At 30.2% G+C, this 71,666-nt stretch overlaps 3 protein-coding genes across 3 annotated transcripts in view; all 3 read right to left on the bottom strand.

Moving 5' to 3' along the window:
• Window positions 1-1,601, bottom strand: part of LOC111626596 (chromodomain-helicase-DNA-binding protein Mi-2 homolog) — a 176,066-nt gene extending 174,465 nt beyond the window's left edge. The window contains exon 1 of the mRNA XM_023370031.1: window positions 1,268-1,601. Within this exon, the coding sequence (XP_023225799.1) occupies window positions 1,268-1,531 (264 nt within the window). The 5' untranslated portion in view covers window positions 1,532-1,601. The remainder of the gene's footprint in view (window positions 1-1,267) is intronic.
• A 17,166-nt stretch (window positions 1,602-18,767) lies between these two features.
• On the bottom strand, window positions 18,768-64,834 carry LOC111626595 (acidic leucine-rich nuclear phosphoprotein 32 family member B-like). Its single transcript, XM_023370030.1, has 3 exons — window positions 64,635-64,834; window positions 18,868-19,205; window positions 18,768-18,791 (listed from the first exon to the last, which is right to left on the bottom strand). Exons 1-3 carry the CDS (start codon window positions 64,720-64,722, stop codon window positions 18,768-18,770), a joined length of 450 nt encoding a protein of 149 aa, XP_023225798.1. The 5' UTR covers window positions 64,723-64,834.
• A 5,799-nt stretch (window positions 64,835-70,633) lies between these two features.
• The window catches only part of LOC111626594 (mediator of RNA polymerase II transcription subunit 23-like), a 10,105-nt gene continuing 9,072 nt past the window's right edge, over window positions 70,634-71,666 (bottom strand). Inside the window, exons 4-5 of the mRNA XM_023370029.1 lie at window positions 70,917-71,028; window positions 70,634-70,660 (exon numbers count right to left, since the gene is read on the bottom strand). Coding sequence (XP_023225797.1) covers window positions 70,634-70,660; window positions 70,917-71,028 — 139 coding nt within the window. The remainder of the gene's footprint in view (window positions 70,661-70,916; window positions 71,029-71,666) is intronic.

The following is a 71,666-nucleotide window of genomic DNA, read 5'->3' as shown; positions in this document are numbered from 1 at the left end:
ATTCCAATCGCATCAATTGAATCGGAAAGGGCATTCTCGGTAGCAAGACTTTTCATTACTAAAATAAGAATTAGAGTGAGTGATCGGAGTATTGATCACCTTTGCTTTTTAAAATCTTTTATAAGATTTTAAAAAGCAAAGTTGATCAAAAGTTTACAATATTTTGTATTATATTTTATTTAAAAAACGAAAATTACCTTCTAAGTTATAAGTTTGATATGAGTTCAATTTTTCATTTTTAACTCAATTCAAAGCATTTTTGTTGTTGTTGTATGCAGTTTCTAGCGAACTTTAATAAATTTTTTCTATTTGTGCAAATTTCTACGTAATTCAAAGGTAATTTTTATTATATATCTTACACAGCATTATTAATATGATTTTGGATGATACAGAGCTTTAAAATTACTTTAAAAATGAAAAATAATTATATTATTTAATTTCAAGATATTTTGTATACCTTGAAAATAATTGATTCTATCCCGGGATTTCGGGAAACAGTTCACTTTTATCCCAGAGTCCCGGGACAAGCAAAAGACCGGGAAATGAGAAACCCTATCTGCCAATATGGGCTGTAGCTGCCTCATCCCATTCACAAACACTTTTAAAAGAATTATATAAAATATTTCTTATTTCAAATAAACTCACCCACCTTCCTTTTACCCCTAATGCTAATGCTGCTAGATGCAAATTGGAAATTCCCAATTTTATCAAACATATCAAGTACTTTCACCATTTATTTCCATACAACTATTTCTATGATTTCATTCATTCTGATTGGCTGTGCTTAAGAGTTCTGCCACAAGTTATTCTCAACATAATTTTTCTTTATCCCATCTTTTAGGCTTTCCATTTCTTTCAGATCATTTTTTTTTATCAGTCTACTCAGAAAATGGGTTGTGTGGAACAATCTCTACATGAAGATTTTCTACACTTTAAACACATTTGTAGTCAGTTACTTTTTAATATATCATCTATTTTTACTTATATATACTTTTTTTATCATGTGTATTGATTTTTATTCTTTGTTATTTGTATTTTAATCTTTTGTTACAAGAGTTATTTTTGGGGAGAATATCAATTGTCTTGTGATATTTCCTTTTGTATATGCAATAAATAAATAAATAAATAGTTTTTCCAAAAATTTTCAATCAAATAATTTTCCAATTTTCATTTAAGATCATCAGCAATATTCTGCATTTAGTGAAATTATAATACAAAATATATTTTAATTTCATGTTTTCAATATAGCATTTAAAATTTTTCTTACCTCAGCACTGTCAGACATGACTTTCTTTTTCTTCTTCTTCTTTCCTTTCTTTCGTTCACCATCGCCTTTTGTTTTGCGCTTTTTCCCTTTTTCTTTCTTTGGTTTTGGAGGGGTTTCAGGTTCTTCTAATTCTTCTACTTCTTCCTCTTCATCAATTTCATCATCAACATGTGGAACATCTTGTTCTTCAGGCTGTTCAATACTTTGTTCTTCTTCTTCCATTTCTGGTTCTCCTTCGTCTTTTACTTCCATATCTTCTTCCATATCTTCTTGATCATCAGGAATTGTTCCTTCATCTTCTCCATCATCATCAACATCATCACCTTCTCCATCACTTCCTACAAAAAAAGAAAAAAAAAATGTTATTACATCATTTAAATTTAATACAGATATTACAGAAATTTTATATATTATTAATTTTAATATTTATTAAAAAGAAAAAGATTAATACGATAAAGTATTCTTCAGATTATAGATAATTTTACTATTATATACAATTAGAAAGTACATAACTAATTTAAACTGCCTACAATAAAACTATGACTATTATCTTAAAATTCTAAAGAAACCAAGCAATGAGAAGAACTTAATTTTACATCTTTCAAAATGTTTGATCTTTGTTAAAAGTATATAATTTTTTTATGAAATAAATTTACAATATTAGCAAAACTCAGTTTTATGCAAGTTGAAACCCAACTATATTACAAAAAACAAAAACCACATTCAAAAAGAATTTTTTGATATACTCATATATCTTACAACAGGAGATTTTGCTACAAAAGTTTCAAAAATAAAAATTTGTATATACTAGAATTTAAGTTTGGTTTATTTGTATACAGCAACATGACTTGTGAATAATTTGCCAAGGGATAGATGTCTTTCAAAAGGACTTTCTATGGGAAACTGGCCCCTATTTAGATGTTATTAACATGAAAAAACTCAAAACTCCACAGACAGTTCATTGGTGAGGCATGAAGCCACAACCAATCACCAGTGTTTAGTGGTTTTATCCACTTGGCCACTGGCAAGCCTTAAAATTTAAGAAAATATTCTTCAATTATACAATACAGTAAATTCAAGTACACGGTGATTCAAAAGTCACAGAAATTTTAAAAAATTAATAACTCTCAAACTATTTACAACAACATGATGCAGTTTTCACAGAAATGCTTAGAAAGAAGCAGGATTTTTTTAGGTGTAATAAAAATTTTAGTACCAAAATAGTTACCAAAATTTGTGAAAACCTTCATCTTACTGTAAATAGTTCATGAATTATTATTATTTAAAATTCCTGTGACTTTTGAATCATCCTGTATTTCTATTCTTAGTAACTTATAGAAGTAAAAACAAATATCTTCAAAATATTTAATTTTCTTCTTAACTCAAAAATATTGCTATTTGAAACATTTACTAGAATATTGTTTGTTCTGCTTTTATAAATGATTTATGCAGTAATATTTCAAATTATTATAAAAACACACAATACTGTAGNCTTCAGAATAGATTTTTAAGAAATTATTTCGACATCTTATTACTTTCTCCTTTCATAACTATCGAAATGAATAATTTTAAATATTTTATTATTAATATTACATTTTTTTATATCTATAAACAGATTTCTGTAATTATCAAAATTGTCTCTTTTGTTTAACAGTACAATGACTCTGAAATGCATTAACGTTTTATAACCGACACGATACTTGAATTGTAAATAAATGTATCTGATTTAAATTAATTGAATTAATTGAAGTTTTAAGTCTTCACCCATTTGAATATCAAAATTGAAATAATTAAAACAAATTTAAAGTATTTAATTTTGTTGTTTTTGCTCCAAGCAATTAATTAATGAATAATTTTGTTGATTCATACCGTTTACAACATTTATCAAAGGAACAATATCTGTTTTTATCTAAATTCTTCCACGAACAAAGCTACCACTTGAATTGAAAAGCCCTCTAAACCTGCTGTTGAGTGAGTCTACAAAATAGGTCAAATAACTTGTTTCTAATCGATGTCTACATTGTGGCAGACGAGAAACACTGTTTCTGCAATGAAAATTTTCCTGAACAGCAGTCTACCCGATCTGTAAACTGCCGTCGGTCTATAAAATGTTGTCTCTGCAATTGGCTGGCTGCAAGTGTTCAGGGAACAGAACTGCTTGACCACTGGTGGGCTCTGCCAATGACTCTTAGAGGCTTGTGGGAAATCTGTATTACCATACAGAATAGCAGCAAGATGGGTAAAAACCTTCAATGAGGGACATGATAATATGAAAGATAAGTCTCGACCAGGTCATCTCTGTGCAAGTGAAAAACAAGTGAATGCTGTTTTTCCGTGTTATAGATATAGATCACTGTCAAATAATTCATAAGTTAGCTCAAGAGACAGTGTTGTCACAGTCTGTTGAGAATAGTGCTAGTCATTATGAGGAAATGCTTGAGGAAAATTTCGTCATAAGTGCCACGTGCTATGACTGAAATGCAAAAATGGCAATGATATGACTACTTGTACCCACTTTGAACAGTACAGATGTGAAGGAAAAGCTTTCTTAAGGAGGATACACACATGCAGCGCAGCAAAGAAAAGCGATGTCGCAAACACATCTTTGGCACGTGGAAGCACAACCACACAAGTGTCAATCCGCTTACATTTTGGCACACGCATTCAATATTCAAGATGGCAAACAATACATTGCCCCTATCCACGTGTTTACAAATTTTGTTTTGTACAGCTCGCTTTATTTAGCTAGAAGATTTTGTCGAAGATTCAAATGAAGATTTTGGATTAGAGATATTTTCTTGGATGGAGAAAGAACTGGTGTACAAAATACGCTTATTCCTCAATTAAGATCTCTAGATAAAGAATACTATTTCAAGTAAAATTCGGTTGTTTTATTCTTTGAATTGAAATTATATATGATTATTTGTGTAGAATTTGTGTTTAATTTATTATCCATTCTTCTATATTCTGATGTTAGATATCTCAGTTAACCGTGTTGAATTTTCTGCCATTAATTAAAACATCACATGATTGTATTTTTTCATGTGACTACCAGACAAACTGTTATTGGCTGATAGAATTCAACCAACTTTTGCGGCATGGTAAAAGTGGCACAAAATCAACTTCTGCGTCAAGAAAAAGTGATGTCATTCTGACGTCACTTTTTCTTGTTTTTCTTGTCACTTGTTCATTGGTTAAGCAGTTGACTTAGTTAATTTTTTTTTGCATAAGTTGAATAGTCCTTAAATGTGATGTTTTAACTTGTATATTTATTTTAAAAGATAATCAAAGCTAAACAGCTTCTGCTTATATAAAGAAATACCTGGTCATATATAATATCTTGGTCATATATAATATTATATTATATAATATAATACTTGGTCATATAATACATAAAGAAATACATAAGTCAACTGCAAGAAAAAGTGACATCATGTGTGCATCCTCCTTTATGCTGTATTGTTATGCTGGATGAGACATAGGCAAGATTATACAAGCCAGAACTGAAACAGCATTCAAATGAGTGGCAGCATCGCATGTTCACCATGAAATGTTGTCAGAATTCCAGCAAGGTGAAAGCTATGGTTGTTCTTGTTTATGACTGATGATGTTATTCTGATGTATGCTGTACCCTCAAGCCATAATGTAAATATGCAGTAGTGCTTTACATTTTTGGAATACCATCTGCAGTCAGCTTTGAGAAAAAAAGTGGAACACTTTCTACAGAACCCATATATAATTATCTAATACAGTAGACCCCCATAACATGGGTTCATATAACATGGATTCGTATAACATGGCGAAAAAATTGCGATTGTGTTTGTATAACATGCTAAAAGAGACTCATATAATACGGTAAAACATCATCACCGACTCGTGTCGTGACAGGATTGGTCAAATCTAGACCAATAGCGGATATTGTACAAACTGTTGAGTTTAAACAAGCAGCGGACCTACTAAAAACCATTTATTATTTAACATCCATAAAAATTATATTTATATTAATGATGTCTCCAAAGTTAAGCAAATTTTTCGCAGAAAAATAACTTATGAGGAAACAGGCGCCTGCCGTTCGATAAGCCACTCCGCAACAAAAACAAGCTTAAGCAATGGAGTCGTCAAATGGTGCGCACTCATTAAGTATTCCTACAATTTTTCGTTTATAACATAGTTTATATGGATTATTCCGAAAAAATTATACGTGTTTTGGAAACGTTGAGTCAAATTAGTCTAGAATCGATTAATTTTATGGAAGAAAACTTTTCAAACAGCCGTAGTCGCTAAACTGCACACGTGCCGGGCTGTGATTGGCTCATGTATTTAAGTGACTTGTACAACACGGAATACACATAACACACAACGTATCTACCGTGTTATAGAGAGGTCTNAAATTAATTTAAAATTTATCGAATAAGTTAAATTATATTTTTAAAAAATTCTTATAAAATTAATACTTAATAAAGTGTACTTCACTAGCAGCACTATAAACATGAAGCTGGAATCAGATGGATTCCAAAAACGTTTGTGAATTGTAACATTTTACATGTTTTGCCTGAAGCTAAACAGATTTAGTAGTCTGAAGATTCACATTTAAGTTGTTCTCATTTTGTTTTCACTCTGAAGAAACTTGCAATTGCAAACAAAAAATGTAATAAATCTTTATAATTTAATGTTACTGCTAAATATTTATGCAATTTTAGATAAATTATTACTGGCCTATTATTCCAATATTCCTCCAATGCTCCTTTTCTAATCATTGATAAAAATGTGAATATAAAGTATTAAAAGTTCTGATAGTTATTGTTAAAATTGTGTAAAATTCTCTTAATATTTGAATAATTCACAGTTTAAAAACATTTAGGCATTATGCATGAAACTAACAACAAGATCTTAAACATAAAAGTAATAATAATATAAACATTTTAACTAAATTTATGTACAGGGATTATTCCCTTATATGCAAATAAAGTTTGATTGATTGATGATAATATAAACATTGCATTTTTCATAGATAAAATTTAAAGACATTTCAGATTTGCATGAAGATATCTGTGTCACTGATCCAAATTTAAATACACACACACACACATAAAATAGTTAACAGTCACGTAACAGAAGAAATGTAAATAACGAAAAATTTACTAAATACACTTTCATACTAGAATTGTAATAATTATTTTAAAATTAATAATTGTATATAAATATTCCATTTGAACTTATACATAAATATTAAAGAATCTACATTCACACTAAATCACTATATGAACAATTTAAATGAGCAACATTACACTTCATTACTAAATGATAATAAACCCCTTTAATCAGAAGCAATAAAATATTTATTTATATTTCAAATACAAAATATAAAAATATTCCATGTTCCATTTCCTGAAACAAGTAGTTTTGTATTTGAAATATAAACATCTTCAGCACATGTGTAAATGTAGCATCAAATAATTGGACTAGTTAACCATTCTAACTATTCTATGCTCCATTCAATTTACACACATGCTGAAGACAGCTTGAAGTGATACTGAAAAAAATTATGTAATAAATATTCTTGGTTTCATGTAATAAGCATACTATTTCTACTTAATATACTTTTATTGTTTATATTTATTTGATAATAATATACAGATATCCCACATATAACAGTAGTTAGGTTCTGAAAAAGTGCCATGTTATGCAAATCCATGCCATACAAAACATTAGGCTAGGTTCCAACATCAGCAAAAGTATACTATTCTTTTTTTTTGTTTGGAACTAAGAGAAATTTGCTTATTAAAGCAGTCAATAATTAGCAAATTATTGACTGCTTTAATAATTGACTTAATAATTGACAAATTATTGACTGCTTGCAAATAATTGCTTAATAAAGCAGTCAATTAAAGCAGTCATAAACAAAAGTATTGCACACTAATATTAATTTTTTTTCAATGCTAAACACCATTAAACAAAGACATTTTCTTTTTGGCAAAATATCATCATCATCTGAGCTTTCCTGTTGATCTTAATCTGAAGAATCAACAACATCTTGATTTTTCTGTTGTTTTTTTCCACAAAATCAGATATTTTCATTTGTTTGTATTTGCTTAAGAATCTTTAAAATTTTAATTTTATTTGTATTATAGTAACTTTTAATTTAATATAAGGGACACTGGAAAGTAATGTCATATTTGTGCATATCAACACTTATTCGATGCTAATCAGTTGATTGCATACACAGAAGTTGTGCAAGATATTTTTGCAAGTGAAAGTGACTTCATTTCTTTCATTTTACAAATCAATTTCATTTTTATAACATCCCTGTTTGAAATGTCAAGCCAAAAACCAGAGTTGCATATTTGACATTGTATGTTATTCGAGTTTCAAAGGTAGTGATGCAACAAATGCAACAAAAAAACATTCATGATGTTTATCCAGCCACATTAGATGTCCATAAATGCCAAAGGTGGTTTACTAGGTTCAGGCCAAGTAATTTTGATCTTTGTGATTTGCCTCACTCAGGAAGACCAATGTCTTTTGATAATGATGCTTTATGAGCAGAAGTGAAAGCAAATTCTTGTCAAACGATTGAAAAGTTATCAGATAAGCTTAACATATCTTGGTTGACCATTCAAGAACATTTGAAGCAGATTGGTAAAGTTAACAGAGAAGGTATTTGGGTTGAACACACACTGTCAGAAGAAAACAAAGCTAATCATTCAATCACCTGTAATTTGTTGTTGCAACAACATAATGCAGAAGCATTTCTTGATCACGTAGTGACTGAAGATGAGAAATGGGTCCTTTTTGATAATCCAAAATGTAAAAGAAAATGCCTCTCCCCAATCAAACCTCATTAGCTACCCCAAAGCCAGGCTTACACCCTAGAATTATACTGCGTATCTGGTGCAATACTCTGACCATAATTCACTTTGATATGCTAGAACCAGATCAAACCATAACTGCAGACCTTTATTGTCAACAATTAGATCGAGTAAATCAAGCTTTGATTGAAAAGTATCCGACTCTTGTTAACAGAAAAGGTGTCATTCTACAGCATGACAATGCAAGACCACACTTTTCAAGACTCTGGGATAAAATCAAAGAATTGGGATAGGAGATATTACCTCACCCATCTTATTCACCTGACAGTGCACCCTCAAATTACTATTTATTGAGGTCTTTGCAATATTTTGAGGGGTAAAACATTTTGAAATGTAAAAAAAAGTCAAAAATAGAATTTCCAATTTCTTTGATCAAAAATCATCCTTGTTCTACAGATCTGGAATTGAAAATTTGTCCACTAGGTGACAAAAGATCATTGATAACAAGATTGATAACATCATTGATTCAAATTAAAAATATATTATTATTTTAATTTGACAAAAATATACGACATTACTTTCTGGACCTGTTACATATAAAAACAAACCACAGTCTTTCAGGTTCATTTACAACACTCGCCCAATGATAGTGACACCTAGTTTATAGGATAGCTAAAATAGGAAGTTAGAACAAGGAAAAAAATTTTACAATCAGTTCTCATTAAAGAAAAGCAGGTGAAAGGCACAAAACATTAAAAATTTCAATATTCTAAAAACTGTGGGCAAATACAAGAGAATGCACATACTTGTTTGAATAAAAAAAAATCTAATGACAGTGTTTGCACTTAAAAATTGTGATGTTTTGTATTATGAAGAAGATGTTCTCCAATTATTGAACTATGTTAGAGTGAAACAGTATTGTAGGAATGTTGTTTTGTATAGAGAGATACCTGTATATTTAAATAATGAATCTAATATATAAACATCCTAAAGCCCGATGTACTAATAATAAATCAAATGATTTCCATAATTAATCAGGCTATTTTTTGTTAGTATTAATTAATAATTAGATATTAAGTAATTTGGTATTAGAGGTAGATATTAAGCATCCTCTCTTATCAAAACTAATAATTATAATAATTTAATATTTATTAAATAATTTTTAGAACAGCCTAGAAGAAAAGAATCAGGCAAGAGCAGCATTTGAACCTGCAACCTCCACTCACCATGTAGTACGCTGCTAGTTATGCTACACAAACCTTCAAGTAATTCTTTGCTTCCAGACATGCTGTATTTAAATCTTGACATAACCATCCACAATTCACTCATGGCACTGATTGGGGACGAATCTTATGCTCACAGCCTTATATTCTCATCCATTATGGCACTCAGCTGGCTATCACTTTATCCTGGCATGGTATATGCGTGGGTAGGAAATTTAATAGTGGCAACAGTGCTGTAGAAATCCAACACAATGCAACCAGCTAATTCCCCCTAAACCAGATATTGGTTACATACCTACATTACATCAGAGTAAATAAACTTTACCATCCAACTCCGTGTATCTGTGCAGTGACAAAAAGAGTAAGGCCTATCGCTATCACCTGATCAAATCATATTCTCAAAATTTAAGCAGCAAAGTCGGATAAAAATTGAAAGTGCCAGAGGTGGTACTGCATGACAGTGTCACCAAGGACTTTAAGTTATGGCACCACAACACTTGGGCAAATTCCTATGGAGAATGCCTTCTGGGAGATCTTTTTAACACGTTAATGTGTCTGGTCCCTATTTTGGCATTACAGATGTGGAGAAAACCCAGAAAACTCCACTTGGCCAGCCTGTCTTGATGAGGCACAAACCCACGACCAAACTTGCACAGCCGATTGCACAGACAGAGTTTACGTTAAATGACGTTTATCAACAGAACGGCCTATAGACATTGGCTGGCTGAACCATGGTTTAAAATGCGCTGCAAAGACAATGATTGTCTATTTCTAACCGTTCTCTAAACGAACTTCAGCAAAACATTGGCTCTTACTTACTTCGCTATTACTCCCTTGTTTTAGAAATCGTTTGGCCAATCGGGTTGTTTGTTTGTGACGTCAGAAATAGTTGCCAGCTATATTCCGATAGCTTCCAGAAATAAAATCTTAAGGCCGTCAAAACCATTGTTTGGTAATTAATGACAATCCTTTTTCACTTTGATATTTAATTTCGTTGCCAATATGGTTTAAATATGAACAAATCCATATTTAGAAAATTTATACCGAATTCAAAATTCGTCTTCAGAATAGATTTTTAAGAAATTATTTCGACATCTTATTACTTTCTCCTTTCATAACTATCGAAATGAATAATTTTAAATATTTTATTATTAATATTACATTTTTTTATATCTATAAACAGATTTCTGTAATTATCAAAATTGTCTCTTTTGTTTAACAGTACAATGACTCTGAAATGCATTAACGTTTTATAACCGACACGATACTTGAATTGTAAATAAATGTATCTGATTTAAATTAATTGAATTAATTGAAGTTTTAAGTCTTCACCCATTTGAATATCAAAATTGAAATAATTAAAACAAATTTAAAGTATTTAATTTTGTTGTTTTTGCTCCAAGCAATTAATTAATGAATAATTTTGTTGATTCATACCGTTTACAACATTTATCAAAGGAACAATATCTGTTTTTATCTAAATTCTTCCACGAACAAAGCTACCACTTGAATTGAAAAGCCCTCTAAACCTGCTGTTGAGTGAGTCTACAAAATAGGTCAAATAACTTGTTTCTAATCGATGTCTACATTGTGGCAGACGAGAAACACTGTTTCTGCAATGAAAATTTTCCTGAACAGCAGTCTACCCGATCTGTAAACTGCCGTCGGTCTATAAAATGTTGTCTCTGCAATTGGCTGGCTGCAAGTGTTCAGGGAACAGAACTGCTTGACCACTGGTGGGCTCTGCCAATGACTCTTAGAGGCTTGTGGGAAATCTGTATTACCATACAGAATAGCAGCAAGATGGGTAAAAACCTTCAATGAGGGACATGATAATATGAAAGATAAGTCTCGACCAGGTCATCTCTGTGCAAGTGAAAAACAAGTGAATGCTGTTTTTCCGTGTTATAGATATAGATCACTGTCAAATAATTCATAAGTTAGCTCAAGAGACAGTGTTGTCACAGTCTGTTGAGAATAGTGCTAGTCATTATGAGGAAATGCTTGAGGAAAATTTCGTCATAAGTGCCACGTGCTATGACTGAAATGCAAAAATGGCAATGATATGACTACTTGTACCCACTTTGAACAGTACAGATGTGAAGGAAAAGCTTTCTTAAGGAGGATACACACATGCAGCGCAGCAAAGAAAAGCGATGTCGCAAACACATCTTTGGCACGTGGAAGCACAACCACACAAGTGTCAATCCGCTTACATTTTGGCACACGCATTCAATATTCAAGATGGCAAACAATACATTGCCCCTATCCACGTGTTTACAAATTTTGTTTTGTACAGCTCGCTTTATTTAGCTAGAAGATTTTGTCGAAGATTCAAATGAAGATTTTGGATTAGAGATATTTTCTTGGATGGAGAAAGAACTGGTGTACAAAATACGCTTATTCCTCAATTAAGATCTCTAGATAAAGAATACTATTTCAAGTAAAATTCGGTTGTTTTATTCTTTGAATTGAAATTATATATGATTATTTGTGTAGAATTTGTGTTTAATTTATTATCCATTCTTCTATATTCTGATGTTAGATATCTCAGTTAACCGTGTTGAATTTTCTGCCATTAATTAAAACATCACATGATTGTATTTTTTCATGTGACTACCAGACAAACTGTTATTGGCTGATAGAATTCAACCAACTTTTGCGGCATGGTAAAAGTGGCACAAAATCAACTTCTGCGTCAAGAAAAAGTGATGTCATTCTGACGTCACTTTTTCTTGTTTTTCTTGTCACTTGTTCATTGGTTAAGCAGTTGACTTAGTTAATTTTTTTTTGCATAAGTTGAATAGTCCTTAAATGTGATGTTTTAACTTGTATATTTATTTTAAAAGATAATCAAAGCTAAACAGCTTCTGCTTATATAAAGAAATACCTGGTCATATATAATATCTTGGTCATATATAATACTTGGTCATATAATACATAAAGAAATACATAAGTCAACTGCAAGAAAAAGTGACATCATGTGTGCATCCTCCTTTATGCTGTATTGTTATGCTGGATGAGACATAGGCAAGATTATACAAGCCAGAACTGAAACAGCATTCAAATGAGTGGCAGCATCACATGTTCACCATGAAATGTTGTCAGAATTCCAGCAAGGTGAAAGCTATGGTTGTTCTTGTTTATGACTGATGATGTTATTCTGATGTATGCTGTACCCTCAAGCCATAATGTAAATATACAGTAGTGCTTTACATTTTTGGAATACCATCTGCAGTCAGCTTTGAGAAAAAAAGTGGAACACTTTCTACAGAACCCATATATAATTATCTAATACAGTAGACCCCCATAACATGGGTTCATATAACATGGATTCGTATAACATGGCGAAAAAATTGCGATTGTGTTTGTATAACATGCTAAAAGAGACTCATATAATACGGTAAAACATCATCACCGACTCGTGTCGTGACAGGATTGGTCAAATCTAGACCAATAGCGGATATTGTACAAACTGTTGAGTTTAAACAAGCAGCGGACCTACTAAAAACCATTTATTATTTAACATCCATAAAAATTATATTTATATTAATGATGTCTCCAAAGTTAAGCAAATTTTTCGCAGAAAAATAACTTATGAGGAAACAGGCGCCTGCCGTTCGATAAGCCACTCCGCAACAAAAACAAGCTTAAGCAATGGAGTCGTCAAATGGTGCGCACTCATTAAGTATTCCTACAATTTTTCGTTTATAACATAGTTTATATGGATTATTCCGAAAAAATTATACATGTTTTGGAAACGTTGAGTCAAATTAGTCTAGAATCGATTAATTTTATGGAAGAAAACTTTTCAAACAGCCGTAGTCGCTAAACTGCACACGTGCCGGGCTGTGATTGGCTCATGTATTTAAGTGACTTGTACAACACGGAATACACATAACACACAACGTATCTACCGTGTTATAGAGGGGTCTACTGTATATATAAATTTCTTAATTTAAAAATAAAGCAACAAATATAATTAATGTAATTTAGAACAATTATAGGCAAACATTTGAAATTACAAATCATTCAGATCAATAGTTCTAAAGTTTTCTGAAATAGTTCTTCATGTATAAAATAAAAATAGTTTTATAAAGAATTAATGTCTGAATTTATAAAGTCATAAGATTACATGAAGAATTAATTTTAAAACTTTATATGCACAGAAGATTTGAAAGATATTTTACTTATTTGCATACTTATTAACTCCTTAAAATATACTAAATTCATTAGGTTACCTATAAAGTTCAACAACTAAGCAGTATTGTTTGAATTGTAAAAGATTTAAAATACAAATGAGAAAATGGTGTTCTGTCCAAAACTACCATTGTGAAAGGGCGTGCAAAGTTTCATGAAGATCATGACTATATGTACTGTACCTCCATGTTGACAATGTTGGCTACCTCTAAATGAGAGGACACTGCAGCACATGTCATGAAGGTCAGTTCTCTCGCCAAGTGATTTTTGTATCTTCAAATTATCTGAATAAGTCTCAGATGATACCATCAGACAATATGAAGATAGCTGTATCAGTCACTTTTTATGCAGCAGTCAAATTCTACCAAATAGGCATCATAAACCCGATCCATGAATGGGGACAATTGCCATAAAGCCAGTGACAATTTCCTCTAAATGGAATAAACATACTGGGCCCTACAATCCTCAAACTTTTTAGCCATTCCTTATATTAAATGTATAATAAATGGCAAACATTCTTATGTCTGATTAATTTAAAAAATGACTTAAAAGTAATACCATATACAGGTTTCATTATAGACAGGTTTGACTGTATTTTATTTGAAATATTTAAGTCCTGTTACAGTGCTTGATTTTAATTTACAATTGAAGCTGTTTTAACAAATTTAAAGTATTAAGATGCACAGAAAGATAAATATAACAATATTCTTCATTAAAAAAAAAAACAATGAAATTAGTTGTAAAGTCTATTGTTTAATTTAAAGTAAGAAAATCATATTTATTAATTTTTCATTCTAACTCTGTTGAAAAAACTGTCTAGAAGGAAACATTCAACTTAAATCCACAAGGTCCACAATATTTACGTATAACCTTGAATTTTAATTAATACTGTATATTCAACATTATCTTCAGTAATTAAAAGTTTTAGTATGTGAATGGAATGATTATTATAATTTTTTTTAAAATGTTAACAACAATAATTTTTGAAGATAAAATAGCTTGAAAAATTATAATCATACAGTAAGTGTCTGTCTTTGTGGATTTGTAGATATACAGTTGCAATACTTCAACTTATGATTAAAAATATGATCTATCGTGCATCACTTTAAACATATATAATTAGATGATAAAATAAAAGTTTCTTTTCCAAGTATTTCTTTATATAAGCAGAAGCTGTTTAGCTTTGATTATCTTTTAAAATAAATATACAAGTTAAAACATCACATTTAAGGACTATTCAACTTATGCAAAAAAAATTAACTAAGTCAACTGCTTACTATAATTGCTTTAATGGAAGTTATAATAAAAACTTGAGCAAACAATTTATGCTATCATGTAGCCCTTGCTGTTGTGAAGTCTGAAGTTATGCAATGCCCAAAAATGTTTGCAATTTTTTCCTATTACAACTTCACTTAAAACAATTATTCATAAAACAGATAACTGATTTTCAATGCACTGCACGATCTAAAAAGCAAAAATAATAATATATAACTTATTTTTCAAGTTATACACTGACCTTGTATGATGGAAAGAAATGCATAAATATTACAAACATTAATTACTGTCAGAAAATAACACCCAAACGCCAAAAAATCGGATGTTACGAAATACTGAACCTTTACTATAATTCATTAAAACAAATAGTCAGGTAATGCAAAATGAACTGTACAGAACACTTTTCAAATAAATCAAATACAATCAAAATTTAAACAGATGGAACACAATATTTAAATATTGTCATGTGTAGTTGCATCACATTATGGAACTAAATGTTTAATTAGCAATGCGATATTACTCCCTATTTGATAGCAAAGATGTACAAAAATACTGTTCTATCATAATTAAATACAAATCAGGTGAGGTCTTAGGAAAGCTCAATGCTTTCCATGTTTTTTGATGTTTCGGCATTTTCTGTCAACTATGACCAGTTTTTATTGACATAAAAAAGTTAATTACTACTACTAGTTAAGTATCATTATTATTATTATTATTTATATAAATTTTAAAATTTTTCCACCTAAAACAAAGTCCAAATTACTTGTTAAAAATATTCTAAAATAGACCACTAATTACTTTTGCTGCATTTAATTGTATGATCCATATTCTATGTCAAGTATTTTCAACTTGTTCATCTTTGCATTTAAGCCAATGAACAACCTCCTATCTTTTATCAAGATATCCGTCTTGTTGAACTTCTTACAACTCTATCTGCAGTGTTACATCAGTGTATGATCAGTTATCCATTTAATACTGGATTCACCTTCAACAATTGCTATTAATACAGAAAATTATACCAGCCAGCTTTTTTTTTCTGATAGTGATATATATTAAAAAACCATAAAATGATCTATTTCTTCTCTCTTATTTTTTTGATCTCACACAATCCATTGTAATTGTTATTGTATTTTATCATTTTTTCTAATATTAGTTAATTTTTATTTTTTGTTTATTTTACTTTTTTTTATTTTTGTTTTATTTTCTTCATATATTTTTAGACATATTTTTTCTTCCATTATGTCTTTAAATATCCCAATTAAAATATTTATGCAAAATGTTTGTTCCATCAAAAATAAATGCTCCTATCTCCTGTCTATATTAAGTGATGATTTTTGTTATTACTGAAAGTTCATTTACCTCATTGTCTTATGATATTGCTAATTTTATTCCTCTATTGGGTTATTCACATATATCCTTAGAATGCATTAATCAAAAGAGGTGAAAGAATAATTATTTTTCCCAATCTTCACAAGTTTCTAAAATATTTGAATATTTTGATTCTATTCTTATTTTAAAAATTCCTGAGCATAAACTTACCTTATACATTGTCTTTACACCTCACCCTAAGAAAATCTGTTTTTCAAATCCTTCACCATTTTCTATTTTTTATTCCTTTTGGTTTTAAATTCATAATGTGTGATGATTTTAATTTATCTAATATTTATCAGAGTTCCTCAGGTCCATATTATAACGTTTTGAACTCTGCTGGAGTTTATTTTTTAAATTTATTCCAGATAGGAATTCCCTTTTGATGGAAAAGAAACTATCTCAACTTAACATTCATTAGTAACTCCAGTGCTACTGCCTACCCAACCAATGATTTTCTGTCTGACCACATACCTATTTGCCTTAAAGTTTCTACCTGTTTAAATTCTGGTAAATTGAAGCAATTCCTTAATATATCCTTATGAACCCTAATTAAGTAGAAAAAAGTTGGCACCCACTTCTGTTTCATGAATTGGTCTTATCTTGAATCTGATAATATCACTATTAATGCACTACTCTGACTTTACTTATAAAATTCTTTTACCTATTATACATAAATATTTGCAATATCATAAAATCGACATTTTATGGTATTGCAAAACTATTTCTTCAAAAACAGTCTCGCGATCAATTTATTTTGCCAATATTTAGTCTCTACTCAATTATTGTCTGCCAATCGTGTTTCTCAAATGGGATTCTGGGATCCCAGTTGTTTTTTTAACCCGGGAAATATTCCGGGAAATTTCTCTTATCCCGGGAAATCCCGCAAATTTCTTAAAAATTCACTTTTTTCTTATTTTGTATTAAGGTTAAGAAATTTTGCAAATAAAAAGCATAATTATCTCATTCACTGTCAGAATACATTTGTATTTATTAATTTTAAACCTACCTATTAGTTTTTTTTTTTTAAATTTTTGCTCGTTATGGCATGTCACATTTGGTCGATAATCAATACGTAGCTTATTTGTGCCAGGACTCCGAAAATTCTTTACTTGTAATATATGGAATAATTGCGCTTACGTTGTCTTAATTTTTAACCATGCCCAGTAGCTTCAATAAATGCGTAACGCCAGATTGTGCAAATTGGGCAAAGATACAAACGAGTATAAAGTCTGCAAGTATGAAGTTTTTCTTCATAAACCTGATTATTAAAGCCAAACGAATTGCCGAATTATTGAGCTATAAGCTTGATGCCGCTATTAAAGCAGCCGAGGTAGACAAATCAAAAATACTAGAGAGCAAAAGAAGTACTACAATCTCGAAAACAAACTCGAAATCTTCCAGGCTACAGGTGAAAAAACACATAATATCTGTCTTCTCTTAAATGCATTAAACACTATTCCAATCACATCAATTGAATCGGAAAGGGCATTCTCGGTGGCAAGACTTTTCATTACTAAAATAAGAATTAGAGTGAGTGATCGGAGTATTGATCACCTTTGCTTTTTAAAATCTTTTATAAGATTTTAAAAAGCAAAGTTGATCAAAAGTTTACAATATTTTGTATTATATTTTATTTAAAAAACGAAAATTACCTTCTAAGTTATAAGTTTGATATGAGTTCAATTTTTCATTTTTAACTCAATTCAAAGCATTTTTGTTGTTGTTGTATGCAGTTTCTAGCGAACTTTAATAAATTTTTTCTATTTGTGCAAATTTCTACGTAATTCAAAGGTAATTTTTATTATATATCTTACACAGCATTATTAATATGATTTTGGATGATACAGAGCTTTAAAATTACTTTAAAAATGAAAAATAATTATATTATTTAATTTCAAGATATTTTGTATACCTTGAAAATAATTGATTCTATCCCGGGATTTCGGGAAACAGTTCACTTTTATCCCAGAGTCCCGGGACAAGCAAAAGACCGGGAAATGAGAAACCCTATCTGCCAATATGGGCTGTAGCTGCCTCATCCCATTCACAAACACTTTTAAAAGAATTATATAAAATATTTCTTATTTCAAATAAACTCACCCACCTTCCTTTTACCCCTAATGCTAATGCTGCTAGATGCAAATTGGAAATTCCCAATTTTATCAAACATATCAAGTACTTTCACCATTTATTTCCATACAACTATTTCTATGATTTCATTCATTCTGATTGGCTGTGCTTAAGAGTTCTGCCACAAGTTATTCTCAACATAATTTTTCTTTATCCCATCTTTTAGGCTTTCCATTTCTTTCAGATCATTTTTTTTTATCAGTCTACTCAGAAAATGGGTTGTGTGGAACAATCTCTACATGAAGATTTTCTACACTTTAAACACATTTGTAGTCAGTTACTTTTTAATATATCATCTATTTTTACTTATATATACTTTTTTTATCATGTGTATTGATTTTTATTCTTTGTTATTTGTATTTTAATCTTTTGTTACAAGAGTTATTTTTGGGGAGAATATCAATTGTCTTGTGATATTTCCTTTTGTATATGCAATAAATAAATAAATAAATAGTTTTTCCAAAAATTTTCAATCAAATAATTTTCCAATTTTCATTTAAGATCATCAGCAATATTCTGCATTTAGTGAAATTATAATACAAAATATATTTTAATTTCATGTTTTCAATGTAGCATTTAAAATTTTTCTTACCTCAGCACTGTCAGACATGACTTTCTTTTTCTTCTTCTTCTTTCCTTTCTTTCGTTCACCATCGCCTTTTGTTTTGCGCTTTTTCCCTTTTTCTTTCTTTGGTTTTGGAGGGGTTTCAGGTTCTTCTAATTCTTCTACTTCTTCCTCTTCATCAATTTCATCATCAACATGTGGAACATCTTGTTCTTCAGGCTGTTCAATACTTTGTTCTTCTTCTTCCATTTCTGGTTCTCCTTCGTCTTTTACTTCCATATCTTCTTCCATATCTTCTTGATCATCAGGAATTGTTCCTTCATCTTCTCCATCATCATCAACATCATCACCTTCTCCATCACTTCCTACAAAAAAAGAAAAAAAAAATGTTATTACATCATTTAAATTTAATACAGATATTACAGAAATTTTATATATTATTAATTTTAATATTTATTAAAAAGAAAAAGATTAATACGATAAAGTATTCTTCAGATTATAGATAATTTTACTATTATATACAATTAGAAAGTACATAACTAATTTAAACTGCCTACAATAAAACTATGACTATTATCTTAAAATTCTAAAGAAACCAAGCAATGAGAAGAACTTAATTTTACATCTTTCAAAATGTTTGATCTTTGTTAAAAGTATATAATTTTTTTATGAAATAAATTTACAATATTAGCAAAACTCAGTTTTATGCAAGTTGAAACCCAACTATATTACAAAAAACAAAAACCACATTCAAAAAGAATTTTTTGATATACTCATATATCTTACAACAGGAGATTTTGCTACAAAAGTTTCAAAAATAAAAATTTGTATATACTAGAATTTAAGTTTGGTTTATTTGTATACAGCAACATGACTTGTGAATAATTTGCCAAGGGATAGATGTCTTTCAAAAGGACTTTCTATGGGAAACTGGCCCCTATTTAGATGTTATTAACATGAATAAACTCAAAACTCCACAGACAGTTCATTGGTGAGGCATGAAGCCACAACCAATCACCAGTGTTTAGTGGTTTTATCCACTTGGCCACTGGCAAGCCTTAAAATTTAAGAAAATATTCTTCAATTATACAATACAGTAAATTCAAGTACACGGTGATTCAAAAGTCACAGAAATTTTAAAAAATTAATAACTCTCAAACTATTTACAACAACATGATGCAGTTTTCACAGAAATGCTTAGAAAGAAGCAGGATTTTTTTAGGTGTAATAAAAATTTTAGTACCAAAATAGTTACCAAAATTTGTGAAAACCTTCATCTTACTGTAAATAGTTCATGAATTATTATTATTTAAAATTCCTGTGACTTTTGAATCATCCTGTATTTCTATTCTTAGTAACTTATAGAAGTAAAAACAAATATCTTCAAAATATTTAATTTTCTTCTTAACTCAAAAATATTGCTATTTGAAACATTTACTAGAATATTGTTTGTTCTGCTTTTATAAATGATTTATGCAGTAATATTTCAAATTATTATAAAAACACACAATACTGTAGAGAGAAAATAAAATACAAAAAATTTTAAAAGTTATCCAAGTAGAAATTAAAAAATATATAAATATATATATTAAAAAGAAACTAAGTACAGTAAGATCTTGTTTAGCGCTTCCTTAATTAATGCTGATTCAATATAAAGCAGTCTGCCCAAAGCCTTAAAAATAGCTCAAAATTTACATTGATTCAAATTATCATGGCATTTCGTTGATTTGTATATAATATGATTATTCGCGAACATGAGCCAATCAGCAAAACGTGACAATTCATTGTAGCACTGTACTTCCCCTAAACCTATGTTTGGTGCAATTTTGAAAAAAAAATATAACATTATGAATGCCATAGGCAATATTGACTTTGCATGGCCAGAATTAACTGATGAATGCATGAATGGAGTGTGGAAGAAGGTATGGCTGAAGGTATCCAAGGATTCTCAATGAGAAGAGCCTATTGTTGACCAAATTGTCAACCTAATCAATACAGTAGAACTAGGAGATGTAAATGAGCAGGATATTGAGGAGTTACTGCAGGTTTCTTATCAACAACAACCTTCAAGAATAGCAGATTGGCAATAATGATTCTGAAAACGAAGAACCCAAAGAATGATAACTGAAATCATTGATCAAATTGTAGCAAATGATCCAGATTTTGAAAGGAGCAGAATAGCAAGGCAAGGTGTTTGAATGCAGTCTCCTGCAACCGACAATTGCTTAAAGAAAGAAAAATAAAAAGGCAACAAATGACACTAGATGAGTTCATAAAAAAAAAACAAAACAAAAAAAAAACAAGAATTTCAGGGATTTCAGAAGAGCCAGAACCTTCATCACAAAATGAACTTTATACAGTAGAGCATTGATTATCCAAATGTCGATCAACCGAAACATCAATTGATCAAAAGCTTTCCAATCGGCAAATTTAAATTTCCACTGATGCTGTGGCAGTGCAATCTTTGGCTATGTCTTGGGCTACTCCAATATTATTTTTGTTGATGTGTATGTTTTAGCTGGCAGCACTGGCGCAACCATGAGAGGATACTTAAGGACGTGCCAAGATTTGAACGAACTTCAACATGGGATAGGTTAATATATTTTTTTTTGTACATAATCGGTTATCCAAAAAATCGATTTTCTGAACAATCCCAGTTCCCAATTGATTTGGATAATTGATACTCTACTGTATTTCTGTGTGCATATGTTTGTGTTATGTAGCATATATTGATATTATTATGCAAATTAATATAAAAATAACTTAAAATTAAAGTAAAATTAATTTATTTTTAGTTGCATGTTCCCTTTTTCTGTTTACTATGGGTTAAAATGACCTTGTTTTAATGCTGTTTCATTTAGCACTGTCATCTAGGAACACATACTAAGCACTATGTATATGGCAAAGGGGACAATCATCAAAAACTGTACTTTTTACATTATTGTGTTAGAATCCCTTCTTAAAACACTGGACTTTTGGCTTAATGTTTGAACCATCCCAAAAATACAAAAGTATAAGTTAAAGTAAACCAATCATCATTCACTATAGTTTAGTGCAAGAATATTTATTGGCTAACTTTAATTCTAACTTTTGATTGTGAATGCAGACAAAGAATGACCTACTTTCATACACATCATGGGGTTTGGCCATAACACAGTAGAAGCAGCAGGATAATTACAAATAAGGCCCAACATATCAGAAACAGATTTTTTTGAGAGAACAAAGTCTAAATTTGATCCTGAGCCCCTCAGAGCAGTATGATGATGCTTAACCAACCTCAGTCATCCTTAAATTCAGATTAATAATTAAATCAATTTTGAAATTACTGGCATAATAATAATGGCTCAATCACCTATTTTAAAACAAATTGCATTAAGTAATCGATATGTATATATCAATGGTGTGGTTTTCTTTATATTCCTTTTAAAATCAATTTTTCAAAAAATATTTCCTCAAAAAATTGATGAAACTTCATGGGTTAATTCTACAGAAATAACCATCGTTTTTTTGCCTGGACCGCATTTAATCAGAGACAAAAGCTTATCTTCGTATTCTTTATTTTCTTACTTACTATGCATTTTGGGTTGAATATTTTCATATCACTTGCACCCCTCTTCAGGTTTTTTACACTTCTATATATTGGTAAATTCAATTATTACATTTGTTTTTACAGTAAATTACAACAATAGGATATATTTATACAATAGTTAACTAACCTGTTTTAAGTTAAGCAAAATAATGATGGTTATTTCTGTAGAATTAACCCATGAAGTTTCATCAATTTTTTGAGGAAATATTTTTTGAAAAATTGATTTTAAAAGGAATACAAATTGCATTGTTTAACTTAATATACAGCCTGAAAATAATCTGACATTTTAGATTTCTGACTGGCTTTAAGATTTTGGCTTTGTTTATATTATGTATTTTTATGTCTAATTTATAGTAGAAAAATTAAGAAGTGATACAACTTCTTATAAACACTAAAAAGAAAAATACATCATAAAAATAGCTATATTGAATTTTAAAACAATTGTAAAATTAAAAACTTATTTTGCAAAGTTTATTAAAACAAAAATAACAATGAGAATATTATTAGAGCTCTAGGACAATGATGATTAACATTCCAGAAAAATTCCATTACAGATTAAGAAGAAACATATACAATGTTGCTAACAAGTTCAACCAAGAACTTTATTAATTATATTAATAAATTTAAATTTGAATTATCTGACTTGGACTCCAATACAGCAAGACTTTAATTAAAAGGATAAATGAAAATCCTACTTTGAATACATTAAGATTTCATTCTCCATCTTAAGTTAATAAAATTCATAGCATTTTCAGTATATCATTTTGCTTTGATATACAATTCAATCTTCATACAGTAAAACTCTGAGTAAAGCCTCAACTAAGGTTCCACATTATCCAAGACAAACATGTATATATATGAATATACTACTTTTCTTATTGTTTCAAACTTTTATAAATTACAGTATAACATGTATTTTTACTACAGAGTAAAGAAAGAGAAACAAATCATTTTATATCTTTTAACTTCAATAAAACAAATCATAAAATGCAACAAATTAACAAAGCAACATAAAGTTTACAGATACTTTTTTAAATAGTAACTGCAAAGCTTTACAAGGTTAGTACGATGTATCTGTAATTATCGCTTTGTTTGTTGGATGGATTTGATAAAAAAAAAAGTCTGTATGTTACTCTGCTAATTTGGACTTAAACCAGTTTTAAGAGGTGTTTATTACACATTTTTGTTTTTAAAACTATTGTACAAGGATTGATCAAATGAAACCCATTTGAGTAAATATATTAAGACAAACAACCTAGTACATCTATCGGTATGGAATAATTAAACAAAGCAATACATGAGGAAGTCGAAATGCACTTTGTTCATTAAAAAAAGGCATCATAGGCATTCAGACATGCATCCCACTGCTTGGGGAGAGAATGGATACCATCTGTGAAGAACAATGTTGGTTGGTCCTTGAACCATTCGATGACTGCTTCCTTGACTTCTGCAGTGGAGAGTGTGTTGTTCCTTAAGAGTTTTTTTTTTAAAGATCTGAACAAATGAAAGTCACATGATAACAGATTGAGAATGTAGGAAGGATGGTGCAGAACCTCCCAACCTTTACACACTAAAGCATCCTGTGAAATATTTGCAACATGCAGTTGAGCATTGTCATGCAACAAAATCACATCACACAATAGCATGCCTGGTCACTTATTCTTTACAGCTTTATGCAGCTTGTCCAATGTTGGATTGTAGCAATTTAGCATTGGGGCTCAAGTGGGAGTCTAAAGTCCACCAGAAATGGCCCTGCAATGTCAAAAAACTGCAGTCATCATAACCTTACAGGCTGGAAAGGCCTATGACTTGAATTTTTTGTGTATTGTTGAGTGCATGCTTGATCCTCTACTGGTTGGCTCAAAGTGGTGGCATCATGTTTCAACCTTGGATGGATTTCAATTAACTCGGGCCATGTTTTCACTACTCTACACCAAAAACAAAATGTGCACGACAACTGAACTTACCTGCTTGTTAATTGGTATATGCTTATCATGTCACATCACCTCATTCTCCACGCCTTTCGCCAGATCATGTGACACATTATGAATTGATTTCATTTAAATCAATCTTTATCCATATATTAGCTGTATAATAAATAATGTAAAAAAATCTTTCTATACAATTAAATTCACTGAGGTGTAAAAAAGAGGCTTAAAACAGACATATAAGTCCTTTATATTCATAATTTAAATTTAATCCAAAATTTTCAGTGCCATCCATTTTATCCATAAAAAGAAATGAAATCTTATTCCACATCATCTCATCACATCAAGTTCCAGACCTTGCACCCTCCAGTTATTACTTCTTCAGCCCCCTAAAGGAATATCTGAACAAAAAAAGATTTGACACTAATGAACAAGAGGTACAAACTTCCAGATCCCCAGCACAAGTGTATTGATTGCAAAAGAAAATTATGTTGAAAAGCAGAACTTTCAGTTTAAGTAAGCAAATCAAAGTTTTCATCATATTTACAAAAAATAATTCATATTTGCCCAAATCTTAGTTTCTCCAACTTCATGCTATACATCTTCATTAAATTTTATATTTTTCTTCAACTTTTAAGATTTAATATTATAATTTCATAAAACTATCTCTGAACTCTTCCATTTCATCAATTAAATTAAATTAAAACACAACCTTGAATAGCAGCATAAAGATTTATTCACTTTGAAAAACTAACGTTTTCTATCATTTGAAGGTTTTCAAAGTTGTGTGTGATTGAGTACATAATGTAGCAGCTATGCTTTTGAAATCATAATTATTATACAAAAATATGCATTAAATGTTCTAATAATAAAAATACAAAACTTGAATATAAAAAGGGTCACTCTGTAAGACCATAACAAAGACCACAATAGTCATAATAAAGAAAATATTTTAAATTTCTTCAAAGATCTAAATTAAAGCTCCATTACTTGTTTACTCATATACAGACTATAATATGCAATATAAAAAACATTAAAAATTTACAAAATATTAAAAATTAAATTTGTAAAATTTGCCAAGTTGAAAAGGAAATTTTTAATGTTTTTGATATTTTTTTTGATAAAGGAAACTTTTCATCAAAAGGGACTGAACTTTTCCAACTGAGAAAAGTTTATTTCCACTGTGGAATCAATGAAATCGCATTTTTATGTTTTTTGAAATTTGAAAAATTACTCAATGCTGTTTCTTGTGTAGAATGCAAAAAAACACAATTTGATACTCTTGAATAATGTTTTAAAATGATTCTTCAAAATATAATGAAAAATTCTCCCAATTACAAAAGTAAAACAAATGATCACATTGATTCCACAATGGAAGGACTCTCCCCTTGATCCTTTAGACCAGGAGTCGCCAAAGTGGTCGATAGAGACCCTCAAGGGTTGATCATCAAGCTTAAGCTAAGGATAAGGGAGAGCTATGGATCAAGCTTATCTGTCTCACTGATTGTCAGTTACAAAAATTATTATTAACAAATATACAATAAATTTAAAAAAATGCAAAATTAAAAGAACTGAATTAAAATAGCAAGTACTTTGTTTCGCTTGTAACACAAACTTTTTAGTGGAGGTCGATGTGAGGTTTCAAAAACTTGTAGGGTGTCGACGATCAAAAAAGTTTGGCGACCCTTGCTTTAGACAAAGATTGGAAGAGGCAGAAGTAAAGTCAACTTTTATGTAGCCAAATGAATGTTCATTATGAATTTCAAGTTATGTCAATTATAGAACAAAGCTTATGTTGTTATGTTTCTGTAGTCAAAACATTAAAACTAACAGAAAATTTTAATATAAATGAAAGATTTTATTTTATTTTTATTTGTTTACTACAATACCACCAGTTGTGTTTGGATTATGCCTCTAGAATAGTTGAAGAAAAAAAATTAGTGGTCAAACAGGTTACAAGACAAAAATAGCACAAATTTTCTTCAATTTAATGTAAAATCATTAATTTAAAAAATTACACAATTAATATGACTCATTTAAGTGTTATCTAAACTACAAGCTGAATGAGGAGAAAAATTGCAAATGACTAGTTTTTTCCTTTTTTCAAAGGCTATGAATATTAATTCTAAAATGCATGAAATATACAAACAACGAAAATATTTTGATTATTAAAATTTTCTGAATAATTTATTTAATGCTTCAAATGTGTTAATGTTTTTTTTTAAATCATGACTACATTCTTAAATTATTGCAATATAATTTTGTTGATAAAAGGTCTAATAAATTTTCTTTTCCATTTTCATTATTGTTCTGAATAATAATAATAATAACCATTATTAAGTTATTCACGAGATTACTTTGAATCGAATAGATGAGCAAAAGATTTGCTCATTAACCCACAACAAAACTATGAAGTGGAAGATATTTGGTATTTGGGTATTCTGTACTAAAAAGAATGCTATTAGAGAACACATATACTCACATTGTATTAGATTTAGCAAACGTTAACTTCACTGATAGAACTCAGAAAGGAAAAAAGGGGATGTATTTTTGTGTCAAATAAGCTATAAACTATCTTGATATAGCAATGTCACAGACAATCAACTTAAACAGTCAAATGTTTTTCAGAAATTATTTCAATGAACAAAAATTATGTAACTTCAAAAATGAGCTTTAAGAAAAATTTATTAAATGTATCATAAAGAAAAAAATGAAAACAAAAATACATTTCATATACTTATCATAATGTAAATATTCATATTTAATATACAATATTCCATAATACTTTAAAAGGTGCACACAATAAATCTATCACTTTAGAATTGAAATCACCAAGCAGAAGTTAATTCCAACACATCAGATAGTACACAAATAGTAACAGAACAAAAACTATTGTCTTTAACTATCTTTAACTGTTTTAACTTTCAACTGTCTTTAACTTTAAAACAAAAAAAAAAAAAAAAGACTGTTTAACTAGTATCAATTAATACAACAGGTTTTAGGAGCAGCAGCAAAATGAATTTAATGTAGCTATCACAAATTTTAGATGCTTATCATACAGATATCATCCCAAAAAAGCGGCATATAAAAAAAATTAAAATCAGCTGCAAAGAAAATTAAAATTCTTTATTTTACCTGCCTAAATCAAAGAACGTAATATATTTATTGATATACAAATTATAGTTTATTTTGTAGCAATTAGATTTAATAACTTAAAAAATAAATATCAAAGTCAATATGAAAGTTTTCTCCTCCAGTAACTTACTCAAGGAATAAGACATTTAGCAAAATTATCAAGCAGTCTCGACTAATGTTCCCTCTAATTTATTTTGTAGCTGAGCGGAACATGTACTTCTCCGAGCAAAAAATTTTTCTAAGCAGATACACAAATCTTATTCTTTCCTTTAAAAACTAAAATTAATTAATTATGAAGTAAAGATTAAAATTTATTTTAAAACATACTTCTATACAAACTATTATCTTTTGTCAATGATTTAATATATTTAATTGAAATATATATATCAATAATCATGTCATAGATGGTGTGAGAAATCAGTAAACAATTCAAATCAGTGTGCATGCCCTGCTTCCCTGCACAAATTCTCGTGCGCAGCAATAATTTGAGAAGTGTGCATCCGCACAGCTTAGAGGGAACGTTGGTCTTGACAGAAGAAGAAACAAAAACACATCTCAAATTCTCCATCAATAATAACAACAATAATAAAATACATACAATATCCAATTAAAAATTCATTTCATACACAAACATGGTTATAACACTAAATATATTAAAAGGAAAACAATAAAATAACATTTTTAGGCAATGGAAACTGATACAACTTTCAGCAAAAACAGAGTATTAAATAATGGCAAACTCAACCAGAAAATAACTATAACCCAACCATAACAAGAAAGACTTAAAATATGAAACTCCAATTATTACATATTTATTAAAATTGAAAGTTGTTATTCTACAAATGCCAAATTAATAATTAGATAAACAATTTGGCTAAATTAGGTTTTTCAGCTTGCTTTCTTTCTGTGAAGCACCACTAGTAATGTATTTAGAAAACTTGAAAAATCCTTTGTGCACCACACACGGTCATCTGCCATTCCAATTTTTCTCCAAAACACCAGAAACACACGCATCTCTCACTTTTAGTTCTTTCCTGTTCATTTTCTGTGCATTCAGTCCATGTTATAATCGATAGTCCTAGGCTACTTGAATTTATATTGTAAAAGATAAATTTTTGGTAATTATCCCATATCTATATAATAAAATAATTTCAATGAACTTTGACAATGAATTATAAAATCATTATCTTCTTCCTTGCTATAAAGTTCATTTCTCAATGTTTTAAGATACTGAGTCCAAAAGTATAAAAATCTTGGAGAGTCATTTTTTGACCAATCATCATACTTAGCTGGGGAAGTAAAATTTTAATAAACAGTATATTCACATAAGCTGAATTTAAATCTCATATCCAGAAACTCATTCTTCTGATTGGTGCCTAGTATTTTCACTAGAGGAAAGTTTAACATGTTAAAATGCAATACTGTAATTCATAAAACAAATCTGCTAGAAAGAATGTCACAACATAAATTTCTTTCCTCTTTTTGCAAGAATTTCACTTTCTGTACAAAATCAGAAAATAGTTTAAACTTGACAAGTTTTTCAAATTTATGTAAACAATTTACAAAATAAAATATCATTACATGATTACTGTTACTTCATAAATAAAACAGAAATGGAGCTATATGATAAAAATTTTATATCATGAAAGCAAACTTATTCAAATGTTCTTCCTTATACAGTAAAGATTTTACAGATTGTAATAGACCATCCAATAGAATACAGTAAGACCCCACTTAACGCTGTCTCGATTATCGCTGATTCAATATAATGCAGTCTGCTCAAAGCCTAAAAAACCTCAAAATATACGCTTATTCAANGTATTTGCTTAAGAATCTTTAAAATTTTAATTTTATTTGTATTATAGTAACTTTTAATTTAATATAAGGGACACTGGAAAGTAATGTCATATTTGTGCATATCAACACTTATTCGATGCTAATCAGTTGATTGCATACACAGAAGTTGTGCAAGATATTTTTGCAAGTGAAAGTGACTTCATTTCTTTCATTTTACAAATCAATTTCATTTTTATAACATCCCTGTTTGAAATGTCAAGCCAAAAACCAGAGTTGCATATTTGACATTGTATGTTATTCGAGTTTCAAAGGTAGTGATGCAACAAATGCAACAAAAAAACATTCATGATGTTTATCCAGCCACATTAGATGTCCATAAATGCCAAAGGTGGTTTACTAGGTTCAGGCCAAGTAATTTTGATCTTTGTGATTTGCCTCACTCAGGAAGACCAATGTCTTTTGATAATGATGCTTTATGAGCAGAAGTGAAAGCAAATTCTTGTCAAACGATTGAAAAGTTATCAGATAAGCTTAACATATCTTGGTTGACCATTCAAGAACATTTGAAGCAGATTGGTAAAGTTAACAGAGAAGGTATTTGGGTTGAACACACACTGTCAGAAGAAAACAAAGCTAATCATTCAATCACCTGTAATTTGTTGTTGCAACAACATAATGCAGAAGCATTTCTTGATCACGTAGTGACTGAAGATGAGAAATGGGTCCTTTTTGATAATCCAAAATGTAAAAGAAAATGCCTCTCCCCAATCAAACCTCATTAGCTACCCCAAAGCCAGGCTTACACCCTAGAATTATACTGCGTATCTGGTGCAATACTCTGACCATAATTCACTTTGATATGCTAGAACCAGATCAAACCATAACTGCAGACCTTTATTGTCAACAATTAGATCGAGTAAATCAAGCTTTGATTGAAAAGTATCCGACTCTTGTTAACAGAAAAGGTGTCATTCTACAGCATGACAATGCAAGACCACACTTTTCAAGACTCTGGGATAAAATCAAAGAATTGGGATAGGAGATATTATCTCACCCATCTTATTCACCTGACATTGCACCCTCAAATTACTATTTATTGAGGTCTTTGCAATATTTTGAGGGGTAAAACATTTTGAAATGTAAAAAAAAGTCAAAAATAGAATTTCCAATTTCTTTGATCAAAAATCATCCTTGTTCTACAGATCTGGAATTGAAAATTTGTCCACTAGGTGACAAAAGATCATTGATAACAAGATTGATAACATCATTGATTCAAATTAAAAATATATTATTATTTTAATTTGACAAAAATATATGACATTACTTTCTGGACCTCTTACATATAAAAACAAACCACAGTCTTTCAGGTTCATTTACAACACTCGCCCAATGATAGTGACACCTAGTTTATAGGATAGCTAAAATAGGAAGTTAGAACAAGGAAGAAAATTTTACAATCAGTTCTCATTAAAGAAAAGCAGGTGAAAGGCACAAAACATTAAAAATTTCAATATTCTAAAATCTGTGGGCAAATACAAGAGAATGCACATACTTGTTTGAATAAAAAAAAATCTAATGACAGTGTTTGCACTTAAAAATTGTGATGTTTTGTATTATGAAGAAGATGTTCTCCAATTATTGAACTATGTTAGAGTGAAACAGTATTGTAGGAATGTTGTTTTGTATAGAGAGATACCTGTATATTTAAATAATGAATCTAATATATAAACATCCTAAAGCCCGATGTACTAATAATAAATCAAATGATTTCCATAATTAATCAGGCTATTTTTTGTTAGTATTAATTAATAATTAGATATTAAGTAATTTGGTATTAGAGGTAGATATTAAGCATCCTCTCTTATCAAAACTAATAATTATAATAATTTAATATTTATTAAATAATTTTTAGAACAGCCTAGAAGAAAAGAATCAGGCAAGAGCAGCATTTGAACCTGCAACCTCCACTCACCATGTAGTACGCTGCTAGTTATGCTACACAAACCTTCAAGTAATTCTTTGCTTCCAGACATGCTGTATTTAAATCTTGACATAACCATCCACAATTCACTCATGGCACTGATTGGGGACGAATCTTATGCTCACAGCCTTATATTCTCATCCATTATGGCACTCAGCTGGCTATCACTTTATCCTGGCATGGTATATGCGTGGGTAGGAAATTTAATAGTGGCAACAGTGCTGTAGAAATCCAACACAATGCAACCAGCTAATTCCCCCTAAACCAGATATTGGTTACATACCTACATTACATCAGAGTAAATAAACTTTACCATCCAACTCCGTGTATCTGTGCAGTGACAAAAAGAGTAAGGCCTATCGCTATCACCTGATCAAATCATATTCTCAAAATTTAAGCAGCAAAGTCGGATAAAAATTGAAAGTGCCAGAGGTGGTACTGCATGACAGTGTCACCAAGGACTTTAAGTTATGGCACCACAACACTTGGGCAAATTCCTATGGAGAATGCCTTCTGGGAGGTCTTTTTAACACGTTAATGTGTCTGGTCCCTATTTTGGCATTACAGATGTGGAGAAAACCCAGAAAACTCCACTTGGCCAGCCTGTCTTGATGAGGCACAAACCCACGACCAAACTTGCACAGCCGATTGCACAGACAGAGTTTACGTTAAATGACGTTTATCAACAGAACGGCCTATAGACATTGGCTGGCTGAACCATGGTTTAAAATGCGCTGCAAAGACAATGATTGTCTATTTCTAACCGTTCTCTAAACGAACTTCAGCAAAACATTGGCTCTTACTTACTTCGCTATTACTCCCTTGTTTTAGAAATCGTTTGGCCAATCGGGTTGTTTGTTTGTGACGTCAGAAATAGTTGCCAGCTATATTCCGATAGCTTCCAGAAATAAAATCTTAAGGCCGTCAAAACCATTGTTTGGTAATTAATGACAATCCTTTTTCACTTTGATATTTAATTTCGTTGCCAATATGGTTTAAATATGAACAAATCCATATTTAGAAAATTTATACCGAATTCAAAATTCGTCTTCAGAATAGATTTTTAAGAAATTATTTCGACATCTTATTACTTTCTCCTTTCATAACTATCGAAATGAATAATTTTAAATATTTTATTATTAATATTACATTTTTTTATATCTATAAACAGATTTCTGTAATTATCAAAATTGTCTCTTTTGTTTAACAGTACAATGACTCTGAAATGCATTAACGTTTTATAACCGACACGATACTTGAATTGTAAATAAATGTATCTGATTTAAATTAATTGAATTAATTGAAGTTTTAAGTCTTCACCCATTTGAATATCAAAATTGAAATAATTAAAACAAATTTAAAGTATTTAATTTTGTTGTTTTTGCTCCAAGCAATTAATTAATGAATAATTTTGTTGATTCATACCGTTTACAACATTTATCAAAGGAACAATATCTGTTTTTATCTAAATTCTTCCACGAACAAAGCTACCACTTGAATTGAAAAGCCCTCTAAACCTGCTGTTGAGTGAGTCTACAAAATAGGTCAAATAACTTGTTTCTAATCGATGTCTACATTGTGGCAGACGAGAAACACTGTTTCTGCAATGAAAATTTTCCTGAACAGCAGTCTACCCGATCTGTAAACTGCCGTCGGTCTATAAAATGTTGTCTCTGCAATTGGCTGGCTGCAAGTGTTCAGGGAACAGAACTGCTTGACCACTGGTGGGCTCTGCCAATGACTCTTAGAGGCTTGTGGGAAATCTGTATTACCATACAGAATAGCAGCAAGATGGGTAAAAACCTTCAATGAGGGACATGATAATATGAAAGATAAGTCTCGACCAGGTCATCTCTGTGCAAGTGAAAAACAAGTGAATGCTGTTTTTCCGTGTTATAGATATAGATCACTGTCAAATAATTCATAAGTTAGCTCAAGAGACAGTGTTGTCACAGTCTGTTGAGAATAGTGCTAGTCATTATGAGGAAATGCTTGAGGAAAATTTCGTCATAAGTGCCACGTGCTATGACTGAAATGCAAAAATGGCAATGATATGACTACTTGTACCCACTTTGAACAGTACAGATGTGAAGGAAAAGCTTTCTTAAGGAGGATACACACATGCAGCGCAGCAAAGAAAAGCGATGTCGCAAACACATCTTTGGCACGTGGAAGCACAACCACACAAGTGTCAATCCGCTTACATTTTGGCACACGCATTCAATATTCAAGATGGCAAACAATACATTGCCCCTATCCACGTGTTTACAAATTTTGTTTTGTACAGCTCGCTTTATTTAGCTAGAAGATTTTGTCGAAGATTCAAATGAAGATTTTGGATTAGAGATATTTTCTTGGATGGAGAAAGAACTGGTGTACAAAATACGCTTATTCCTCAATTAAGATCTCTAGATAAAGAATACTATTTCAAGTAAAATTCGGTTGTTTTATTCTTTGAATTGAAATTATATATGATTATTTGTGTAGAATTTGTGTTTAATTTATTATCCATTCTTCTATATTCTGATGTTAGATATCTCAGTTAACCGTGTTGAATTTTCTGCCATTAATTAAAACATCACATGATTGTATTTTTTCATGTGACTACCAGACAAACTGTTATTGGCTGATAGAATTCAACCAACTTTTGCGGCATGGTAAAAGTGGCACAAAATCAACTTCTGCGTCAAGAAAAAGTGACGTCATTCTGACGTCACTTTTTCTTGTTTTTCTTGTCACTTGTTCATTGGTTAAGCAGTTGACTTAGTTAATTTTTTTTTGCATAAGTTGAATAGTCCTTAAATGTGATGTTTTAACTTGTATATTTATTTTAAAAGATAATCAAAGCTAAACAGCTTCTGCTTATATAAAGAAATACCTGGTCATATATAATATCTTGGTCATATATAATACTTGGTCATATAATACATAAAGAAATACATAAGTCAACTGCAAGAAAAAGTGACATCATGTGTGCATCCTCCTTTATGCTGTATTGTTATGCTGGATGAGACATAGGCAAGATTATACAAGCCAGAACTGAAACAGCATTCAAATGAGTGGCAGCATCACATGTTCACCATGAAATGTTGTCAGAATTCCAGCAAGGTGAAAGCTATGGTTGTTCTTGTTTATGACTGATGATGTTATTCTGATGTATGCTGTACCCTCAAGCCATAATGTAAATATACAGTAGTGCTTTACATTTTTGGAATACCATCTGCAGTCAGCTTTGAGAAAAAAAGTGGAACACTTTCTACAGAACCCATATATAATTATCTAATACAGTAGACCCCCATAACATGGGTTCATATAACATGGATTCGTATAACATGGCGAAAAAATTGCGATTGTGTTTGTATAACATGCTAAAAGAGACTCATATAATACGGTAAAACATCATCACCGACTCGTGTCGTGACAGGATTGGTCAAATCTAGACCAATAGCGGATATTGTACAAACTGTTGAGTTTAAACAAGCAGCGGACCTACTAAAAACCATTTATTATTTAACATCCATAAAAATTATATTTATATTAATGATGTCTCCAAAGTTAAGCAAATTTTTCGCAGAAAAATAACTTATGAGGAAACAGGCGCCTGCCGTTCGATAAGCCACTCCGCAACAAAAACAAGCTTAAGCAATGGAGTCGTCAAATGGTGCGCACTCATTAAGTATTCCTACAATTTTTCGTTTATAACATAGTTTATATGGATTATTCCGAAAAAATTATACATGTTTTGGAAACGTTGAGTCAAATTAGTCTAGAATCGATTAATTTTATGGAAGAAAACTTTTCAAACAGCCGTAGTCGCTAAACTGCACACGTGCCGGGCTGTGATTGGCTCATGTATTTAAGTGACTTGTACAACACGGAATACACATAACACACAACGTATCTACCGTGTTATAGAGGGGTCTACTGTATATATAAATTTCTTAATTTAAAAATAAAGCAACAAATATAATTAATGTAATTTAGAACAATTATAGGCAAACATTTGAAATTACAAATCATTCAGATCAATAGTTCTAAAGTTTTCTGAAATAGTTCTTCATGTATAAAATAAAAATAGTTTTATAAAGAATTAATGTCTGAATTTATAAAGTCATAAGATTACATGAAGAATTAATTTTAAAACTTTATATGCACAGAAGATTTGAAAGATATTTTACTTATTTGCATACTTATTAACTCCTTAAAATATACTAAATTCATTAGGTTACCTATAAAGTTCAACAACTAAGCAGTATTGTTTGAATTGTAAAAGATTTAAAATACAAATGAGAAAATGGTGTTCTGTCCAAAACTACCATTGTGAAAGGGCGTGCAAAGTTTCATGAAGATCATGACTATATGTACTGTACCTCCATGTTGACAATGTTGGCTACCTCTAAATGAGAGGACACTGCAGCACATGTCATGAAGGTCAGTTCTCTCGCCAAGTGATTTTTGTATCTTCAAATTATCTGAATAAGTCTCAGATGATACCATCAGACAATATGAAGATAGCTGTATCAGTCACTTTTTATGCAGCAGTCAAATTCTACCAAATAGGCATCATAAACCCGATCCATGAATGGGGACAATTGCCATAAAGCCAGTGACAATTTCCTCTAAATGGAATAAACATACTGGGCCCTACAATCCTCAAACTTTTTAGCCATTCCTTATATTAAATGTATAATAAATGGCAAACATTCTTATGTCTGATTAATTTAAAAAATGACTTAAAAGTAATACCATATACAGGTTTCATTATAGACAGGTTTGACTGTATTTTATTTGAAATATTTAAGTCCTGTTACAGTGCTTGATTTTAATTTACAATTGAAGCTGTTTTAACAAATTTAAAGTATTAAGATGCACAGAAAGATAAATATAACAATATTCTTCATTAAAAAAAAAAACAATGAAATTAGTTGTAAAGTCTATTGTTTAATTTAAAGTAAGAAAATCATATTTATTAATTTTTCATTCTAACTCTGTTGAAAAAACTGTCTAGAAGGAAACATTCAACTTAAATCCACAAGGTCCACAATATTTACGTATAACCTTGAATTTTAATTAATACTGTATATTCAACATTATCTTCAGTAATTAAAAGTTTTAGTATGTGAATGGAATGATTATTATAATTTTTTTTAAAATGTTAACAACAATAATTTTTGAAGATAAAATAGCTTGAAAAATTATAATCATACAGTAAGTGTCTGTCTTTGTGGATTTGTAGATATACAGTTGCAATACTTCAACTTATGATTAAAAATATGATCTATCGTGCATCACTTTAAACATATATAATTAGATGATAAAATAAAAGTTTCTTTTCCAAGTATTTCTTTATATAAGCAGAAGCTGTTTAGCTTTGATTATCTTTTAAAATAAATATACAAGTTAAAACATCACATTTAAGGACTATTCAACTTATGCAAAAAAAATTAACTAAGTCAACTGCTTACTATAATTGCTTTAATGGAAGTTATAATAAAAACTTGAGCAAACAATTTATGCTATCATGTAGCCCTTGCTGTTGTGAAGTCTGAAGTTATGCAATGCCCAAAAATGTTTGCAATTTTTTCCTATTACAACTTCACTTAAAACAATTATTCATAAAACAGATAACTGATTTTCAATGCACTGCACGATCTAAAAAGCAAAAATAATAATATATAACTTATTTTTCAAGTTATACACTGACCTTGTATGATGGAAAGAAATGCATAAATATTACAAACATTAATTACTGTCAGAAAATAACACCCAAACGCCAAAAAATCGGATGTTACGAAATACTGAACCTTTACTATAATTCATTAAAACAAATAGTCAGGTAATGCAAAATGAACTGTACAGAACACTTTTCAAATAAATCAAATACAATCAAAATTTAAACNTACTCCGAGCAGTAATACGGCCAGTGTGAACCTTTTCGGAATGTTTCTTTTCAATAAAATCAGTCACTTTCTGATAATACCTCAAGATTTCCTTTATCGAGCGAGATCCTTCCACGACGAAGCAAACACGCGGACTGAAACCAATAAACAGAAGTGAATAAAAAATAACGCTGCGAACTAATGTAACGTCGTATGATGAGTCTTTGTTCATATCGTGGAGCAAAAATATGTTCGAATTTCATGTCGTATCCTGAAAATTTCGTATGCTGGGGCGTTCGTATCCTGAGGTACCACTGTATAATACGATCATTCCCAAACACGAACCAATCAGCAAAAGGAGGCAATTTGTTGTAGTGCTGTACTTTCCTTAAATCTATGTTTCTTTGGTGCAATTTTGAAAAAGATAACTTCATGGATGCCACAGGCAATATCTTCTTCGCCTGACAAGAAATAACTGATAAATGCATGAACAAAGTGTGGAAAGTATCCAAGAATTCTCAATGATAAGAGCCTATTGCTGTATTGTTAGATTGGTCAAATTGTCAACCTAATTGATACAGGACTAGGAGATATTGGGGAGTTACTGCAGGTTTCTGGTGAGAGCCTTACCAATGACAACCTTCAAGAACTGGTAGAACAAGGAACACATATAGAATGGAAAATAATGATTCTAAAAACAAAGAACCCAAAGAACTTGTTACAGATTTCCTTAATAAAAGTTTGATAATGATAGCCAAAATCATTGATCAAACTGTACCAAATGATCCAGATTTTGAAAGGAATGCAAATGCAAGATGAGGCATTTTGAATGAGATCTCCTGCTACTGACATTTGCTTAAGAAAAAAAAAAGTGACAAATGAAACTTCACGACTTTATTGCAAAAAAACAAGAATTTCAGAAGAGCCAGGATCTTTGTCACAAAAAATGAACTTCATATTTCTGTGTGCATATGTTTGTGTGTTATTTAACATTATTATTATGCAAATTAATATAAAAATAACTAATTTAAAATAAAATCTGTTTATTTTTGGTCACATGTTCTTCTTTCCCTATTTACTCTGTGTTAAAATGACCTCATTTAATGCTGTTTCATTTAGCATTTTGTCATCTAGAAACATATCCCCTGCATTAAGCAGAATCTTATTGTACTGAAATTCCATTTCATTCATTTGATTACTGTTCAGAAAGCATGCAAAACCTTTATGGTTGCTATCATCTTTTAAAGCATTTGAAACGTGCAATGCCATAATGTTGTAAATGCCAAAAAACAAACTTTTCAGAAGAGATAAAAAAAAAAAACACTTTCTATTGAATAAATTCATTTCAATTTTACAATATAATGGTAAAAAACTAACAAGTTTACAAATTCTTTTGAATATCAAAATGATGTAAATATAAGCTATAACATTTTAAGCACCAAAAGTTACAACTTGCATTTTGGCACTTCAAAATACTGCCACTTACAGCACCAATATCACCAAAATGCTTTTGCAGAAGAAAACACAGTAGAGCGTCATTTATCCGAATCAATTGGGGACTGGGGTTGTTCGGATAACTTATTTTTCGGATAACCGATTATGTACGAAAAAATATATTAACCTATCCCGTGTTGAAATTTTTCTCCATTGCGTGTCACTTCACGTTGAATTTTTGTCGATGTTAAGCCTAACGTAAACTTTTTAAAATAATAATCGTGGCGATTGTATCGTTAAAAATGATTTCTTTATGTTTTACAAACGAAATAAATACATTGAAAAATATAAAAACAAATAAAAATTATACTTTAGGCCGACTGGAATTCTTTCGGATAACCGACTTTCAGATAAACGACGCTCTACTGTATTGCATTTAGAATTCAATTCTTCAATAAAATGTACTTAGAGAAAAATGGCATTTACAACATTATAGCATTGCATGCATCATTTAGAAGTTTTGAGTTAATTTTATATGAATATCACTTTAGTGTTCAAATTAATTTTATGCTTGAGTTTAATAAATGAAGTAAAGAAACCAAAACTGTAATGCTGTTATCTGCCAAATGACTGCCAGATTAAATTGGGCTACTTTACCACTTATTTTTAATTCTAAGTAATTTGGTACTAAAGGTAGGTGTTATGCAATTTAATCTGGCAGTCATTTGGCATATTACTAAAATATCATGCTCTGGAATGTTTATAAATGTTATCATCTTCACATGTTTACATTTATGACTTTTGTTATACTCTTATAAATGGCAACAAAATATGGAAAACAATGTGCCAGTTGAATAAAGTTTCAAAAATACCACAAAAAGTAGTAAATGCTTAAAAGTTATTAGTAAAAGTACTAAAATCTTCTCACTTGAGTACTGGAAATATATAAATTAAAACTCCAAAACCTTTAAACGTCCAGTAGTAATCAATTTAATAATAAAGAAATGTTTTTGACCGTACTCTCGGTCTTCATCAGGCTTAAAATCCGTTAGATTCGAACCTGTGCAAGCGTAGAACAATGATTATGAAATTAATTTTGAAAATCAACTTCGAAAAATGGAACCGCACAAACTGATTTTAAAGAATACAGTTATGCATTCTTCGAATCTAACGGATTTTAAGCCTGATGAAGACCGAGAGTACAGTCGAAAACGTTTGTTTATTATTAAATTGATTACTACTGGACGTTTAAAGGTTTCGGAGTTTTAATTTAAGTAAAAGTACTTACTAATAAGAAAAAGTAAATAAGCTTTGAAGTAAAAGTACTTACTTTTTTTTATGTGTAAATAAACGTTTATCTTTACTTATTAGTAAATGCTTACACTTTTAAGTAAATAGTGAAAAACTATCAAAATGGTGGTGCCATGGGAAGAAGGGAGCCAGCTCATCTTTGTAAATTTTTTAATAAAATATAGGATATCATTAAACAAATCACAGGTTTCTGCTATTAAAAGAAAAGAAATCATCCTGCAACAAATAATTGAAGAACTGAATATAAATCATGCAATTGAGATAAGAAACAACTCATGAAAAATCTGAACAATGTGAAAACAGACTTTAAAAAGACAGATTTTAAACAGACTGGGAATAAACTAATTGTGCTAAAAGAATGGAAAAAGGTGATTTTTGATTTGCTGGTTGGAGAGACGAACCCAAATGTAAATTGTATTGCAGGTAAGTAAATAATAAAGTAAAGTTAGGAATTTGTCCTGATTTAACAGGACGAGTCATTAGTCAATGAAGGCATTTTGGCTGTGTTACTTTCGCTTAGCAAATAATTAATTTTTGTTTATTATAGGTGCACAGTTTATAGGTATATCACCAGGTGCCAGCAGTCAAAACCGAAGCAAATTTGTTGATGAGAGGGATGAAAGGACTGAAGAACAGTCTTTTATATTTTCCATACTTCCACCACCCTCCGGAAATGAAAAGAAAATGTATTCTTCTGGAGGAAACCAAATTCTTATCAAACAGCAAGTTACAATGATTGTTGCTTCTTGAACAACTGAAATTCATATGGACAAAGTAGGGGTGACTCAATGGAGGAAAGTGACCTCTCCTCATCTCGTTTTACAACCAAGAAAGTGGTTGGACAATCTCTCCATTATACTGTATTTCAAAAAACTGGATACTTAATTATATAACACTCACCAAATAAACCATTACCAGTTCATAACCCAACAGAAAAATTATCGACTAAGTATCGACAATATCAAACTAACGGCTAGTAGCCATTAGTTCGATATCGTCAATACCTGAGGATGTTTATTACATATAGATGAAAACGTTCATAGAAAGAATTTTTCTGTTGGGTTATGAACTGGTAATGGTTTATTTGGTGAGTGTTATACAATCTCTCCATGTTCTCTTCATCAAATCGATATAATTTCCTAGAAATTGGCAGTTACTACTGTATTGTTTCTGGGTCTATACTGCTTAGTTTTTCTTGACAACATTGTTGGATACAATGAAGCAATTTTCTCTATGTTGAAAATCAAAAATATACAAATAAAAAACCATTTACTTGTGTTTTATAGGTACCTGTAGAGCTAACTTCAATGTTTTGAAGTATTTACTTAAAAAAAGGAAGCTTTTACGTATTTTTATTCACAGACTTATAAGCATTTACTATTCTTTACAGTCAATGTGAATAAAACCAAGCTTTTACTTCTCGCTTTTACTACATTTTACTGTCAGTAAAAGCATTCATTAACTTTTATTCATCAAACGTCTAGTAAACACTAGAAAAGTTGTAGTAAAAGTATTTACTACTTTTTGTTCAACCAGCCCAATCTGTTTTGTGAAGTTAAAAAAATATTTAGAAATTGAAAATATTAGTTCCCTGTATTCTGTTCCTAACTTAAGTGCTTTTTGACTTTGAAGAAGTCAAAAAGCACTTAAGAACAGGAAAAAAAAAACAAGAGTTCCCAGTAAAAAAAACTTAAAATATTTTTTAAAAAATTCTATTGAATCTGAGGTAACAAAATGATTAATGAAATATTGATTAAGCATAAAATTTACACACTAGGTCAGCACACCTTGGACTTGACAAGTGCCAATTATAAAATTGATCCAACATTTCCCATTATAACAGATTTCTATAATTCAAATAGATGGATTAATTCATGTAAGAGATATTATCGTTATAAAATTAAAATCAAAAAATGGTTACTGAAGCAAAATTTTTCTAAAAAGAAAAAAAAAAACTCTTAAATTCACAGAAATTGCTAAATAATACAGAATATTGACCTATTAGTTTCAATTGTATATTACAAATAATACAATTTGTTTAATAAAAAAAAATTGTTTTTATATATTAAACTGTATTACATTACATCATATAATATTGAATTTAATTTTAATGTTGCAAAATATTGTTTTTCTCAATAACACAGTATTTTTATTGTTCAATATGAATCATAAAAATCATCTAAACAACAAATACAATTTTTTTTCATTTTTGTGTAATTGTAAATTAACTATTTTTTGCTTTTTTATTAAGTATAATTAGCATACCCATGTATGTGTATATATATATATTATATATATTACATATATCATATATATATATGATATATGTAAGCCCTACATTTGATTATGAAACCAACTTCAGTATAAAATACTGATGAAAAAAATAAACCAAAATCTACTTCTGGAAAAAAAATTAACAAAAATGACATCATTTGTCATCGGAAAAATCATATTTTTGCTGTTTTTTTCTCTATTGCAATTCAACACATCATTATTATTGAGAAGTGTGACGAGGATCCTAGAATCTTCCACTGGCTTTATTTTTAGCATTGGAAGTAATTTCGTCTTTCTAGAAAATTCAGCTATTTATGATTATAAATAGTAGTTTATACTATTTACAATAAATATCAATAGCAAAACAACACAAACATTAAACAGCAGATATTTACACAATTATAACATTTCTTAAGAATTGCCCATTTTAAGCAGTGCATATTTCAAAAAAAAAAAAAATTGAATTAGCTATTACTTTTTAATATAGTATGGTTGCTGTTTATTCAATTTCTATGTATAACATCCTTTTATTCCAAAGCATTTTTCTTGGTAGACAATTACAGCAAATGCTGTAAGATTTAAAGATGAGATTTAAAGATTGTCTACCAAGAAAAATTCTTTCGATTAAAAGGACATTATACATAGAAAAAAAAAGATATTACTTGTTTAAAATGGGTTCATTTATTTCTAAATATTAAATTTATCAAGAGACGTCAACCTAACAACCTACCTGTAGACAAATTACTTTGATTCTGATTATTAAGTAGCCTTATTGAATTATATCCCAAAAAAATCTAGCAGCTTGTTTAACAATGTTAAAGGATCGGGTTGTCATAATTTAAATAGTCTAGTATGATTCTAATATCATGAAGAAAGTTATTGGATTAGTTCACATCCATTTATGTACCTGCTATTTCTGTAAGTCATCACATACAGCTAATGTAGAGATAACACCAGTGCAGATTTAAAGTTTCTGATCATTGCATGAACCAAATCAAGCAATTTTTATAATTTGTAAGTGCTAAATACAAAAAGAAATTTGTTTTCTTCTATCACATGATGATTGCTTGCAAAACAGCAATAGTGATATTCAGTTTTACAAATATTCTGTACAACCAATCATTTATTTGCAAATTATTTTCATCCAAAAACTACAACACAATCTAAATAGAATTCACCCAAAATATAATTTTATGGTAATAGCTTTGAATAGTTATTAATAAGGGCCAGATTTGTATGCATGCGATTATTCGGTTCCTTAAATGCTATGTATTGTTAAAACCTTGATAGACACACAATAAGTCCAAGTAGTTCAAATTCAGAGATTGTCCAATATAGCATATTTTATTTTAAATATGCATATGAAATATACATTTATGATTTTTACTGCATATTTTGCAATATGTCCATTTTCAGGACTAAACAAGTGTTTTAAACTTTATAGCTATTTTTCATGATTGTGCTATTTTTTTTAAATGATCTATAGACCATTTCTGATATCTACACAGTAAATCTTTTTAGAGCATTCACATGAGAAATACCACTGTCATACAACTACAGATGAGGGTGCAAAATTCAAATATTTTATATTTGAACCATCTAACACACATTCTTTTAAAGTCCTGCAAATGAACATGTTTTGTATTGCCAGGAAAATTTCTCATTTTTCAGTCTCAAAATCCCTAGAACTAACTAAATTAAAATCTTATTTAATGATATCAAATTTAAATCTTTCAAAATATTATGTAAATAATATTTTAGTATATGGGAGATAATTTCTTGTGAGTGAAGTAGTCAAATTTCCACATATGAAACATGCACAGAAAAGACCTCATATAGAGTTTGGTTCAACCAACAAAACAGCAAAAAAAAAAAAAACTAATGATGAATTGTTATGAAAGCAGATATACAAGTTTGGATGTAGACATTTAAAACAGATGTACCATAAATTGAAATAGTAAGTTTTCCATCACAAATTGTTTCTAGCTGTTTCAGTGCCTCAGTATGTTGAAACAACTTTACATCAGCACAGCGTGAAACATCAAAACAAATCAAAACAGCAATTCATCGCAGGTAAATTGAAGTTGCATTGAAACTATCTTTAGTAGAGTTCATATCAGTTTGGACCAAAACATTACTATCAAATTCAACATTAAATCTATAATAGAATTAATAACTTGATAAAAGCATTTACTCATTTCTTATTATCTGTACAGGAGCTAGAAACAAAAATACTGTATAATACATCTTTAGACCAGCAACATAACTACAAGATGAGGGAAACTAAGTTAATCCCTATCCATCCATCTATCCCCAGACATCTTGTAAACAATTTGTGTGTGTGTGTGTAATTTTTGGCAATTTCTAATTTTTTAAATCTGTGTTTAAAAGTTTAAAAGTTACTTCCATTTCAAGATTCCAATGGATTTCAAACTCCAATAAACTTTAAGCCAAAACATTTATTTTAGGACCATTCCAGAGGTCTCGTATTTAACAATCATTCATCTACTCATCACACATTATGCAGCCAATACACTTCTATATGCTACATGCCAGACAGAACATGAAATCTATAATGTAAATATATTTTACATTTTACATTTATATAAGCCTATACAGTTCTGTAATGTAAATAAAAATCTTGACTAAGAAAAGAAATTCAAAAGCGAGTCTCCTTCAACAGTCATATACAGTGATACCTCAGTTTTCATCAATAATCCAACCAAAAACAATCGGCAGAATTCGAGGCAATTATTTCCATATGAGTCAATGTAAATCCAATTAATTCATTCTAGACACTCCAAAATATATACCAAAAACACATTTTATAGAGAATAAATATAGTGTTTAATACTAAAAACATGGCATTCGAAGGGCTGCTGGCTCTGGAAACTTTCTTTGGTCCCATGGAACTAAAAGGAAAGGAAAGCAATAGAATTGGATAGACATGTGGAGTAATACACACAACACCACACTGAGCAGCAAAACATGTGGGTCGCCCTTGCTGCTAATTTTTGCAAAATTAGCAGAAAGGTCACATGGGCATGCTGACGAATTCCAAGACAAATTTTTTGCAGAAAAATTTGACAAAAACCAAAACGATGATAACCGAAGTCAACAAAAACAGAGGGATTACCATACTTGTGTTACGCACAGAAAATGAAGTTAAATTCCTCCACATGCATGACTCAAGTTGTCAACGTAAAAAACTGACTAGTATCAGTCATTCTATTATTATACAATGGTTCAACTAGGCTATATTGAGAGATTTCACATTAGTATAAAAATGTCTCACAGTATGACACTTTTGTAGCAATCTCTTCCACTATCATTATATTTTCATTTGTGTATACTATGTCTATATAATATTTATGACCAAGCTGTCAGATACTAAATTTGGAACCTGTTACAGGTGTAATTTGTGTGAAAAAATCTCTTTCACAAACGTTTTCGAACTTGTGTGAAAACGTTTAATGTTTATAATCTTTATGTTTGTAACAACTTTAATGTTTATATCTAAAAATTTCTGAAGTAGAAGGATCCTCAATCCTCACATCAGTATATCGTAAACCGTATACAACCTCTAAGTACATACCAGTGGGTTCCTGCAACCCTTTCACCTACAAGGCTGCAGCATTTAATACTCTCATTAGAAGGGCATTTTCCCATTTGTCCACCATGCAAACCCTTTCCACCGAATTAAAATATGTTAAGAGGATAGCAGCCAAGCACGGTTATCCTGGTTTAACACACCGTCTGATTGAGCGACATCAACGCTCGCAATACGCACCTGCTACACGTACGAAGACCAGCACCAACCCAGAAGATCGTTTACGCCTCCCAGTCACCTTTAACCCATATATTAAAGCAATATACACTGAGATTGCCGAAAAACATCAGTTACAAATAGTCTATAGACGATGCCCCACAATCTCTGAGATCCTCAGAAATGGAAAGGACTATCCGGTTCATAGCAAACTTCCCGGTGTGTACTCGATACCACTCAAGGATAACAGATGTGACGAGAGCCTCATATACATCGGTTCAACCAAGTGCTCTTTGGCTACCAGAATACGTGAACATCAAGCAGACCTTCGACACAGGCAATACACCATGGCCCTGGCCACCTTTGCATCTGATGCCGATATCAAGTATGGCAGGCCCTTATAAACAAAGATCTTTAAATACCAACTTCCGCACACCAATGTGCATGCCCGTCTCAATGAGTTCCGTTGTGCGAGTATTCGGTTTTTTGTTTGAATATCAGCATTCCACTTTCCAAAGCATTCCAATGGAATTTCTTTACATGAAGAAGAACTATCTCTAAAGTTCGAAAACATTTGTGAAAGGGAGATTTTTTCACACAAATTACACCGGTAACAGGTTCCAAATTTAGTATTTCACTCCTGGTGTCAAGAAGAAGTTGATTTTTCTTATTCAAGCTGTCAGAATTAAGATCTATCAAGTCAAGGTATCTGTAGTAACTAACATTTTCAGACTATTTTACTCTCTTCCTTCAGAAGCTATACAGTAAGTTTTAAATTAATTATACAGTTTCTAAAGATGGATTGTAAAATGATCTGAAAACATTAACAACCATATTCACAATCCAGAAATCATTACATGAAGGATTCATAAACTTGACATAAAATCAAGACTAAATGGACATATATGATGCATCAAGGAAAGCAACCAGTTTGCAGTAAAGGTAATCTGTTGTTACACTACAGTATCACAGAAAATAAATGCCAATCTAACTTTTGTAGAATTTGCTACACATGTTACTGGCATCATAACTAAGGGGCAATGTGCGTGCGCCCCATGTATTAACCTTAGTGGTGCTAAAATGAACCCACACAATTTTTTTAATTAATGTTGAATCAAGGGCAACAGATATGAGGTTTGCCTCAGGCACTGAAACTGTTGAATACAGAACTAAACCTTACTAACCTTTAAAATGCAGTCTATTTTATTATATTATCTAACATTTTTGGTCAATTAACTGACCTTCATCAAGAATGAATCAAACAAAATTTCTATTTATAAACAAATGAAACTGATTATGGAACGTTTTAAATTTAAAATTTTCTTAATATCTATTGTGCAAGTCCATGAATAGATAAATAAAAATCTACAGACTGATAACATACAAATATGCATAAACTAACTTTACATACATAAAAAGTAAAAATAAAAATTAAAAATCATAAATAAATAGATAAACAAGTGATGACATAACAGACTATTGCCTATTTTTAACTGTCTGTGCTCTTTTTAATTTTGTTCAAGTCATTCCTGATGAAGATCAATTAATTGATCAAAAACATTAGATAATGTAATAAAATAGACTGCATTTTAAAGATTTGCAAGGTTTAGTTATTTATTCGTAAGTGCAGTTAGAGAAGACTGTTGAATACAGTTTTGCATGTTATGTTTTCAATATATTAACATTAATTCATTAACATTACACTGATGTGATGTCAGTTAACATGATTTATCACTGTAAAAAGTTAAAAATGGATTTTGGACTACCAAAACTTAGAAACTGTTTACAAATATTCATTCCTTTCAAGTAAAATGAGTTTAGACGCAGTGTTTACAACACAAGCAGCCCAATTATCATCCTTACAAATCTGTCTCATGTACTATATAAACAAAATAGTTCATTATGCATGGGAATGCTCTTCTGTTGCTGCTTTTCATTCTACCTCTTGTATATGCATCCTGACACTGATTCTATTTCTGAAATGTGAAAAATGGATGTAAAACTACCAAGCAAGATTAAATTTCTGAGAGTGATATTGAACATTAAGTGTTAAAAAAGTTTTTAGTACTTTTCTCAATATATAAAAAAATAGTTTATTCTAATTATTGTTATTGTTATTTATATCTATTGACAATTTCCATATTGTAAAAATTTCACTTGTCTGAAAACTGCACTTGTAATAAGCCACAATACTAATATTCAGACCATTAACATGTACAATTTTAATTCTCAAATGTTTCTGGTCATCTTAAATGGTCTTCAGAACAGAAAGAAACCAATTTCAATTTAAAAAGAACAAAAAGCTAAATGTCTTTAAAAAACGTGTGAAAAACAAAGCCAGAAAGACATTTCTTTTGATTTCTTTGTCCTGAAGGTCACTTAAAACAACCAAAAATGTTTGAGAATGAAAATTGTACTGCATATTAAAGGTCTTAGTAGTAGTACTATAGTTGTGAAAATTTAGATTAACAGTCCAAAAAAGTTATAACTTAATATTTTATAGTATTTTAATAATCAACAATTTTAAGTAATATAAATCAAACACAGTGTAAAACATTATTTTTTGATCAAAAAATTTTACTGTACACTAATAAGCCCAAAAATGCATCTATTCATGAAATTTATCTTTTGCTTTATCTGAATCTACAAATTTAAGAAAACACACATTTAATATTAATATTTATTTGTTCTTACTGAACTTTATTGTGTATTTGCTTCAGATAGCTTTAATTCTGATAATATTTTATGTTCACAATAAAATTTAAATTTCTTAAAATACAGCTCTCCTCTCTAAAGAATTATTTTACTGTTTTATTTCTCTCAAAAAAATATGAAAATATTAACTTATAATTTTTAAGTTAATATTTTCATACTTTTTGTTCATTATGCCTGAACTGTTGCAAATACATATAATTGAACAAATGCATAAGTGAACAAGTGAACAAAAATATAAGTGAACAAATGCATATAATTGAATGTTTGGCATTTTTTTAAAAATGTTTTAATATAATGGCAATATTTTATCTTTGCTGGACACTAATGGTACTCCTCCCTCTAGTCTTAGACCATTCCTGGACAGTAAGACTATAATTATGCTTGGAAGATATTCCAAGTGTTTAGAGCATTGGAAAAATAGTGCTGAACAGGACCATTTTAATGTGTGTGTATGTATAAATTTCTTTCTATAGTTTTACAATTTTTTAGAAAGACCAGGCTGTGGGCTTTGATATTTTAAGTATTTGGTGAGAGACATCCAGAATTATTTCTTCCTTTATTCACAAATTAAATCAACAGATTACAATAAAAAAACACACCTTTAAAAGATCCAGCAATGAACTTTACTAAATAATAAAGTTTTTGATCAGTTTAACTGATCATCTTCAGTTATGATAAAATAGAACCTAAGTACAAAAATTTAAAAATAAACAATAACAAGAATTCTAATTGACATTAATAAATAAATATCTACAAAAATAAAAATAAATAATAAATAATAAAAATAGACAAATAAATCAACAGAAGAACATCATTTCCATAAAACTTCACTTAGCTTTAAAGAGCCACTTATAATCTGAATAATTTTCTATGAATTCTTTCATAATTTTCCTGACTTGCAATGCTATTTGTCTTATTTTTACATCATCTTCAGAATCAAAGCATTTTGAATACCTGGTTTAATTTCCTACTGATAGTAGCAAATTAAATCATTGTTACAACTAATTTGTGAAGCTAACATTCAAAACATGTTTTGTCACAGTTATTGAAAATTCAGTAACAAAAAACTCTGTTCATTATTTTTAAGGGAAACTTACAAGGAAAGGATAATGTGGTTTAAAAAGTCCATTACTTAAAACTTTTTGTTCATTATGCCTGAATATTGAGATGATAAAACTGTGAAAACAAATTTTTATGTTGGACAAAATACATTTTGAACAAATCTAATGTACTGTACAGGAGATGCTTCTCCATGTCTACTATATAATAGTAAAGACCCCTCTAACCTCAGCAACTTCCAGGCATATATAGTGTCTCCATCAAGGACAACAGATGGGATAGGTGCCTGGTGTACACTGGGACTACTAAACATTCAATGGGGGTCAGGATATTAGAACATAGATCAGATATACAGAATGACAGTAGTACAACAGCCTTCTCCACATATGCCTGATATTACAGCAGACTTCTCCAGAACCTAACTCATCCTTACTACTCCATACCCAAAACACCTCAAGTGGCTAGAGGTAATGGTGATCTTTAAAGCATATTGCAAGTCCATCCACATAAATTTTAGGGAAGAGATGAGTTTACCGATAACTTGGCAGGCTTTACTTGACAGCGATGTTTAATGGTCAATCTTTTTTAAGGTTAAAACAGGAATACACGTGCACATAAATCCCTAGTTTGAATTTTTTGATCTTACTGGTAGGTTCTATATTCTAATAATATGTTCTAGAATCAATTTGGACAAACTCGCAAATTTGAATTAAGATAACTCCTTCAGAGTTCTTCTTCGGGTTAAGAAATATTTGGTAATTGTTTCTTAATTGAGAATGAAAATGAGAATGAAAAAACCTTACTTCACACTGGTTATTGGTTTTGAAGAGTGTTATAATAAACACAAACCACCTGTCAGCATGAGAATCCTTTGAGTTTCATCCTTGTCCAAACCAATTAGTTCCTTTAGGTGCTATATAAAAAGTTTTTGTTGCTTCCATTTTCTTTATTCTTCTGAAATTTCTGGTTTTCTATTTCCCCATATTTATATAAATAACACCTTATCCTTGCCGAGAAATATAATTTATTTCAAACAAACGTTTTCAGCCTGATTCACAGGCCATCTTCAGGTTGAGAACCAAATTTGAATTAAAGGATTCCATTAATTCCAGAATAAGATAAAATAAAAAATAAATTTTTTCATTTTTTTATTTTATCTTATTCTGGAATTAATAAACAACAGAATTAATAAAGAACAGAAATTAATAAGCAACAGAATAAGATAAAATAAAAAAAAAAAAAATTTTTTTATTTTATCTTATTCTGTTGCTTATTTAATTTTGAATTTTGTACTCCATTAATGGAATCCTTTAATTCAAATTTGGTTCTCAACCTGAAGATGGCCTGTGAATCAGGCTGAAAACGTTTGTTTGAAATAAATTATATTTCTTGGCAAGGATAAGGTGTTAGTTATATGTATAGTGATTTGCTGAGTATTTTATGATATTCCCCACATTCTTTATTCTGTATTAACTGTTACATCTATATCATCCATTTTCTATTCAAGAATACTCTAATTTAATTTCATTCAAATGAACAGAGGGTTTATGTCACAAAGGATAATAAATAAACTTCTAACTTAAAAACAAACACAGGTAAAACATGATGTGGAAATTACAGCGTGCAGTATGGTTATGTACACACACACACAACACACACACTAAAGCTGTTCAGATTGGTTGGATTGTACAAAACATATGAATGAATCCAAGGACTGGACAAGTCGCCATTTGAATCCTTAATTTTGTAGTCAATTTTTTATGGTAGCGAATGTGTTATAAATTAAACTATATGCTCTATGTGATTTATAAATTAAACTATATGCTCTATGTGATGAAAATCAGTAGACTCTACAGTAGTTAACTTATATTTGAATTTTTTATGACAAACACATGTTGAACATTAGATACTAATTTATTGTTTGGAAATTTTCTGGAGTACTACAATTGTTATTCCAGAAAATTACTGTTTCATTGAGCATTATTAAAACATACTAACAAATCAGCACTGAATGATGTAGCATTAAGCAAGATTTTATTGTATGAGAAGGAAAAAAAATCTTAAAGGAATCATGAACCTAGAAGCAACTCAGATACTGTTCCAAACTTACATCCCCTACATACATAAAAATTGGTCATCAACTATTTGCTGGGAACAAAGTCCCTATTTAATATTTTAATTTTTATATGATGTACAATACAGTAAGTACAATGTATGATATATCTTATCAACCTGTGCATTAAACATGTTAGTAAATAATCATGTTAAAATACACCTCCTTCATACGCATTTTTATTCCATTCAAGTAGAGAAGGGAAAACAAATGAGAATGATAAACAAATCAGTAAAAAACTATTTAATTAGATATTTCTTCTTACATTTAAGTTTAAATAAAATTCAAATATTTTTAAACAGAAAAAACTCAATAAGAATAATGATTTTTAAATAACCTCTACTTAATATGAAATCAAAAACTTCTTAAACAAATTTTAAACTATTCTTTTTTTCTGTTATAACAAAAAATTTATATTAAACAGCTTGAAAACATCAATATCAGCCATTTTGATTTCAAATAGGAAGCAGAAAAACAGATAATAGTTTTACTTACAGATAAATGTGTTCAATTTCAATGGACTGAGTGGTCTACAATACTATTGGCATGACGTTTGGCAGGAATCTCAAGATCTCAAGTCTTTTCCAGGAAAACCAATCCAAAACCATAAGCTTGGTAGTAAATTTTTTTTCAAAATGGTACCACATCACTAGCACTCATTTCTGGCAGTTTGACATCCATTTGGTATCATGAAGTTCAGGAAGACCATGCCTTACTTATTTCCAGATACACCTGTGACAAAACCTGAATTCTACAACAAAATAATGCTCTAACATCATACGAGGGCTGTTCGGAAAGTTCGCGGCCTTGCCTATATGCGGCGCTGCGATCAATTTAATTTTTGGCAGGAATAATTCAGCCATCTTTGCTAAAGATACAATACCAATTTCCGCTTGATTTGTCAAAAAGTTTTGCCACGACAGCTTAGCAGATAGTCAGTGTGCACATGCTTTGTCAAAAATGGAGAAGACGGAGACTCGTGCGGTCATAAAATACCTGACGAAAAAAGGGTTGACCCCATCTCAAATCAAAGCTGACATGGATGAAGTTTTAGGAGAGTCTGCTCCTTCGTACACCACTGTGAAAAAATGGACAGCCCTTTTTAAATCTGGCAGAGAAAGTGTGGAAGATGACCCTCGCAGCAAACGGCCATCAACTGCTGTCACTGAAGAAAACATCGACAAAGTTCACGATTTGGTATTAGCAGATCGCCGTTTGAAAACGCGTGAGATAGCTGAGACAACAGGCATCTCTGTCGACCGAGTGCACCATATTCTAACCGAAGATTTGGGTATGACGAAGGTCTCAGCAAGGTGGGTGCCGCATCTGCTGACCGCCGAGCAAAAACGTGTTCGCACTTTGATGTCAAAGGAGTGTTTGGACTTCTACCAGAAAAACCCACAGGATTTCTTGCGTCGGTTTGTGACTACTGACGAAACATGGATCCATTATTACACTCCTGAAACAAAAGAACAGTCGAAGCAATGGAAACACCACAGTTCGCCACCACCAAAGAAGGCAAAGACAGTTCCATCAGCGGGTAAAGTGATGGCCTCGGTTTTTGGGATGCTAAAGGCATCATCTTTATTGACTACCTAGAAAGAGGAAAGACCATTAATGCTGTCTATTACTGTGAACTTTTGGAAAAACTGAAGAAAGAAATCGAAGAAAAGAGGCCCCACTTGAAGAAGAAAAAAGTTCTGTTCCACCACGATAATGCACCTGCACATTCCGCCAGAATCACTGAACAAAAGATAAACGAACTTCGCTTCCAATTTGTTCCACATCCACCGTACTCACCTGATTTGGCCCCCAGTTCCACCACTTCCACCTTTTTCCAAACCTAAAAAAATTCTTGGCTGGAAGTCATCTCTGAAGTGAACGAGTATTTTGCACACCTTGACAAATCCACCTATTGTAATGGCATAAAAAAGCTAGAACATCGCTGGAATAAGTGCATTGCTAACAGAGAAGATTACATTGAAAATTTTCTATGTGAGGCCGCGAACTTTCCGAACAGCCCTCGTACACAAGCAACACAGAAATGTTTTGGAAATGCTTCTGATCAGATTGTTCTATATCATTTGATTCTTAGAGCCATAATAAAAACAACACAAAATTGGTTGCAGGAGCAAAACATTAACATTACGACCTGGTCTGCAAGAAGCCGAAATCTAAATTCTAACAAAAATTTTGTGGGTTTTTTGTGTGAAAAGTTTACAAAAATGGAAAACAATATTTTTCAGTTTCAGAGCTCAAACAGGAAATTCTAGATGCATTTGCATAACATTAACCCAACAATCTATAAAATTTAACTATCCATGTATGCATGTTTCACTTAAGAGAAATCGGGCTGTTATCAAATTCTAAAGAACTTACTATCAGTTTTTTAGATGATTTTTGCTTGTTTCATGTGTCTAATAAAATTCTCAACATAATCCATGTAACAATGAGGAAAATATTACTTTTGACATACTTCGCTAATAACATTTTTATTTATTTAAATGATAATTATGATGCTAAAGTATGCTCTAATTATATTTTAATTTTTAAAAAAATTAATACAAAAATGTATTTCACTTAAAAAATGAAACACTACGTTAATTTTTCATTTACCGATTTTTATCTGTATAAGTACTGTATTTTTATGCACATAACTTGTGGTGAAATATAATCCATAGAAAATTGACAAAACAAAAATATAACATTTGCCCCAATTCATGTTGACAGAAAAAAGAAATTCACAAAACATCAAAAAAGAAACTAAACCGTAATCCACCCACTGTATTGGTGATTCCAACAAACCAACTGTATGAATTTAAAATGGCAGATGCAAACGAGGTAAGGTAGATTAACAACACACAAGATATCTTGTGTTGATGTAATGTAAATATAAGTTCATATTATTTGAAAAAATGAAAGCATAGTGAATGTAAATTACATTAAATCAGATTTTTAGGAAATAATTAAGATTATTCTTATTGAATAGTGTTTATATAGGAATAAATGACAATGATTGCAATCAGTTATATTGTTTATTAAAAAAATCCAACACTTAATTGTGAAGAACAGCAAATGTACTTGTTTTGGTAGAAGTTCAGAAAAATGTAAACTCACTGGTACATTATTATTGTTTGCTTGTAGGAGAGTTGCATTTTAACACACTTATAAATGATAATAACTTCAATATTAAGATATTTAAAATACACAGGTGTCTATCATAATATGTCGAAAGTCTCTCATAACATAGTATTTCTAAGCTTTTGTATGTGAAAATCCTACTACTATTATAGATGTAATTTTGATATTTCCATCCATTTTAGTGAATTCAAATTATTGAATCTAATAGTACTTAAAAGATGAATTGCAAAATTACTGCACTTTATTTTGTTAGGCAATTCCCTTGTTAGATTCTGTGCTACAGAACTTAAAAGATTTTATTCAGGTTATTTTGGTTTATATTTATAATTATTAAAATTTTTCCTGGTGTATATCATAAGCTTTGTTATGACTAATCATACTGATTTCATAATTTGTTACGAAGTAAATTCCAGTTCTAAATTAGGTTTAATAAAGGTTAAAAAAAATTATTTCTCAAAAAACTCAACTCTAGAATAAAAATTACAAATTTTTTATTATAAAAAAGAAAACAATCATATGTTCAAAAAGGTTTAAATTTAAAGTAAATCTGAATGATAAAAAAAATGAAAATAAAATTTTGAAATATTATTGCTGCAGGGTCTATTTCTACAAAGGTCATAGCAGAATAAGAATGGTGAATTTCCTTCAGACAGATAATGGGATGAAAATTGACTCTAAAGTAGGTATCAGCAAATAATTAATTACTACCCAACAATGAACCAAATTTTTCACAAATTTTGAAGTTATGTACAAAAGTGAGATTTTCAAATTTTTCGAAATATCAATGTTTCTTTGCATCAAATTGCACAGTAAGATATGTCATTATTGCAAAAAATAATAAGATGGTGAGAATTTAAAAAAAATTCTCGCCATCTTGAGACATATTTAAGACATCTTAAGACACATTTAGAATTATTCTTTTATATATTCATTTATATATATATATATAAAATGAAATATATATATATATATATAAGAATTTTTTAAATGCAAAATTAAAAAAAGACAGTTTTCAAAATAGATTTCACTGGTTCAGAATGGTGACAATTTCAAATATTTTTAGGAATCTTTATATTACCTTTCTTAAATAGTCATTTTTATCAATGTCTCAGATTATTACTTTTTTTTTCAACCACACTATACTATACAAATCAATTTTTTTTTATTTTAGTAGCTTATCGTAGTTTGATAAATGTACTTTAAAATAATGTATTTTTTTTACACATTTTCAAATTTGAATTTTACACAAAAAATTAAATAAGTAAATTCAGTAGTATTAATTTTGTTCAATATTATGAATACAATAATTAATAAAATTAATTTTTCTGCAATGAAAACATCGCACTTCTATGAAACCAGGGAGAAAAAACATATCCTACAAACATCCATTCCTAGTACCATACAGGCTAGATGTTATCACTAAATCACAATTTTAATAGTTTTTCAATTTTATTGTGTTTTTTAACTATGTTGAATTTAATACAAAAATTAAGATTTTAGTCTATGGTATTATGGAGTGATCCAACAAAAGAGGCAGACCATATAGAGAATGGAAGAAAATAGTGGAAAAGACATCAGAAACAAATGGGCAATGAGCCCAGGTTTAATGATGATAATGTTAAATTTGGCAATTAAAGTCAGCAGATTTTTTATACTATAATATATGTTAATATAAAGAATTTTAAAAAGTTTTGAAATTCAGGAATTTAGAACAGGGTGACATCATTTTTTGACAGAAACTTTATTTCATCTTATTTTTTTCATTTTAGTTTTACACCAATAAATGTTCTTATATGCCTCATTTTTACAGTAATGAAATTTTTACTTTGCTATTAATGCAAAGAAAGTGTCATTTTGAAAGAAAAAAATTTCACACAACCTCAAAATTCACGAAAAATTTGTTCCAATATTGAGCAGTAAGTAATCACTCACTGATACCTTCTTTTGGGCCAGTTTTTATCCGACTATCTGTCTGGAGATAATTCACCATGCTTATCCTGCTATAGTCTTCAACAGATTTTTGTTAGCTTTTGAAATAAAACCCCCTTTTTCTTATTGATATTTAGTCCCATGTAACAGTCACATTACACAGGAACCTAATACCCTGTTAAACAAGGTTGCTTGCCTTCAGAATATTGAGTGTAAATCTTACAATAAATTAAGTTGCACCAAATATTAAAAGTGCATGGAGTATCTTTGGAATAATTTATTTTAAAATGATCATAACACACAAAATATTTATATTTGATATCAACAAAGTATCATAAAAAATTTATCATTTATCTTCTGTCAATCAATACAAGATGCATAACTTGTGTTCATGATTACCATTAACAATTATTTTCATTGATAAAATGAAGCAAGGATAATATTTTATCTTTCTATCTAGTCAATGTACTGTACATTGTGGTGCATGACAATCTTTCTATCCTTTATTGCCATTTTCAATTTTTAAAACATAGGTTATTCAATTTTCTACCCTGTTGGTGTTAAGGATTTTTGCTGCCAGATGGAGTCAATTTGGCCAGAAACACAAATACGCTGTGTGCCTAAGGAACAGTGGCTGTTCATGGACAAGTTCTTAATTACGATTTAAAATCAAAGTANATGGCAAATTGGGAAAGTATGGCAATCAGTCAAAAAGTGACCCCAAGATTTTTACATTTTTGGACTCAGGACTTTGAACTTGAACTGTTGAGAAATGTAAAAGAATTTAAATTTTTCTGTATGTATGTCTGGATGTTTGTTTGTTTGTTTGTTTATATGTTTGTGTTGTATATGTGGAGAGGCACAATTTTGTTCACCCTCTTTGAAGCTTAATAGCTCCTGTGCTTTTTGTCTAAAATTTCTGAAATTTTGCAGGGAGGTTTGTTTATTAAGGGATTGATGATATTAAATTTTGATAATTAAAGGTTGAGGGGGAGAGATAAAGGCAATTGTGTGTATCTCCAGTAGGATCAGATTTATGACAATTTTACTTGTTATTAGCATTTACAATTTTTATAAAACCTATCCCTACCCCAAAATTAAATTTTTTTTTGCTATTTTATAATAGTTAAAAAATATAAAAATCCTTTTTAATAAAATATCATAACAGATAGCACCACACACAGTTTTAAATGTTGTCAGGAAAGTCAAGCAACTCATTGCTAGATTTTTTAGAAAGATAGAAGTTTATAGACATAACAGGATGATTTCCAGTCAAACAAAAATAAAACATTTAAATCAAATATTCATATTGTTTCTTAATTCTGTAAAACAAGAGATATCAATTATTTTGTAAATTTACTGTTAGAAACTTTCTCCATCTAAGACAGTACAAGTTAATTAAAAGTGAGTAAGGATATAAATCTCTGAAGTATAAAAATGGATATAGAAGTAACATTAAAATTTCAGAAACATTGTCCAAAAGAAAATGTCAAATTGCAGAAAGATCTACAGTATATCTTTGTCATGTGAAATTATTAACCTGTCCCATGTTATTCCCAACATATCTCAGGTCGTGACCTGCTTATCTTGACCAGTTGACCTGAGATATCTTGTTTCAGCATTGGAACGTTTTTGAAACAAGATGTTGCTAGTCATTATAATTTTTATATTAAAACTAACTTCTGAAATGTAATTTTTTTTTGTTTTTACATTTATTAATATACAGTAATACCTCAACTTACGCTAACCTGGAGTTACACGATTTTCAAATCTCGTCAATTCGTCTTTTGTTTGAGTGCCAAGCAACTCTTGATTACTCATTCCCCCCGCACTATGTTCAGCTTACATGTTCGGACGTGTCACGTGGAATCGACACATAGCTACAATTTATTTTGTGTTATTTATTTCTGTGTTTGTTATATCTACGGAGACTTGAGAGACTCTATGTGGCGATTTCTTGTAACAATGAACAAATCAAAAGANAGGGTATTTGGGCAGTTTATTCTCTGTTATATTCTCAAGTAAACAATACATACAAGTACAGTACAGTATTTTCTGAGGAAACACTCGTACTTATTTTTTTTAACCCCATTCCCGATAACCCGGCATTTTTACAAACTCGGCCACCCTTCGGTCCACATTAGGCCGAGTTTTCGAGGTTCTACTGTATAACATGTATCCCCTTTCAAATTATCTTTTAAAACACACAACTTACAGATTATATGCACAAAAATATGGTACTTGCATACTGAACAAAAAATATTATATGTTTAGTATGTATTTTTATATGGAATTTCAATCACTCTCTCTCATTAAGAAATCAACTTCCACTTTATAGCTTTGTTTATAATTCTATGCAATTCAAAATATAATTTTTTTAAATGCTAAAATTTTTCAAATAAAATCTGAAAATAAAGTTTTATTTTTAGACAAATTTTGATTCCTTCATTCATTCTTTTGTTATCAAATGTTTTAATAAAATCAATATACCATATTAATGAAATTAAAACTAAAGTAATTTTTAATGAAATTATTAGTAATTATTTTTAAGAACATTCCACACAAGAACAATATAATTCAAACTTCTATTTCTACTATTAATCAGAACTGAAATTTTTGTTTCATTAAGTCATTATTAAATTTCATTTTTTTTTCAGAATTCAGCAACTAATAATAATAAAAACTATAATTTTTCTATTAATTTATAACAAATTACCATAAAGTTCCATACAATAAAACATTCAGTTGTAATTATTCCATATCTTGAAATATTATTATTATGACAATTGTTTTTCTTTTTTAATTCTGTCCTGAAAACATTTAAAAAAAATATTTTCTCCTTGGTCATTGCAGGATTCAGCCAGACCAACAATGTGCCAAATGGATGGTAAGAGAAAAGGGACAAATCAGTAAAAAAAAATTCAAATAATCTCACCCAGGACTCTTCAAATAATTGGCTAAATATCTTTTTAACCTCAGTTATCTAACAGTTATAACAGCATTAAAATATAAATAACTTACTGGCATTCTAAACTGTGGATTATAATTTCACATATATCAAAACGATAAACAATCTATGAATATTTTTTATGAAGAAACAATTAGCAATATGAAAATGCAACATGCTATATTTGAGACAAGAATTCAATTTCAGATTACATATGTACAGGAATTAGTTTTGGTAACTACCACTAGAACAATAGTGGCAAGTGGACTAATATGAAACTTAAAAATGAAAAAAACTGTACATCATAGTTATTATCAAGCAACAAGCATTTAGAAGAAAGTATGGAGAGGATCCTCCTGCTAGAGACCTTATGTAGCTGTAAATCATTTAGGGGACAGTTGAAAAATAAATGTTTTGTGCCCTGACAAAAGTTTACTGCTTTATGTTTGCTGAAAATACTAACCAGAATTGTGTATTTTGACATGTTGGAGTTATGGCCATTACCATAGATTCTAAACAACAAACACAATGCTATCTTTCAGGAAGATGGTTTTGGTTTTATTTGTATACAGCATCATGACACATGCACAATTTGCCGAGGGGAATGCCTCCTACGAGGTATTTTACAGAAAACAAGTCCTTATTTAAGTGTTACTAATGTAAAGGAAACCAGGAAACTCCATGTGGCCAGTCCGTTGGCAAAGGTACGATTCCACGACCAACTGCCAGCATTTAGTGATTTTATACACACTGTCACCAGTGGATGCTTCAGCAAGTTGAAAAACTGCTACAAATCCATCACAAAATCATATCCCTTTTGAATATTTACCTTCTTCATAATAGGCCAAATAGTTCTAACAGCTTGGCCTGTGAGGTCATTGGACCTTATCCCAATAGAAAAAAAAATCTAAAGGCATATGTAAAGGACAAAATTTGCACTCTGCTTCTGCCACAAAACAGTTGATCTGGGTTGCACATGCAAAGCTCTAGAAACAACTAATCGTCAGATGTTGATTTATGATAAAAAAATAATCACATATTGTTTCAACACGTGTGTACATTGAACTTTCATAAATAAGGTTAAAAAAAATTTTCAGTTACTATTTCAAATAATGCACGTTTTGCATTGTATGGTTTCATTCAATGGCTTATTTTGAATGAATATTTCTTATCACTCGCATAACACACGAAACTAAGTTATATCAAGTACGCAGTATTTTCAAATTTACTTTAAAATAACATTTTTTCTATATTAAATCTATAAAAATATTGTTAGTGTACAAATTTAAATATACAAAAACTTGCTGACTTCATTCTTCAGCAATACAGATTTCTTTAAAGTTATTGCCAGTGAGAGACAGTGAACAGTCTAAACATACTCCTAGATTGTTATTACCATATATATTATTTCTGTTTATCATCATATTAAATTACTATGAAAATAGATTAGATTTAATTAAGTAAAAAAATAAAGCAAATGGTTTTAAACCTTCAAAATGATTGAAATTAAGTAAATTTTAACATTAATGTTTTTTAAATTATATATTAAAAAAAATACTATTCAATAAAAANGAATCGACACATAGCTACAATTTATTTTGTGTTATTTATTTCTGTGTTTGTTATATCTACGGAGACTTGAGAGACTCTATGTGGCGATTTCTTGTAACAATGAACAAATCAAAAGACCAGATAAGGTTAACAAGAACATTTATTAGCTTACGTACATCCCACCTGAATTTTACACAAATTGAGAAATTATACCCCGACTTACGCGAATTTGACTTATGCGGTTATCACTCGGTCCCACCTATCACGTAAGTTTGGGGTATTATTGTATTTATTTTGTTTGTGCAAAATAAAAAAATAATTTTGGACGATACAATAGCCATGATTATTTTTTCAAAAACGTGTAATTTTCATTAGGTTTAACATGAACAAAAATTCAATATGGCGCAATACGCAATGAAGAAAAATTTAAACATCAGATAGGTTAAAGATAAAGTATTAAACATAAAAATATTTTATTTTTAATTTCTATTTTATTGCACTAAATTCTATTATATTTCTAAAGACAGAGAATGAATCTGAAGGCATTTAAATAGTAATTATATTATGCATGATTTGCTCTTCATAATAATGTTTTATTTGCTCTGACACAGTACTTTTTGTTAATTGGCATTTTGGACTTTTTATTTAAAACTTAAATAATTATTTATTAAAATTCCAAATAAAATTTAATTAAATATCTTTAATTTTAACAAAAAAAAAAATATATAAGTGTGTATAGAATAAAATTAATTTTCAGTTTTAATTACAACAAAAATCAAAATGTGTTTTTACCTTATAATCTATTCCAGATATGATTCTTCGAATTAAGTAAAAACTCTGACACCAAAAGTCAACATTTTGATATTGCAAATTTTCACACTTTAACAAGGCATCACAGACCAGCCTATAAATAATTTAACAAAACATTACTTTATTAATAATCAAACAATACCATTGGATTTTATTTGGGCTATAATATAGCCTACTAACTATAAAAATATCCTGTAACAACTTTAATAATTAAGGCTATGTTTTATATGTAATTATATTAATTAATTATTTTTCTTTATTATTAACATTGCAAACAAATCCATAATCAATTAAATGCTATTGAAATTTATTAATCATCATAATGACTAGTTGAAATAACTTCAAAATAATCTAAAATAAAAAAATCAGATTTTTTTTAACATTTTGAGAATCGAGCTTCCATTTTCAGAAACTGTAAAAAGACACAAATACACTAGAATAAACAATGTTTAAATTTTGAAAAATGAATTATATTTGAAACTTTAGGTGGATCAAAGGAAGTAAGATAAAGGAGATGAGGAGGTAAAAAAAACCCAAATAATAATCAAATCATTGATTTCACAAAGTATTTTACAATTACATAAAAATGAATAAAATAATTTTTATGTAATTAAAAACAAAATAATTGACACTAAAAACAGGCAGAATTGCTATCTTGTAATAATTAGATAATTTTTAACTAGGCCCTATAAAGACATTACATTGAATCCAGAAAGGTTGCTACAAATTCTTATTAAGTAAAGATATCCTATTGAGAATTGCTATGCTGTTAGCATCAAGATAATCTTCATGTATGTTTGTATTTAAAATCAATACAAATTTTATTTATTATTAGTTTATATTTTCATTGAGTTAAAACTTGTAAATGTTCTGTTTTATTTGAAATGTTCTATATGCTTTCTTTCATTTAAAATTATGTTTGTTCCAACTGAAGAAGACATCTAGTTAAGTCAAAAACATTATTACTCTATTAAAAGTGTATTGTTGGAGTTATATAAGATGTGTTTCTTACTTCATTTATTTTCATAATCAACAGTACTAATGTAAGATTTTATAATCACACATAGCTAACAGAATGATCTACTAAAAGAAAGAATCAAAAAACTATAAAATTTTGCATTATTTACATGCAAGTGTTTTTAAAAACTTAACAAATTATATCAACATGACTGCCAAACATATTGTTGCCTCAATAGTTGAAGAGCACTGAATAACAACGGNTATATGTATATATATATATAAATACTACACACACTGTATATATATACTGCACACACATCACACACACACAGACATCCAGACATATATATATAGTATGTACTGTATATATAGATATATATATATGACTTCACTCAGTTCTTACCAAAGAATCTACCATAAAAGAAAACAAATATTCGTCATGTAATTGCGAAATTTTGCAAAACAAACGGCACACCGACGTACAGAAATGTATTATTTATTTATTTATTAAAAAAATTAGTACAATGTTTAATGAGAAATGTGAGCCTGCTTAACTGAGCACAGGCAATCAAAATTTGGAACAATTGTTGATAAGGCTGCTCTCATCTCTTGGTCGATCGTCCTCAGGTGTTCTCTTTTTCTTGATTTAATCGTAGTGAGAGTTGAAAACCCCAATTCGCATAAGTAGGTTGTGGCAGATGGTAAGAGAATTGCAATAGCACTGAGTATCCACTGCTTTCAAAGCAGTGGATACTCAGTGCTATTGCAATTCTCTGAGTATCCACTGCTTTGAAGCAGTGGATACTCAGTGCTATTGGAAGTGCAGTGGAAAGCAGTGGATACTCATTTTTTATANGTTTAAAAAAAAAAAAAAAAAAAAAAGTTGGAAGGAGGGAAACCCCGCGATAACCCTCCACCACCCTGAACGAGCGGAGAGTGGACCGTTCCGGAGAGCCTCGCTCTGGCACCAGACTAGCACGCCATATTAATATGTTAATGAGTATACTTATCCTAATATTTATCCTTTCCATCAATCTCTGTATCAGAATCGGCTAAAAACCCAATATAATTCCCCAAAAGGTAGAAAAAAGTGGGAAAATGACCGCCGGCCGATCGCCTTGTGCCCGTACACGTCATTTTATAAACAAAAACCGCGTGGTTTAAACCTAAAAAAGCCGGCGCTCGTCCTAAGCCTAACGTTAGTCCTAGCGGTTAGAAAAGGCCAGACGAACGTCGAACGGGGGGGGAGGAGATAGAGAGAATCGGAAGAAAAAGGGCGCCAAAAAACCGGGCGATTTCGGCCATTTCCGATAATAATTATCGGCAATTCCCTCTTAAATACGAGGCCCGACGGCGGGCTCCGACGGCATCAAACGACCGTCCGATATCTTGACGGAGCTCGACTTCAGGTAGGCGAACAGACGATAGACGCAACTTTTCCCGTCCGGAAGGCGATATATATATACGTTATTTACCTCCTATTGAATCGTCATCTCCCTCTTCGATGCCCATATCCTGATCCTCGGACGTCTCGTCGTCTCTTCTGGAAGGTGCTGGCATCATTTAATCGAGTCGCAGAGGCCGACCGCACTTCGAACTTTCCTAAGATGTCTTCGACGTTTGTTCGTCGCCCCCCGAAAACGACAAAGTAAAGGGACGTCGGGCCGTGGCGCATGCGCCGAAGAACACACTTATAAATGATAATAACTTCAATATTANGCAATTCTCTGAGTATCCACTGCTTTGAAGCAGTGGATACTCAGTGCTATTAGAAGTGCAGTGGAAAGCAGTGGATACTCAGTGCTATTGGAAGTGCAGTGGAAAGCAGTGGATACTCATTTTTTATATGCAGCCAAAAATGTGCTAGCTCTGTTTTGGAAAATTTTAGTTTTAATGTCCAATCAGTTTTTAGCTCCATGAATTCTTCCTGCTCGTTTATCGATAGGTGTCCAATGGAAATGCTATCTGAGAATGGATTTCGTACTCAGTCCATAAGTTGCAGGTCACACTTAGAAAAATAAGAGTTCATTTTTTCTCCTAATAGCTCCAAGTGTTTCACTATCAAAGCCTGCACTTTTTTTGTAAATTGGCAGCCGTGACACTTGGGAACATTTCATTACTACCATTGGTAGCGTGGCTGATCCATAACACCAACTTAGCATGAAAGCTTTCAATCTTGTCTGATAATGTTAATGTATTAGAATTCCTGCCTTGCAGTTTTTTGTTGAGCTCATTTAAATTGGCAAATATATCTGCCAGTTATGAAAGTTTTGCTACCCATTCTTCTCTTTTAAACAGAGAAGCAAAATCTGAATCCTGGGCCTCTAAAAATGTCTGGGTCTCATTTTTTACCTTGTAAATTCGAGAAAGCACTTTTCTGCAAGAAAGCCATCGTACTTCTGTATGAACCAGGAGTGACTGATAATCTGCTCCCATTTCCTGACACACTGCATTAAACAGACAAGAGTTCAGCGGTCACGACTTGATGTAATTGACAATTTTGACGACTTCTTGTAGGACAGACAACAATTCATTAGGCAGAGACTTTGCCATCAGTGCTTCCCTGTGTAAAAAGCAATGTACATTTTTAATATTAGGGTTTTTTTCAGAAGCCCTAGTTATAAATCCCCTAATTTTTCCCATCATAGCTGCTGCTCTGTCTGTGCAAATGCTTATGCAGTTGTGCCATTCCAAATTATGCTCATTGATGTACTGGTCTGTTACTTTGAATATTTCTTCTGCAGTGGTATAACCAGATAGTGGCAAACAAAATAAAAAGTCCTCTTTTATTTCATATTTGTCAGTGTACCTCACATTTGATATCAGATGCACATGACCACTGATATCAGTAGCCTCGTCGACTTGTAGCGCAAAAACTCCACTAAGTCTTAATTTTTCAATTAACATTGATTGAATATTGCTAGAAATATCATTAATTCAATGTGAGATCGTATCTGCTGACGCAGGTATTTTTTTGATTTCCTTAGCAGCTTCTTGGCTAATCATAATCTTAAGAACTTCTTTGCAGACAGGTAAAATTAAAGTTTCAGCAAGAGAATGAGGCTTCTTGGATTTAAAGAGCATATTAGCAATCACATAGCTTGCTTTCTGCGCTTTGTCTGATGTTTTGAAAGACAAACTCATGAGGGTTACCTGTTTCTTAGACTGGTCTTTCAAATGTTTAAAAAAGGCTTTGTCTTTATGAGCCACCCATGGGTGTTTAGTAGTTAAATGTCGTAAAAGTTTACTGGGCACCATCGAATTATTACCCAAAGTTTCTCCACAAACAAGACATCTTGGGATTGGGCATGATTCGTCTCTACAATATATAAAACCATAACATATATTGCTCTCATCATATTTTCAATTAACAAGCTTAGGTTTTTTCTTCATTGACTCTGCTTCTTGGGAATCATTAGTTTCACTTGACAAACTTGCGGTATGGTAAGGAATTTATCCATTATATAAACATACATGCATTAGGGTCTATTTATTTGTAATAAAAAAGTCAATTACGTTCATGACGACACAATCACAAACTAGCAGCTAGTTACTGGTGAAAAGCAATTTGTTTCAGTTTACAAAAGCACTTGACAATGATGACTAAGCAGGGTGGAGCATTACAATATCACATTGACACACGCATGCGTGCAGTGCGCAGGTGGGTGTCCCGCACCTCACACAACAATGTGCTTCGCTCACATAACTCTCAGCTATGTGTAGGTGCATTATCTTCTCAAAACTTGACATTTTTCCACGGCACACCAACTATTGACCACGGCACACACTTTGCGGAACACTGTCTTATACAATCTTCTTTCAGTGTGCAGATTAAGGCCAAGCCTGCATTAGCATAAAAAAACCTTGTCATAATTATTTTTAATTGTGTGACTATGATATTTTATGCCAGAGCAAGGCACAAAATGAGCATAAAGAGTTGAGCAATGTTCAATATTCGACACAAATATATCCGTAAAACTGTACCATCAATCAATCAGAAGTCAGTGGACTTCATCATCATCTGTCATCATGCAAAAATTGCAGAAAACAAAATTTTATGCATGTTTACTCTATTCTATCTCTAGCTCTCACCATTTTGGTGCTTATGAAGTTTTTTGATTAGTTTTAACATTACAGGTATCCTTTGCTTAATGCAATTTTACTTAACACAAGATTTGATTAACTTGCAAAATTAATTTCAGCAATCCATTTTCATACATGGCATAAGCTTTAATTAATGTGGCTTTAACACCTGTCTTTAGTTAACAGATGTGTTTTACTTGGCAAGTAAGGTGTTAGTGAATTTGCAATTTTTGTTTATTAAAATAACAATATCTGTTATTAACCAAGAATTTATTCTAGCAGGTTGTGGTTGTTGCGAGATATTGTACAACTGTACTTGATTAATGCAATTTTGATATATGCAGTACCATCGAGGAATTAATTAACCATATTAATCAATGGATACATGTAGTTATGATCAACCAAGCTATGATGCTTTGTTTCCATCAATTTATGTGCAAAAAAGTGTTTACAATAACTTTTGACAATTGAAGGCAGTACCATCATCATAAAAATTTCACTAGTGGAGCTGATCCTCCATCACAATCCAAGTGCAAATATAAATAGGTCATATGATTAAAAATAATTGCAGCTAGGGTTTTTATACTCAATTTTACACTAGTGGAGTCTTAGTCTTAGTTGCAATATTTACTATTAAGTTACAGCACTTATTAAGCACAATACAGGCCTATACAAGCTCAATACCCCAACTTGTATCACTATCCTATTTTGCTCCATCTTCATGTTAATGTACAAAATGACCAAAAGACCAGTGATCCTGAAGCCAATTAGAAAAATTGCAATTTTATCAAAATGTTTCTAAGAAATAGCAAATTTAGTTGTTAATTATTTTTCATTTTGTTTAAAAACAATCCAGCAATTAAACTGTTTGGTTATTATTAGATTCAACATAACTGAGTCTTTAGTCATTTTTTCAAAGTTGAATTTGTACCATATTCTGAATTGATATCTATAATTTTAAAAAATTAAACATATAGATACAGTAGAGCATCGATTATCTGACCCCTGATTAACCGTCACCTCAGTTAACCAACCACGTTCTAGTCAGCAAATTCAAATGTCCGCTAGTGATGTGGCGCTACAATATTTGGCTATGTCTTAGCTACTTTAATATTATTTTTACATGTTTTAGCTGGCAACACTGGATCGACCATAAAAGGGAGCCAGTATTTAAACGAGGCTTAATTTTCTAATTTTTAACGATACAATANGCTCTCCCACCACGACCAGGTGGTGACCACGGGAGAGTTATTATTATTATTATTATTATTTATGAGATTCTTTATTCATTACATTGAGTCCATTCTTAAGGATTTTTAAAAAGTATCAAAAAAGATTTTAGAAAGATAATAAAGCAAAGACGGATTTAAAAAATCTTTGTAAATTTTAAAGTTTGTAAATTCTAAGTGGAAATGTTCAACAATAATTAATAATACAACCTTATTCTTCCATCACAAATATTTAACAGAATGACAAACATTTTCAAGCAGATCTGCTGTCCATCATCAGGTGCAGGTTCCTTACTACGTACAGTTACGTTCTATCAGTATTTTTTTATTTAGAAACTATGTCCCAAAATAAAAACAACTGTCCCTCAAAAAAAAAATCTTCCCTAAAACTTGTCATTATATTATATATTAGTAATGGAAGAATAAGATTGTATTATTAATTATGATTTTTTTAAATCAACAGTTTTATTTTACTGGCTCTGTTATATGGCAAATTGGGAAAGTATGGCAATCAGTCAAAAAGTGACCCCAAGATTTTTACATTTTTGGACTCAGGACTTTGAACTTGAACTGTTGAGAAATGTAAAAGAATTTAAATTTTTCTGTATGTATGTCTGGATGTTTGTTTGTTTGTTTGTTTATATGTTTGTGTTGTATATGTGGAGAGGCACAATTTTGTTCACCCTCTTTGAAGCTTAATAGCACCTGTGCTTTTTGTCTAAAATTTCTGAAATTTTGCAGGGAGGTTTGTTTATTAAGGGATTGATGATATTAAATTTTGATAATTAAAGGTTGAGGGGGAGAGATAAAGGCAATTGTGTGTATCTCCAGTAGGATCAGATTTATGACAATTTTACTTGTTATTAGCATTTACAATTTTTATAAAACCTATCCCTACCCCAAAATTAAATTTTTTTTTGCTATTTTATAATAGTTAAAAAATATAAAAATCCTTTTTAATAAAATATCATAACAGATAGCACCACACACAGTTTTAAATGTTGTCAGGAAAGTCAAGCAACTCATTGCTAGATTTTTTAGAAAGATAGAAGTTTATAGACATAACAGGATGATTTCCAGTCAAACAAAAATAAAACATTTAAATCAAATATTCATATTGTTTCTTAATTCTGTAAAACAAGAGATATCAATTATTTTGTAAATTTACTGTTAGAAACTTTCTCCATCTAAGACAGTACAAGTTAATTAAAAGTGAGTAAGGATATAAATCTCTGAAGTATAAAAATGGATATAGAAGTAACATTAAAATTTCAGAAACATTGTCCAAAAGAAAATGTCAAATTGCAGAAAGATCTACAGTATATCTTTGTCATGTGAAATTATTAACCTGTCCCATGTTATTCCCAACATATCTCAGGTCGTGACCTGCTTATCTTGACCAGTTGACCTGAGATATCTTGTTTCAGCATTGGAACGTTTTTGAAACAAGATGTTGCTAGTCATTATAATTTTTATATTAAAACTAACTTCTGAAATGTAATTTTTTTTTGTTTTTACATTTATTAATATACAGTAATACCTCAACTTACGCTAACCTGGAGTTACGCGATTTTCAAATCTCGTCAATTCGTCTTTTGTTTGAGTGCCAAGCAACTCTTGATTACTCATTCCCCCCGCACTATGTTCAGCTTACATGTTCGGACGTGTCACGTGGAATCGACACATAGCTACAATTTATTTTGTGTTATTTATTTCTGTGTTTGTTATATCTACGGAGACTCGAGAGACTCTATGTGGCGATTTCTTGTAACAATGAACAAATCAAAAGACCAGATAAGGTTAACAAGAACATTTATTAGCTTACGTACATCCCACCTGAATTTTACACAAATTGAGAAATTATACCCCGACTTACGCGAATTTGACTTATGCGGTTATCACTCGGTCCCACCTATCGCGTAAGTTTGGGGTATTATTGTATTTATTTTGTTTGTGCAAAATAAAAAAATAATTTTGGACGATACAATAGCCATGATTATTTTTTCAAAAACGTGTAATTTTCATTAGGTTTAACATGAACAAAAATTCAATATGGCGCAATACGCAATGAAGAAAAATTTAAACATCAGATAGGTTAAAGATAAAGTATTAAACATAAAAATATTTTATTTTTAATTTCTATTTTATTGCACTAAATTCTATTATATTTCTAAAGACAGAGAATGAATCTGAAGGCATTTAAATAGTAATTATATTATGCATGATTTGCTCTTCATAATAATGTTTTATTTGCTCTGACACAGTACTTTTTGTTAATTGGCATTTTGGACTTTTTATTTAAAACTTAAATAATTATTTATTAAAATTCCAAATAAAATTTAATTAAATATCTTTAATTTTAACAAAAAAAAAAATATATAAGTGTGTATAGAATAAAATTAATTTTCAGTTTTAATTACAACAAAAATCAAAATGTGTTTTTACCTTATAATCTATTCCAGATATGATTCTTCGAATTAAGTAAAAACTCTGACACCAAAAGTCAACATTTTGATATTGCAAATTTTCACACTTTAACAAGGCATCACAGACCAGCCTATAAATAATTTAACAAAACATTACTTTATTAATAATCAAACAATACCATTGGATTTTATTTGGGCTATAATATAGCCTACTAACTATAAAAATATCCTGTAACAACTTTAATAATTAAGGCTATGTTTTATATGTAATTATATTAATTAATTATTTTTCTTTATTATTAACATTGCAAACAAATCCATAATCAATTAAATGCTATTGAAATTTATTAATCATCATAATGACTAGTTGAAATAACTTCAAAATAATCTAAAATAAAAAAAATCAGATTTTTTTTAACATTTTGAGAATCGAGCTTCCATTTTCAGAAACTGTAAAAAGACACAAATACACTAGAATAAACAATGTTTAAATTTTGAAAAATGAATTATATTTGAAACTTTAGGTGGATCAAAGGAAGTAAGATAAAGGAGATGAGGAGGTAAAAAAACCCAAATAATAATCAAATCATTGATTTCACAAAGTATTTTACAATTACATAAAAATGAATAAAATAATTTTTATGTAATTAAAAACAAAATAATTGACACTAAAAACAGGCAGAATTGCTATCTTGTAATAATTAGATAATTTTTAACTAGGCCCTATAAAGACATTACATTGAATCCAGAAAGGTTGCTACAAATTCTT

Source organism: Centruroides sculpturatus, unplaced genomic scaffold (genome assembly GCF_000671375.1).
Source record: "Centruroides sculpturatus isolate CEXI.00-Female unplaced genomic scaffold, Cexi_2.0 scaffold304, whole genome shotgun sequence".
Lineage (NCBI taxonomy): Eukaryota > Metazoa > Arthropoda > Arachnida > Scorpiones > Buthidae > Centruroides > Centruroides sculpturatus.
The sequence above is the reverse complement of the archived record's forward strand: the minus strand, read 5'-3'. Positions and strand labels throughout refer to the sequence as shown.

Bases quoted from the DNA above. Each gene is read 5' to 3' on its own strand.
- LOC111626595 (XM_023370030.1), bottom strand. From the start codon at position 64,722: ATGATGCCAGCACCTTCCAGAAGAGACGACGAGACGTCCGAGGATCAG. The intron at 19,206-64,634 runs GTAAATAACGTA...CTTTTTTTGTAG, and splicing joins AGATGACGATTCAATAGGAG to GAAGTGATGGAGAAGGTGAT. The intron at 18,792-18,867 runs GTAAGAAAAATT...CACTAAATGCAG, and splicing joins TCATGTCTGACAGTGCTGAG to AATATTGCTGATGATCTTAA.